A 70,154-nucleotide genomic window follows, 5' to 3' on the forward strand; every position below is an offset into this window, starting at 1 on the left:
GTCATTATTCTGATCTTTGTCCTAAATGCCATTCCTCTCTTTGGTTATTTCCAATGTAACTGATGTTCTCCTTTCAGCTGCTCCCAGGTGATGGAAAACGCTTGGCCTTCTCTGCAGGCTCCTCTAGGCTCTTTTGTCATCTCTCAAGTGACTGGACCTGTGCCAGGAGAATGTGAGGCAGAGAGAATGCAGTTTAATGTTGGCACCTTCCGTGACTATCAATCGCTCTAGTATTTTAATATACCTTTTCATGAAAGGATAGCATATCTTCTAAAAAGTATACAAACCATGAGTGTCTGATGAGTTATCACAAAACTACATCTGTGTAATCTTTGTTACCACCACCCAGTAAAGAACTAGAACATTACCGGCACCCTAGAAGCCCTCATTGTGCCTATTTTGAGCCCTTCCCCCTCCCTGCCACTTCCCTCCTCCCCATGTCTTGTATCTGTGTTGCCAGAGCCCAGCACGAAGGCTTCTCAAGAGGCACAGCAAACATTTGCTCAACTGAACTGAAACCCTTTGAAATCATTTTGCTAGTCACCCTGACCTTCTTGGCCTTGATTTAATCTTCTGCAAAGTAGGGATGGCATTTTAGTAATTTCAATAGTTCTCAATCCTAATTGTGCATTGGAACCATCTGAGGGAGCTTTTGAAAAAAATACCCATCATGTTTGGGCACTTCCCAGAAGCAGCTGAATCCAAGCCTCTGCAGGCGGGTCCCAGGCAATGGTGGTGTTTAAAAACTTTCCAATGATTCCAGGGTACAGCCATGGCCTCTTGAATTCCACCAAATGCCAACCACCACTGTAGATTCAAATCTCTGTTCTACTACTACTGTGGGTTGAATTGTGTCTTCCAAAAAATGGTGAAGTTCAAACCTCTAATACCTGTGAAGGTGGTCTTATTAGGTAGTGTTATTGAAGATGATCAAGTCAAGATGAGTTCATTGGGAAGGGCCCCTAATCCAGTCTGACTGGAGACCTTATAAAAAGGGGAATTTGGACCCAGAGGCAGAGACACAGGGAGATCGCCGTGTGAAGAAAGGGGTCATGCTGCCACAGACAAGGACACAAAAGATTGTCAGCAAACCACCAACTCTGGCTCTGGACCTCAGCACCATCTTCTCAAAAACCTCTGCGCCATGAGAGCCAAGTGGAGGAAGAAGCAAATGCACAGGCTGAAGCACAAAAGAAGAAAGGTGAGGCAGAGGTCCAAGTAAACTGCTAACTCGTGTACCCATGGAGGCCACAGGAGCAGAAATAAGGGAAGCCAGAGGCCAGGGACACTGGTGCAAATTGTTTGACTGCACGCCTGCTACTTGCCATGGATGTAGAACGTACATTGCCGTCTGATTGCCACGACCACCTTTGGAGAGACCCACGCTGCTCTTACTACAACAGTCCCCTTTTGGCCCTTCACCCTGGACCTGTGACATTCTGGACTGGTTCTGTCATCCTTTGTGGCTGAATGTGTATAAGAAATCATCTCTTCTTAGCTGAAAACAAAAACAAAAACAAAAACAAAACACCAACTCTGTCAACACTTTGATTTCAGACCTCCAGCCTCCAGAATATGAGACAACAATTTTTGTGTGTGTGTGTGTGTGTGTGTGTTTTTTAAACACCAAGTTTGTGGTATTTGGTTAAAGCAACCCTGGCAAACTAATATAGCTATTTACATACCAGCTGAGGAATTCTCTTCACCCAATTTCTCATGTGAAAAACTGAAACACTAATAGTAGGTCTACGTGCCAAGCTTCATTTTAAACACTTTACACAAATGACCTCATTTAGTCACCCCAGTATCCCTCCGATAGGCACTACCACCATTTCCATTTCACCCATGAAAAAGTGAGGAACAGGGAGGTTAAGTAACTTGCTCAAGGTCACATGGTAACTAAATGAGATAATAAATGCTTCACAAGACTACTGGGAAGCCTTGTGAGACTATGGTGTGGACGTTCAAGTGCTTTGGAATTAGTAAAGGATTTTACCCGTTTGATAGAATCTCGGTAGATTCGGGACTTTTTTGTGCCATCATCTATGGCTCTCCTCTCTTCTTACGGAATACTTCCTTCCGTCGGCGCCAAGGGGTCGCTGCGCCAAGAGGGTGCTGACAGGTCCCTCTAGCCTGCTTACGCCGGATGCTCGTTGGTGCCTATAAATAGCAGCGACCGGCTCAGCTAGGTTTCAGTCCACCACCGCTGGGGCTGGACCCGGCGCGGGAGCTGGAAGTGGAGCTGGACACGGAGAAGCCGAAGCTGGGCCGGGGCGGAGCGCAGAGCCGCGCCGGGGCCGCCAGGAGGGGCGTGTTGCTGCTGGCCCACCGCGAGCCGCCCCCCGCCCGCGCTGCGGCGCGCTCCCGCCAGGCCGCCTGCCTCCGCCTTCCTCTCCCCTCCCATTCTCCGGAATCTCCCCGCGGCGCGTCTGCACCCCGACGCTTCTCTGGGTGGGGAAGCTCCCGGCTGCTTTCTGGCTTCATTCCTTCCTCGCAACCTAGTCTCCCAGCCCTCTCTCTTATTTTCCTGGACTGGGTCCCACCCCCTTCTGATCCCTTCCTTAATTGCAGGCTCCCTGCTTTCCTTCTTCGAGTGCCCGCTCCTCAGTCACTTTTCTCAGCTAAGAGTCCCAGCCTTCCCTCTTCCTTTTCCTTCCCTGGGGTGCAACCTGTCCTGTCCCTTTCTCTGTCCTAGGGTGCAGTCGATTCCCTACTCCTTTTCCCTGGCCTGGAGTTCCAGACCTTTGGTCTCCTCCTGTGGTCTGCCCTGGGTCCTTGTCCCTCTTCCCCAGTTTGGAGTGCTAGATCGAGAACCCAGCCTCCCTCCACCCGCAGAGTACTGCTTCTCCAAAAAGACCTCTAAAACATGAACTTTTCCTGAGACTACCCCAGTCTTTCTTCCCACCTGCTGACCCCTTGCTACTTATGTCCCAGGTCTGACGGTCACTTTGCTAAGGGTCGAGGCCTACGGGCTGAGGGAGGGGCAGGATGCTTCTGTGGTCTGGCATCTGTGGCTTGTCTCCACCTCGAATCTTCCCTTCGTTGCTTGTGGCAGTAGCATTGGTGGGGCTACTACCTGTTCTCAGGAGCCACGGCCTCCAGCCCAGCCCTACTGCCAGCACCATCCGAGGCTCAGAGCCGCCCCGGGAACGCTCAATTGGGGATGTCACCACTGCCCCGCCAGAGCTCACCCCTGAGAGCCACCCTGTTAACCATTCCAACAATGCAGAGGGCAGGAAGGCCCGAAAGCCCTTTCCGGTCCTGGGCATTGACTACAAACACGTGCGCACACCCTTCGAGATCTCCCTCTGGATCCTGCTGGCCTGCCTCATGAAGATAGGTAAGTCCAGCTTACTCTGATGCGTTCGTTGCCACCAGACTGGTGAGCTTCTTGCCCCATCCTTATCACCACCTGAGGCAGGAATAAAGGTCTGGACTCCTCCTGTAACGTAGGCAGCTTCCATCCTGCCATCTTGGTTCTTCTCAAGCTTGAGCTCCGTGCCCTCTGTGGTCTGCGGCCTCCCAAGATTGGAGCCAACACTGTGCGCAAGAAAGAGCAGAATTAGAGCATGGGGTGCTTCTGATACCAGGTAGTTTCAGGAAGGCTCCCAGACCTAGCAAGTCTCCTCTGGCTGGGCCAGACCCTGAGGGGAGCCAGGCATCCAGCTGTGTGTAAGGCAGGATGGAGTGTCTCCCAGCAAGTGGTACAGTCTGCTCTGTCAGGAGCACCCAACGCAATTACACGCTGCATGGGAAGGTGTTCCAGGGGTGGAGTATATTTCTGCTCGACCCGTCTGAGGAGTCTGATTATAGCGGGGGATCAGTGCCTGGACACCTAGAAGTGTGAGGGGTCTGCCGTTTTCACCCTCCTTTATCTCCAGAATATTGTCTGTTAGCTTTGCCTGTCCAGGCAGGTCAGAAGCCCTTGAGTCAGTTTCCGTCCAGCCGAGGAATGCCATTCTTTAAACAGTTTATGGGACAGGAGGTTGTGGAATTTCTGCAGTCTGTTTTGGGGGTGGAGGGTGAATGGAGGCGGTTGAAGCTTGGCCTGAGGCCAGCTCACCTCCAGGTTGGCACCCGGCTGTGTCTCAAGGTGGTGTCTGGGCTGACCCGTCCTTGGTGGTCTGCCGCCCAACCAAGCAGGAGAGGGACAGGTGCAGGGGCTCAGGATGTTCTGAAGAGACTTTGAAATGTTCTTTGTGGGAGAAGGAAACATGAAAGTTGTCCCCTTCCAGAGGGTTGGTCTCCCTGCTGGGCCTGAGCGCTCTGCTCTGCTAGGTGATTGATGGAGCTCCCGGAGCCTGCATAGCCCAGAAGTCCCCGAAAGGAGGAGGGTGGTGGCTTTAAAAGCTGCCTTTGCTTTTTTAGCCCCAGCTAGTTGTGGAAGGCATGGGGGCTGGGGACTCTGATGGTTTGGGTCTGGGGAGTTCGTGACCCTTGGCAGGAAGCCTTACAGCCTTCCCAAGGACGTGCCGGCACTGAGTGGCAGTGCCAGGTTGGTGTGAGGCAGGATGTGGGACGCACTGCCGCAGGGCACTCTGTTTGGACACATCAGGGAGCTTGGCGTCCTGGTGCAGGGCTTGGGTGCTGTGATGGTAGCAGGGCCTGGCCTGTACATAGACCTGGGCCACTGGCACCTACTCCCTAATGGCAGCCAGTTTCCTGGCAAAAGTCAAGGACTGGGCCTGGGGAGCCATGTGCACTGATTCTGACCAATAACATGACCTTGAACCAGCTGGGTCCTTTTTGTGCAAGTCTTGCCCACCTGTGAAACTGGTAAGAATCTAAATTTGAACTTATCATTTGAGTTTTAAAACCTGTGTTTTAGTTGTTATAAGAAACCAAAGTAACCATGGTGTGTCATTTGCTGTGTGAGACCAGGAAGAGACCTGACAAGCACCATCTATTCATTGCCCTATGCTCTCCAACCCCCGCCCCCACACCTGGCATCGTGTTAGAGCCTTGGGGGCTGGCCCACACATTGTAGGTCTCAGTGACTTCTGGTGGGATGACAGCATGACCACAGAAATCCTACTCTAGGCAGGCAGGAGTTTGTCCCTACAGGCCTGATAGCTCTAGTTCTAATGGAGCTATCCATTAGCCAAGCAGGCTTGGCCTGCTTCGTCCCCACCAGAACCTGTGCCAGGGACCCTGGGCAGCAGGAGAACAGAGAAGGTACCATGGCAAGGGCATCAGTCTAGAAGTTAGAAGACTTGGCATCTCACCCCACCTCTCTCTGCGACCTCAGGCCAGTCCCACCCATCTCCACCTATCAGTCAATCTTTGCCGCCCTTTCTGGTTTTACTATTTCTGCCGTTTCACTGACCTGGACTACCCTGGCAAGCCACTCAGCCTCGGGGCCTTGGTTTTCCCATTGTAAAGTGAGGAAGTTGGATATGGTCTTGAAGACCTTCACAGCTCTGAAAGTCTGTGTTTCTGGCTTAGAAGGGCGTTTTTCTGCACCTGAAACAGAGGAGTCCTAGCATCTGGTCATCCTGGGAAAGAAAGTAGAGAGAAAGGTGACCGAAAGATCTCAGGGGTCCCTGTTCAGGTGGCAAAAGTGAAAGCACATTTGTTTCCTCACCTTTGTAGTGTAGCGTTAGATAAGGGCTCCACAACTTTTCCACTTTTTTTTTACCCTCTCTGCGCCTCAGTTTCCTCACGTATAAAATGGGGAACTCATCTATCTAGCCATAGCGCCGCGGATGTGCCGCTGACTAAATGAACGCACATAAAGTGGCCCTTGTGCCCGCAGGAAGCACTCAGCGAGTGGCAGCTGCTCCGACGGCATTCTCACCGCCGAAGGCAGTGCATCCCGCTTCCTCGCCTTCCCAGTCTTCCTCTGAGGCTGGAGGATTACATGTCCCTCAACCCTAGGCTGCCACAGGGTGTCTTTCCTTAAGGTTTCAGGGCTTGGAATGTGTCCTACTGACTTGATTTTTCCTTCCACTTAAGCTGCCTCCGGAGTTGGTCCTAGTTGGAGGGGAGATGGCATCAGTTGGCTTAGGAGGTAGGGTCCTGGGGCGTAGGCCACATTCCCTCCGCACTGTTAGATACCCAAGAACCCAGGAGTTCATTTTGGGGTCTTTCCTATTCCCTCTGCCCCAGGGTGGGTAGGAGCTATGTTGGAGCCCTAATTCTGTCATCTGTGGCAGCTGCTTCCCTTGCAAGGTACCCCTCCTTTGAGAATAGAGAGTGCTGTGTGCAGTTCTCATCGCCATCTAATCACTGAGCAGAGCCTTAGGTAGACACCCTCAGGGATGCATGTGGGGGGGTGGGGTTGGAGCTGAAGTTTCAGAGTAGATGCTTCTGGCTTCGCCTCTAACTGATTCAGTGGGTGAGTAGGCAAGTCACTTCCCTTCTCTGAGCCTTTTGTCTCTCTCTGACAGTCAGGCGTTCTTGCCTTTTCCTTGGTGTGGAGGGGCTGGTGGCCTGAGGGCGTTTAGACTAGAGAACTGTGAGAGAGACCCCAAGCTGTAGGCTCAGTCTATTCCCCACCCCAACCACGCATCGTGATTTGGACCCTGCATGAACTCTGCTTTGTCTTCAGTTCACCTGGCTCCCAGTCCAGTGCTTGTTCCAAGGGAGAGCTTCACTGTAACCCAGCTCACCACTGGCACCCACTGGGTTTGTTTGCCCATGTCCCTGGAACTCCTGGCAGAGGCCTGGGGGCCCATAAAGCAGGTATTCATCTTGTCTCCTGACCAGAGGCAAACAAACATCTTTCAGCTTGTTTTGATCTTTGCAAGGTGTATCCTGACATTTCCTCCTAGAATGAGTCTGTGCTTGGGGAGGATGGGGATCATTATGCCCACTTCCCAGGCCAGGATATCAGAGTCAGCCACTGGTTTCCTGTAAAAATAAGATGAGAATTCTTCCCTCCCACTTCTCAAAAGGAGAGAGGAACAACTTAAAGGTCACCTTGAAACTGTCTCAAGAAGCCCAGATGGGACCTTACTAAAAAGAAACAGGTGACCTTTTTCTCTTTGGGAAAACAGCTGACTGCAAGACAGTGGGAGGGGAGGTCAACTGAGGACAAGGAGGGTCCTTCAGGTAGGACATGTGTCTTCAGAAGCCCCAGGGCACTCACAGGGCCTGGGTTGGTCGTCCTGCTTGCATTTTGTTTAGCTGCACCCATGAGGCATGCCTTTCCTCCCCTCCAGCTCTGACGGAAAGGAAAGACATGCTTGGAAAGCCTGGGCCAGACACCATGTTCCTCTGAACCTGATTTGCCTCATTGGGAAGGTGACATGCTGTCTCTACTCTCTAGGACCCGTGTAGAGAGTGAATGTGGGGACGCCCCGTGTATTGCCCAGCTCACTATAGCAGCTTTCGGGACCTGTTCAGATTCCAGCCCCTTTGGGTGGCCTTTTCAGCCCTTCCAGCCCCAGCAGTGGCTTTCACTTCCCCTCGTAAACCCTTCTCCCGAATTGTTTATCCACAACTTTTGGCATTAGGCCTAGCCTGCCCTGTGACATCTCTTCTGTTGGGTGTGTGTGTGTGTATTAATAAGAATTACCATTTATTGAGTATCTACAGAGTAGAGTCAGGCACTTTATAAAAGTGATCTCATTTAATCCTTACTTAAGTCATATGAGATAAAGGCTAGCTTTGTTTGGCAGATGAGGAGACAGCTCAAAGAGGTCATCTGCTGTGATGCTGAATTGTCGTTTATTTTCTGTTTGACTCTCATAGCCTCCCGGAGGTGCAGCTACATCTCCTGCCCCTCACATTCCCCTTGGCAGATGCACAGGGCACTGCACTGAGTAGGTGCCCAGCTCACTGCTCCTGCACTGGGGAGTTTAGGGCTCCCTCAAGAGACTGGGCAGATGTCAATGGTGGGAGCCCTCTCCCTGCCCTGAGAAAACTTTGAGGGTTCTGTCCTGGCTTTGGGCCCACTCTCTGTCCCTGTGAGTCCACCTGGGTGCACCTGAAGCTCACTGTCCCTTGTCCTCTGGTAGTCCCCTCCATCTCTTGTTCAAATTATTTTGAACAGGGATGTCTTGGCTGCTCTCTGTGGATCATTTCTTGGGTTGAGGGAAAACTGTGCCCCCCCCCCCCTCCAAGTCCCACTGTGAAACAAATATTCCTTCTCGGAGGTGGCTGGCATGAGAAACACAGGAGGGGTTGGGAATTGGAGCTGAGGGGCCCCAGGCTCCCTTTGGGAATACTGCCCTACGCACAGCTGGCAGGCCTCCCTCCTTCCCTCCCTCTTCCCATCATGGCCACTCCCACCCCCGCCCGGGCCCTGCCCCCTTTCCTTCCTTGGTGGGGTGAAGTCTCCCTCCCAAGCCCTGGACCTGGGTTATTCCTGAGTCATCCACCGCCTGTGTGGGCCCAGTTTTGCAGCAAGCACTCCCCCTGCAAACGTCTGACTCAGACATGGCTCCCCAAGGTTGTCTGCACACACCGCACTGGGCCAAACCATCTCTTTAAATGCCGATGAACGTTAACTGATACTTTAAGGCAGCCCGTGATTACGTGTGGGTATTTTTAATCTTATGGGCTAATCTAATTTTAACTGAGCTAAGTTTTGGATCGGGCCTGGATCAGTGTGCTGCCCCTCTTCCCTGGGGTCATTGACTTCATTTTCTTTTCCCTAAAGCTCACTCAACATGCGGGGCCAGTTTTGGGGTTCTGTTAGGTCAGACCTGACCCCTGAGTTCTGATACTGACTTGCTGAAAATCTGGAATTCCCTAATTTACCCCAGCAAGCTGTTTCCTGAAAAGATGTGTCCTTAAACAGCACTGAGTGAGGCTCGGGATGAGAAGTCTTGTTCTTCCCAGTCCCCCCTTCCTGGTCTCTTGGGGCACACATATTCCGGAGCCCAGACCGGCCCTTCCACAGTGCTCAGGCTATCTGAGACCAGGTGGAGGGCTGACACCACAGCTGTGTGTCAGGCAGAGCCCACAAGCTCACCAAAATAATAAATAGCTAACACTTACATAGCACTTGCCTTGTGCCAGGCAAAATTCACAGAGGCTGTGTCTGCACTGGCCAGCCAGGATTGGGAGCAGCTAATTAATTCCTCTGTGCAGGTTAGGGTAGAGGAGACAGGTCAGCTGAAATTACCCATCAGGCATTTAACTTGTAGCCCATCAGGGAACCAGAAAGTGTTAAACCCTGGCCCTGCTCATTATTAGGACCTTCCAGTCTGCTTAGGAGAAAGTGGCTGATTTGTGTGAGGGCTGGGTGGATTCCTGGCAGAGGTAAAGTTCTAAGGAATAATCAGTCCCCTAGGGCAGGGGTGGATACGGAAGGCTTCTCAGAGGAGGTGGAACTTGAGCCAGTATTGAAGGATAGAGAAGAAGGAGATAAGCAGGCAAGACCCAGAGAGCTATTCTTAGTACAGATGCCTACAGGAATGTAAGCCCCTTGAGGACAGAGCCTTTCTGTGCCTGGCACAGAGTAAGGGCTCCTAAATATTTGAGGAATGAATGAGTGCTTGACAGGCTTTCAGGTAGACGTAGGGTCCATGTGAAGCCTCTGGGCACACCGAAGGCAGTTTGACTGCTCTGAGGAGGGAGAGCAAGGGCTAGGGAAGCCAGTCGCCAGACTGAGTGCCAGGCCAGGGCCTGTAGCTGCGCTTAGAGAGTGGCACAGAGTGATGCTCGAGGCGTCCGTCCGTGTGTTGCTGTTGCTTCCTGCTCCCTCCCTCCCTCCCAGCCTCCTTCAGCTTGGCTCTAATGGAGGGTCTTGCAAGGGCATCATCTCTGGGCTGGGTGGGGTCTCTCTGGGCAAGTCTGGGTTAGTTTGGTCTGCCCTTGATTTGTGTAAGTAAAAGCAGAATACCAGAGCTTCCTCAGGGAGCTGGGGAGAGTCCTAATTGAATTAAGCTTTTCCCGGGAATATTCCTCAAGCCATCAACCACCCTGTGACTATGAATTAATGAGACCAGTGGCCATAAACCACACAAGAAGGCAATCTCGCTAATTTATGGTTATACCTGGACAGGTTGACTTATGGCTTCTCTTTGTTTTTATGTGTGTGTTGGGAGTGTGTTGGGGCCAGGATCTCCTTTCTGTGGCAGATTTATTTTTATAATATAAATAAACAAAACATGTTCATGGTAAAAACAACAATAACAACAATAAAACCCCAGACAAATAAAATAAACCCCAAAAGTGCAGCAGGGCGTTATGGTACCAAGTAGAAGTTCCCCTCCTCACTTCTCTGCCCACCCTCACTCCCCGGAGGGCATCAGTGCTAACTTTCTTGGGTGTCTTTTCAGAACTTCTCTGTGCATGTGTAAGTGTGGGAGTGTGTGGGCAGAGTTTAGTATTCATAAAGCCACTTGTGGAAAGGGAAAGAGCTCCAGACTGGGAACTGGGGATCCTGGGCCTTAGTTTCCCCTACCTGTCAGTTTCCTCTGTTCAAAGGCTCCCTGGGACCTTCCAGCTGGAAAGGCAGCCAGAGGGGCGGGGGGCGGGGGGGGGGGCGCTGCTCTAGTGAGGCCTGGGCAGACGGTGAGGCCCTTGGAGGGGTATCTACACAGCCCCATCCTCTGGGGGATGGACCACTGCTGTCATGATCCCTGGCTTCAAAGCACGGACTCCTCAAGTACAGGATCATGGTCATTTCCAGCTCCAGCTCGGGATTATGGGATTAAATAAATGGGTACTCAGAGAGCCTCCTCTCTTGCTGGGGAAGTAAGACAACACACAGGGAGAAAGCACAGGTGGGAAATTGTGTGGCTCAGGTTGGGATGCTGAGGAGATCAGAGAGGAGGAGGAGAAGAGATAAGGGAAGGCGTCCTGAAGGAGGTGATCTTGAGTAGTGGGCAGCCAGAAAAGAACATCATTCAGGGGGGTTGCTGTTAGAAGGGATTCTGGCTTAGGTGGGATCTGCCATTCTTCCAGGGTTTTTTAAGATTGGATGGATTTTTTAAGATTCTTCCTGAGTGCAGTGCAACTCCTGATGGAGTTGAGGGGATATGTGGACCCCCCACATGATCTGCAGACTCTTATATATGTGTGCTTTCATCAGAGGGAGGGGGCCCATAATAGCCACAGATTTTCAGAGGGATCTGTAGTCCCCCAAAAGTTAAGAGCTTTGTGCTCCATGAATTTGAAGAAGGATAAAGGACTTTCCTTGGGGAAAGTGGTACCAGCCCTGGGGTGAGTGGGGCTTGCCTGGAGAACTGCAGAACTCCTAGGTGAGGGGAGCAAGTAGGCTGTATCCGGGGGTGGGGCGGGGGATGACTCTGAGGAAAGTACAGAAACGCCTTTCTGGATTAGGGATCAAAGCAGCTGCAGCACTGAAGCTACTGTGTTCCCTCTGCCCCCGGGTCTGCTGCATTTCTGCCGTGAGCCCGGAAGCTAACCCGGTCCTGCCCTTGTGCTAAAGTGGCTGGGGCCCAAACACACCTCTGAGGTTCTGTTACATGGAGCAGGTACCTTTGAGGCTGCAGAAGCAGGAAATTGCCCCTGAAGGGGGCAGGCTTTGAGGGCTTTGCAGTTGGCCTCTGCTGTTTCTCAGACTAAGGGCCCCCCATCTCTGCTCTCACCCTGATTTTGGAAGTAGAAGTAGAGAATATTATTCTAGCTCTAGAATATTAGAGAGAGAAAGAACCTTATCATAGCCTATGGCCCCAGGGCCCAAAGGGTAAGTGGAGAGGTCTTGGTCCAGGTGTGTCATTTCCAGTTGAGGCCCAGAGAGGTTGTGTTCAGAGCCACACATGACCCAATGGCAGAGGGAGGGCTTCCTCTGTCCTGCCAACTAACCCAGGGGTCTCTAGGTGGTAAGAGCTGGATCAAGAGGAGGGACTGTGGTCTTCGGCCTGGATGTTGGTATGTAAGCATTGGTTAGTCTCTAGTGGGTTCTTTAAGGCTAAGGAAGACTTATCAGAGAGTTGTTAGTGGCAGGGAAACCATCTGGCTGTGGCTACACCAGTCCTCGCAGGAGAAACAAGTGCAAGCCTTGGGACCTTTGAGCTAGCCTAGAGGCTTCTCCCCTCACCCACTGAATCTCTCAGGCCTTTGTACTCCATCACAAAACGATGTTGAGCCTGGTGCTCTGTTTTTGTAGCGTCTTTTGCCATCGAACCAGGGAATGAGATCTCCTCCTGAGTCCTGGGCAGGGCCTGCAAGAATCTGGACGCTGTACCAGGTAGGCAGGCAGGTAGGCAGAATGCCAGAGTCAGGGGGAGCTAGCTCACCCAGCCAAGCACAGCCCCAGCCTCAAGTTACACCTCAGTAGGGGAGGGGAGCAAGCACCCTTCCAGGCCTGTCCGGCTGGTAGAACCAGCAGGAGAACCGCTCTCTCTCAGGAGCTCAGGGACTGGTTTGAGAAGTGCAGTATAGACACAGGGCAGCCAGGCGGTAGGAAGCAGCTGCAATTCAAGGTGCAGATGGAACTCCGTGAGGGTTTGGAGGAGGCAGAAAGACCTTGCTTGGGGGGTGGGTGCTTTGTGGTGGTGATTGGCGAACCGGGATTTAGATGAGATGCTTGAGTGAAATAGACACAACCATCCCTGGGCACAACCAGAAACTTCTGTTTGGAGTAGGACCTGCGAATTGCATAGGAGTGAGTAGTTCCCCTGGGAAACGTGGTGGAGAGGAGCAGAGGCTTCTCAGCCCAACAGACTTCACCTCGAATCTCAGCCTTGCCACTTCTAGCACCATGACTTCAGGCAAGTCACTCCCCTTCCTTCTGAGTCTCGGTTTGATCATCCACAACAGGGGGTAACACCCGGCAGGGATGCCGGGAAGGCTTGGGGAGGGTAGTCTTGTGCCGTGGGCGACACAGAGTTTGGCACATTCCGAACATACATTAAAAGGTGGCGCTTAGGAGGCCCTCTTGGATCCAGGAGGAAGAGAAATGGGGGCGTGTTTTCTCTCGCTCCTGAGTCTCCCAGCATCTGAACGATCCCTCGGTAAGACTTACTGGTGCCCTGCTAAGTGTCCAGTGCTGTGCTAAGTGCGGGGTGAGGTGACCATGAATAAATAGTGTTTCTCCTTTTGGTGAGTCTGCCCCTGATGTGGGCAGAACACTTGCTCATATGCATCGGGAAACCTTTTAGGGAGATGCTGTTATTCTCTTTTTTTTCTGTCCATGAGGGTACAGGCCCAGGTTAGGTGACTTGCCTAGGGTCATGTGGCCTGACTGTGGCACAGCTAAAGCCAGACCCAGGTCTCCCCATTCCAAATCCTACAGTGTTTCTCCCACTTAACAGTCATTTCACCGCCCAGCTGGAGCAGCAAGACTTACCACTTGAAACACTTAATGAGCAAAGCACCATTTTCTATGACAACTTGACATGTAGCTATACAAGTTACAATCTTGCAGAACAGATGATGGTTTTTAAAATAGACCCAGTTGATGACGAGGTGCCAGGTGAACTGTGCCAGTCTTAAGGGCAGAAGATTCTGCCACTTCATAACTGCATCACCCTGTCTGAGCCCCAGTTTCTCCTTTCAAATGGGGTAACGTCTTTAAAGGCCGGAGCACATCCTAAGCCCTCAGAAGTGGGTGTTGCTCCTGTCCTAGCCGCATTTAGGAAGAGGAGATGAGAACAGAGTCTAGCAGTGGAGGATGACTTCAGGCGTGTGGGCCAGGAGCACTGGGGTAGGGCTGAGTGTCGCGAGGACTGGCGAGACCCGGCACTGAAGTGTCCGAGTTCGGTCACTAGCTGGGAGAGGGGGCGACCCACACTCAGCAGACACTGATTCATGCCTGATAAATGCTGTACTAAAGGTGGAAAGATGAGGAAATGCAATCCCAGCCTCATGGTGGGGGTGGGGGAGGCCACCATGCGAAGCAGAGTGGCACTTGTGATGTGCTGTCAAGTGCAGACCAAGGCCCACAGCACTGGGGATGCATGGGGGCGGGGGTAGGGTGGGGGGCGGATCCCGAAAGGCTTCCCAGAGCTTTAAGCTGCAGCTTGAAGGTTAAGCAGAAGTTTGTTGGCTCACAAGCCAAGGGGAGGGAGGAGCTGGAGAAAGGTACAGAGAGATATGAATAATGCAGAGCCACTGACTTTGCTTTTGGAAACATACTGGGGCATTCTTCACCCCTCCACCTCATCCCCAAGCATATTCTACCCGCCTGCCTGGCTGGGCAGAGAAGCTGAGCCTGTCTGTGGGGCTCGAGCCCCAAGGGTGGGTATTGGTACAGGTGGGCCGTAAGGACGGAACTGCCATTGATTGCGACCTGCTGATCAAGACCTGCCGAGTGCCTGGCCTTGTGCTGCGGGCTCCAGATAGCGCATCACTGTCCTTCGTGCAGGTACGGTCACAAGGCTTTTGTAAGAGGGGAGGGGACAGATCAGGCGAGGTCAAAATACCAGCCGAGGCTCTGAGCAGTGGCTGTGAATGGCAGCTGAGAGGAGGCCCAGTCACCTGAGGCTTGAGTCTGGGCTGAGGGTCAGTGAGAAATAAGACTGGGGAGTTGGGCCGGCTGTGTTCCCGAGTACCCAGAACTCTAGCCAGAGGGGTGTAGACTTGGCCAGGGCTTCTCAGGCTGAATGTTTGCCCCTTTGTTTTGTTTCTGCTCCTGCTCCCCCCGTCCAGGCCATGAGCATCTCCAGCCCAGGTGACTCCAGTGGCCTTCCAAATGGTCTCCTGGCTCCACTCCCCTTTGTCTGTTGTTGGCTCCCCTAGGGCAGCCAGAGGGATCGTTCAGAAGGTTGTGCTCCCCTGTGGACCACCTTTCAGTTGCTTCCTGATGAACTATGGGTAAAATCCAGGGGAGGAGTGGCCTGCACCTCTCTTAACTTCGTTCCCTGCTGCTCTTTCCCCTACTTTGCTCCCACCAGCCTTCCCGGGTTCCTCAAACACACCGAGCCCTGCCAGGCCTGTTCTTCCAGGCTGCCACCACTGCACTTGTTTTCCCCAGCCCAGAAGACTGCCCATGCCCCACCAGCTCTCATTCAGGCCCTGGGTCAGATGTCATCTCTCCAAACCGGGGCCCCTGGCCACTAGTCTGATGTGTAGCACACCCCCCACCAGCCCCAGGCCCCTTGTCAGACTTTGTTCTGGGTGCTCAGGACACAGCCAGGAGCAAGACGAGGAGGCTTCCGATATCAGGGCTCACTCGACAGTGCGGGGTGTTAGGGGGTGGACACAACCATGCTGGGCTGTGATAAGTGTCCCAAAGACAATAAACGTGAGAGATTCGCTGTTTTTCTCAAACTATAAGCAGAAGTTTATTTAGAAAGTCACAGAGGTAAAATAAGAGTCAAGCTTGGCCACTTTGGATGGTCAGCAAAGGCCTCTCTAAAGAGATGGCTTTTGAGCTGAGCAATGACAAGAAGAAGCCGCCTTTCAAAGACCAGGGGACCTAAGGAATGTGTGTCCATGGAACCTGGAGTAGGGGAGGTGTGTAAGAATGGAGAGGAAGGTAAGAGTCAGGTCACATTGGGCCAGTGGGCCCTCTGTTAGGCGTTGGGTTGGATTCCAGGTGCTGTGTGGTGCCATTGGAGGCTTTGAGCAGAAAGATGTGGTCTGACCTGGGGGGGGGGCGGCGGGGGTGCAGAGCAGCCTGGGAGTCAGAGATGGAGAGTGGACTCTGGCTTTGGACTGGCCACAGCGAGCCAGGCAAAGCAGGTCCCTGGCCCATAGCTACTTGCTCGGGTCTGTAACAGCATCAAGAGCAAAGTTTCTAAACAGGCGCCTCTGCCCAGGTGGCGGGGACAGAAGCTCTGGCCTGGGGGAGCTGTTCCTCAGGAGGGGTGAACAGGTTGCAGGAGCGGAGCAGGAGGGGATGAGGGTAGGAGGGTTGGGGGTCCATGGGGAAAGGAAGGGCTGAGTGGGTGCCAGGCTCTGCTGGACTCCTGCCCCGCCTCTGGCCAACCCCAGCGCCAGCAGGCAGGCCGTCACCAGACCTGTCATGTGGGAAGCTAGCGCTGTTGAGCTCCAGGACCCCAGTGCCTGTTCCAGAGGAACCCTGTGGTCCCATGTGGCCTAGGGAGTTGTCAGCCCCAGAAAGGGCGAGCCTAGAGTCAGAGAGTCAGACCTTACTGTTGGGAGAGATCCCAGAGACAGAGTGAGGAGTCCAGGAGGCGCAGTGGAAAAGATGAAGGGGTTGGGGGTCAAAAGGCCTGGACTCGCAGCCTGGCTCTTGCTTTTGCAGCTGTGTGGTGCACGATGTGCAGATCTGTGGAGGTTCAATGGCAGTGCTATGGCGTGAGGGCTCGGAATGTTCGGTTGCAGTGACGGAGCCTGGCCCAACCCCCTCATCTCACAGGAGGAAGCAGAAGGCCAGAGCGGAAATAACTTGCCCAAAGGCCGCAGTGGGTGGTGGTAGAGCTGGGGTTAGGTCAGGTCTCCCAACCCCAGTCCACAGCTCTTCTCCGATGGTGTAAGTGGTCACTCTTTCCCATACATTACATTTCCCTCTGGAGCAGTCCCCTGTTGCTTCCACAGAGGTGAGCTGGCTGCCCCTGGGTGTCCCGCCTTCTCTTCATCTGGCCTCTGAGCACCTACTAAGTGTCAGCACTGCTGTGTGGGCGGAGCTTCCTACCCTTTCCCTGCTGCCAGTTTTGTGTGGGAGATAAGACATGCAAACAGCTAAAACACAAGGCAGGCTGAAGTGACACAGGGAGGCAGCGTGGGCCCTGGTGACAGACGGCTCTCGGCTCTGGCACTGCTACTTAGATGTAGTGGCGACAAGGCCCAAACCTACTTCGGGACAGATCGGAAGGCCTCTGATTCACTGCAGACGAGCGTGAACTACAGAGGTTCTGGGGGCAATACCACGATGGGCCTGTGTGTAGGGCCAGGTCTCTCCTGGCAGGTGGACAATGCACTAGATGAAGGTTTTCCCGGCATTCTTGGCTCTGGGAGTTTTCCGCCTCCTCTCTCTGTGGATAATTATCCTTCCTCAGAAACTGGTCAGATGGGAAACTGCAGGAAACGGTTCAGGACAAGGATTGCGTAGGAGTTGGGGGAAGAGTGGGGAGGATGTAGCAGGAGAGGGGGACACATGCCAAGCAGCAGGAATGGCTCCCTTTGGAGGGGAAGGGAGGAGGGCTTGGGCAGGCTGGGAGTTTAAAGCAGAGTATGGGTGCCCCTGGGGCAGCCAAGTTCCTCAGAGTTTCTCTACTCCTGGTCTCTGGCGGGTAGAGGGGTAGGGTTGACTGGCAGGGTCTAGCTTTTCTGAATCAACAGGGGCTGGGGGCCCAGTGGGAAAGTGCGAGGCCGTGTGGCCCAGCGGCCAGAGCACTGTCTGGTTCTGCTGCTCAGCTGTCCTTCCACAGGACAGCCACAGCACCTTCCCTGTCCTAAAACCTGGGCCTCGGTTGACCTCCCAGCCCCACGGAGCTCAGTCCTTCCCCCTGAGCAGCCAGACCAGCACCCCCGCCCCCTGTCCTTTCCGGTTGACGATGGCCTGAACTGGAGTAGTCTCTCAGACTTCTCTTAGCTCAGTGTTCATGTTCCTTACCCTTTGCCCTCAGAGCTTCCATAAGGAGGGAGAGGACTCCCCCAGTTCAGTGAGACTGTGGCCTAAGCTGAGGTCAAGAAACCGAACCCTAATGAAATCCCATCATTGTGGGCCAGAGCCTGTTATGGCCAGTGGATGGAAACCAGGCCCCTTTCCTGGTGTAGAGCACTCCTTCAGACCCAGTTCCCAGCAGGCTCAAAGCTCTAGTATGGACTCTGCTCTTGTTTGGCCTTGACAGTGAAACAGCAGCTGTCAGTGTGCTGAGGCTTATGGGATGCCAGGCTCCACTTAGCATAAGCAGGTGCCTGGACCACAGCAACGGATGAGCAGCAAGGAGCAATTAGGTCCTTACATTTGAACCCAGGGATGGGCTGCCTGTGCAGTGCCCGGATGGTGGAGGTTCAAGGCATCCTTTGGGACAGTCAGGAGTCAATATATATCCAAGTGGCCCAAGGTCATTAGACCTGTCGCTGAATCCCAGCTTTATCACCCGCTAGCTGTATGACCGTGGGCTGAGTACCTGACCTGTGAGCATTGTTTTTTCCTGGAGATAGTTTTCCCCTGCATGTTTTTTAAACCTTTCCCCCTCTATTTGTTTAATTGAGAGATAACGTGCATACAGTGGTGATCATAAGCGCAATGATTATTTACAGATATTTGTGTCCATGTTAGCAGCCACCCAGATCCACAAAGAGGACGTCTGTGTCCACCCCCGACCCCGCCACAGCCCCCTCCTGCCCTTCCCAGTGTGTACCCTGACACTCCCCTGAGGTAACCAGTGTTCTGAGTTCTGTCATCAGTTGATTGTACCTGTTCTTGAACTTCACATAACTGGAATCAGACAACAGGTGTTCCTTTGTGTCTGACTTTGGCCCAGCATCTTCGTGAAGTTCCTCTTTATTGCCACATGTACCAGAGGTGTGTTCTTTCAGTTGCTGTGCAGCATTTTCGTGTATGAATAGGCCACAGTTGGGTCGTTCTTGTGTTGACAGACATTTGGGTTGGTTTCCTTTTGTGACAAATTATGAACAAAGCTACTTTGAACATTCTTATACTTCATAGGGCTTTTGTGAAAAAGAGATAATCTATTACAATACAGTGTTTAATGTTTGACTTAGAGCAGGTGTTCAAAAATTTTTCCCCCAGATTTTGTTTTTGTTTGTTTGTAAAAAGGAAAAAAGGCCCTGGCTGGTGTAGCTCAGTGGATTGAGCGTAAGCCTGCGAACCAGAGTATCGCAGTTCGATTCCCAGTGAGGGCACATTCCTGGGTTGCAGGCCAGTTCCCAGCAGGGAACACATGAGAAGCAACCATACATTGATATCTCTCTCCCTCTCTCCTTCCCTTCCCCTCTAAAGATAAATAAATAAAATCTTTTAAAAAAAAAGATGCAAACACAATGTAAGTACATACAGAAAAAACCACAGGTCACGTCCCTTTCACTCCCCTGCTCCTCAGGCCGATTGCTCTTTATAATTCAATGTGTCTGCCTGGGCTTTTCCCTGTAGTTTTGTAAAATTCTATTTCCTAAAAACTGTTTTTTAATAATAATGCTGTTCCTACTCTTTTGCAGCTTTTTTCATAATATGTGATCTTTTGTACGAGTCCCCTTATCTGCACTGAAGGAGCAACTTTGAGAGGGACAGGCTGGAATGAGCTCCCGAACCTGTCCCTTGGGGCCTTGCACCCTGGCCCGGCAGTGTCAGTCCCCAGCTTTCCTTTCTGTGGAACCCAGAGCCCTGGGTGCAAGTTCTACCTTCTAGAGTCCTGGGTGCAGGTCCTGGTCCGTATCGCCCTGTCTGGGCGTGTTCTTGAGCTTAAATGTCCTGAGCTTTGGTTTTCTCATCTTTAACAGAGGAGAACCTGTAGCCACCTCAGAGGGGTGCCTGTGAGGTTTAAATCCAAAGTGGAAAGTGATGTGTGTGTGCTGGTTGCTACTGTGTAAAATCAGGGGCTGTCGGAGTGAGAGCAGCCTCTGAGAAGCTAACCTAGCTCATTGCCTTACACATCAGGGAAGGCCGCAGAGCTAGCAAGTGATGGAGCCAGAACCTAACCAAAGATGGCATGGGCATTGTGGCTTCCCAGTCTCCCTGGGCCAGAGCGTGGCTGTCACTGACCCACTTTTAAAAATATATATATTTCATTTATTTATTTTTAGAGAGAGGGGAATGGAGGGAGAAAGAGAGGGAGAGACACATTGATCAACTGCCTCTCTCACACACCCCAACTGGGGACTGGGCCTGTAACCCAGGCATGTGCCCTGACTGGGAATCGAACTGGTGACCCCTTGCCTTGTGGAGTGATGCCCAACCAACTGAGCCACACCGATCAGTGCTCGTGGGCCCACTTTTATCTTCAGGGACTCCCTGCTAGGGAATAAGGACACTCTAGAAAATTCCTTAGCCCCAGTCTCTCTCCAGTTCCTGGCTGAGGCCACAGGGGTGACTAGAAATTCCAGGCAGTGACCTGTGGCCACCATCTGCCGGTCCCAGAGGAGGAGGAGGCAGGAAGGTGGGGCAGAGGAGTGGGGGCTTGGATGGGGAGGGCCATGCGGGCCATGCTGCCCCAGTCTAGGCCACAGCACCTTCCCTGTCCTAAAACCTGGGCCTCAGTTGACCTCCCAGCCCCACGGAGCTCAGTCCTTCCCCCTGAGCAGCCAGACCAGCACCCCCGCCCCCTGCCCTTTCCGGTTGACGATGGCCTGAACTGGAGTAGTCTCTCAGACTTCTCTTAGCTCGGTGTTCATGTTCCTTACCCTTTGCCCTCGGAGCTTCCATAAGGAGGGAGAGGACTCCCCCAGTTCAGTGAGATTGTGGCCTAAGCTGAGGTCAAGAATCCGGAAACCGAACCCTAATCGGCATGGGCTGAGGCTTATGCCTCACTCACGCTGCTCCTGCCCAGGAAGAATTTGGCGTGATAAGGTTTGCACTGCACCAGCCCTGGCGGGCTCCACGCTCCCCTGTGTTTAGCCACCGCACGTAGTACCAGGCACACGGTGGCCAAAGTGGCTCCCCTGTTCTGGTTCCCACCTCCCTTGGAACCGAAGCTCATTGGGAAAATGCCTGCAGCAGTGATATCAGGGAGTCGGGCAGGGCCCGAGTGGGAGTGCCCTGTTGGTCCAGGGTAGGGTCCAGGGTAGGGTTCGGGGAGTGGCTCCGTGTTTGGTCTTTGCTTTCAGGGTGAGGTTGTGGGGTGACACGTGTTCTAGTAGCTGTGAATGGTAATGTCACAGAAATTACCACACAGGAAAGTGGTGGAAATGGGAGACCTTGAATCAGGAAGCCAGAGCGAAAGAGCCATTTGAGGTTACCTGGTCCTCTTTCCTCATGTGGCCGAGCAAACCCGAGGCCCAGCGCTAGAGCGGTGTAGGGACTGGCATTCAGGGACAGCGTTCCTTCCACTGCCTTGGTCACAGTGACGGCCTGCTCCTTTGAACATTCTGAGACAGTTCTAGGTAGGCCCATCCTTTGGAGAATGGAGAAAATAGCTATCCAGCGCATGTGAGAGCTTGCTCCCTGGCACGTGTTGTCTGTTTGGCGTAAATACAGTCAGGTGGTTGAGAAATGTCCTGGAGGATGAGCACCTTTCAGTTTCAAGTCAGTTCCCCGGGCCTTGCCACTACCAGCTACCCAGCTAGGTGGCATTGGGCAAGTGACCTTGTTTCTCTCTGAGCCTTGGATTCCTCACCTGTGATGTGGGTGTGACAGTGCCCTTCAATGAGCAGCTGTGAGGACCAAGGAGCCCTCAGTGGGTGCCGTTGTCATGAACATCCAGTCTCCTGAGGAAGCTGAGTGACTGAGCTGATTAGAACCAGGGCTTCTGCCTGAGGTCCAGGCCCTTCTAGTCCTGTCCTGCCTGCAGAGGCTGCTTCCCTGTTCCTCCTTCGGCTTCGGACTTCCCTGCTTCTGTGCTACTTGCAGGGTCCTGCCCAGGTGGGTGCAGGTGCTGGCGGAGGCTTCTTTGCTCCTTCCTGGGCACAGGTCAGGGACTTCTGTGGCGCAGGCGGGCAAGCCATAGTCACGGATGGATTCCCAGCTTCCAGCCCGGCTCTCATGCATGGCACGTCCGAGCCAGACTCGGGACCTGGGCCTTGATGAGAGCGGCAGCGGGAAGCAGTTACAGGCGTTTCCCTAGCACGAGGTCAGAGCTGTGCCTCTAGGGTCAGGCAGTACTGGGATCGAGGACCACTTTTGTTGCTTACTGGCTGTGTGCCATTTGGGCAAGTTCTTGAGCTCTGAGCCTCAGTTTCTCCTCCAGAAAATGGAAATAGTGCCTCTCTCCTGGCATTGCTGAGGCTAAGTGAGAAAGCACAGGACTGGGTGGTACTTCTCCCTTCTGACACTGCCATGTGAGGCTGGAGGGCTGTGCTGTGTCTCCCCCGGGCAGTGCACACAGATGGTAAGCAGGGCCTCGCAGGCCTGACCCAGCCATGGGAGGTGTTCCCGGAAGAGTTCCTTTCCTTCTCACTAGGGTACCAGATGGCTCCCAGTTCCCCTGCTGGCAGAGCACTCACAGAACGAGGGCATATTGGTTCTGCTGGGGGTCTTTGAGGGAACCAGAGGTTTGGCGTGAGTGCACAGCTCACCCCCAAGAGTATATGGGAGTGAGTGACAGTCTGAAGTGAACTGGCCTCCTGTTCCCACACAGCAGACAGCAAGTTAGGACTCAGAGCTAGAGGAAGCACAGTTGGGCTGTGGCTCTGGAATCAGAAGACCAGCCTTGGAGCCTTGGTTCCGTCCCGTCGCCCCTCTCTGCCTCAGTTCCCTCAGCTGCAGAATGAGGGCGGTGATGCCTATATCAGAGAACTAGGAGAGTCACACAGTCAAGGTGTGTAAAGCACCACAGCGAAGGGCTCCATAAAAGGCACTTTTTAAAGATTTTATTTATTTATCTTTAGAGGGGAAGGGAAGGAGAGAGGGAGAGAAATATCAATGTATGTTTGTCTCTCGTGCGTCCCCTGCTGGGAACTGGCCTGCAACCAAGGCATGTGCCCTGACTGGGAATTAAACCTCGATCCTTTGATTCACAGGCCCACACTCAATCCCCGAGCTACACCAGCCAGGGCCATAAAAGGCATTTTAAACAGAGGTGGGAGTAGGTGAGGGGCAGCATTTTGTTCCAGGAGAGGACCGGCTTTGGATTATGAGTCCAGGCTGTGAGTTCGAGCCGCTACCTTGCTGTGTGAGCTCGGCCAAGTCTCTGCCCCTCTCTGGGCTTCATTCTTTGCATTTGTGAAATGGACACTTTATCTATCTATCTATTTATTTATTTATTGAGTTTTTATGAGTTTTTTGGAGCCAAACTGATGACGTATGCCAGGGAGCATGATCTCAAATGTTCCCTGGAATGGTCTTGGAAGGCCCTGCCTCCTCTAACTTCCTGTGGCTTTTTGGTGCCTGTCTTCTGCCCCAGGAGAGGCCTGGCCGCCCTTTGCTGTTCCTGGAGCCCAGCGCCCTCCTGGTGCTGCAAGCAAGGCCTGCAGCCGTCCGTGTCCTCATCTTTTCTCTGCAGTGTCCTCTAAAGGGCAGCATTCTCTGAGCATGCTCAGTTCTCCCATCTACTCAGTGTCTTCTGGCTCCTAGAGGCCTGAGACGACAAACTGTCCCTAGTGGGCAGGGAGAGGAGGCAGGGGGAGGCCCTCCAGTGTGTTCTGTGTCCCCCTGCTTTCATGATGCACAGCCAGCTGGGCTGTTTTTAGGAGACGTGTGGGGGAGATGTTCAGGACATGCCCTCCGGCATGGAGGTGGATGCCAGCGGCACCCGCCTAGGGGGAAGCTCTGGCCTCCCCAACCTGCCCGCCAGCCTCCGGAACCTGCTGCTTAGGTTTTAGAGAACCTGCATCTGCATGGCTCAGCCACTTGTACAGCTCTTGTGACCTGTACTCAGGCAGCCCGGAAGGAAGTTTTTCAGATTTTGTAGGGGCCAAGAAGTTGGTTCAGTGGGGCTTTAGAGGGCTTCTGCCTCCTCTCAGCCTCCCTCCAGCCTCCCCCCAGGTTCCCTCAATGCCTCTGGATACTTGTGCTGGTCAAGGCTGAGCCTGGAACCAGTGATGACAGGGACACCAAGCCCTGCCTCAGAGGGGCTGCCTCAGAGTGTGTCAGTCTCCTGACTCTGGCTGCTTCCCTGGCAATGCGTGGGCCCTGTCTGGGCCTGGGGGCCAGGGTGCAGAGGTGGGACCGTGCTCTTTGCTGTGGACTTTCTCTGGCAGTGCTTTGCTCCAGATACATGGTCTCATCAGATCTTCAGAACAGCCTTTTGAAATAGAAACGATTATGAGCTCACTTTTCAGGTACAGAAAGGAGACGCAGAGGGTGAGTACCTGCCAACGAGGCATAGCTGGTAGATGGCAGAGCCAGGAAACCAGGCCGCCACGTTCTCAAGACCAAGCTCTCTGTTAACCGCAGGGCTCCCTGCCTCCCCTATCTGACAGCTGAGTTTGAGCAGACACTTTGGACAGAGCCCTGAGCGAATGCACTTGCTTGTGTTTTCAGATTTTCCCTTCCCAGCCATCTCACTCAGGATCTCCCAGCCTGCATGTGGGACCCCTCCCCTGGTCCAGCCCTGCCTGTGGCCCAGGCCCAGTGCCTCTGCCTCAGTCCCCAGAGTGCTGGCTGCCCAGCCTCTGAGAGAAGCTGCCTTTGGGACGGGCTGCCGCCTGGCTAGTGTGTCTTTCTCCCAGTGGCGCTGGCCTGAGGCTCCAGAGTGAGCCAGGCAGTGAGGGACCCTTGCTCCAGCAGGGGGCCTGGCACCCAGAGTGTCGTGATTTTACTGCTGTGCTTTTGTGGAGCCCAGCTTTGGTGTCCTCTGTCCCCCTAGTGTCTTCTTTCAAGGCAGAGTTGTCCCAATGATCGCTGCAACTCTCTGGGTGCTCGTTTTTGTTTTTCTGAGTGTTTTTTTTTAACCTCCATTCCCTCTTCTTTCTCACAGCTACCCTGGCCCCTGAGCACTGCTTATCTTCATGCTAGAGAGGGAGGGGGTAAGGCTCAGGGCAGTATCGTGATTGCCAAAGATCACGGTTTGCCAGAAGTTCAGCTGGGATAGAAGCCAGCTCCCCTGTAGCAGACCAGGGCTCTTTATAGTGCCCTGTGCTCCTTGTGTGATCACGAAGACTCTCCTGGGCCCAGACTGTGTGCTTGATGGTGAAAACGTTACAGAGCCTGGCCTTGTCCAATAGCAGAGGTCCTCTGTGAGGTTTCAGAGCTGGAAAGGCTTTCGACACGCCTTTGGGGATGGGGAAGCTGAGGCCAGAGAAAGGCAAGGGCTTGTTCAAAGTGCCTAGCGAGTCGGTGGCAGGGTCTAGACTAGATGGAACTCCAGCTTCCTGATCCCCAGCCTGGGCTAGGCTCAGGCCCTTCCTCTCTCCGAATGTAGCTTTATGGTCTCTTGAGGCATTTGGAGGTGGGGTGGGGCAGGCTCACCCATCCTGCTAGAATATTCAGGAGGCAGTGCCAGCGGCCCCTGGAGCCCAGATTTAATGACGGTGTTGTGGATCGAGCTGCCCATCCCAGGGTGCTAAGCCAGGGTGGGGGTGAGGCGGGGGCCTGCACCAAGTCCCTTGACATCCCCCCTCAGGTGCTTGCCCACGGCTTTCACAGGATCCCCGAGTCAGAGCCCTCTGGTGGCTCTGCCTGGCTCGCCAGGTTGACTCAGAATTCCCTCCTATGGATAGTCAAGGCCTTTTACAGTCTGGCCCTGGGTGAGCACTGGGCTAGAAGTCGGCAGTCCCAGATTTGAGACTTGGCTCTGGGCCACCTGTGTGATCTCGGGTGAGTGTGTGGACTCCCTGAACGTGCTTTTCCTCCTCCGTTGCTTGCTGCCTGGGGTTGTAGTGAGGACCAGAGGAATGGCTGCTTTACGACCACCTAAGTAATTATTTCCTCTCCAGCCTCCACTGTCGTTTGCGCCCAATAGAAATCCTCTCCTACGCCACACTCGTTCCTCTGTCCTGCCTTTCACACGCTGCCACTTCGCCTCCCTAACCCCAACCCTTCCTTCAGGTTCAGGCCAGTTCAGCCAGCGTGGAGTGCACGCAGGCTGAGTGCCAGACTCTGCAGATTAGGAAATCAGACGGGAATTCTGCCCTTGAATGGCCAAGCAGACTCAACGAACAAGTCTTAATCCCTGCCGTGTGCCATGCTCTGTGCTCAGTGCTGGGGAGTCAAAGATGCATTAAGATAGGGTCCCTGCCCTTGTGAGGTGGTGTGGCAGGGGAGATGAGAGCCAAGCACACAGTGTGCCCTGGGTTCTGCAGGACTGACAGCCAAGCACACAGTGTGCCCTGGGTTCTGCAGGACTGAGCGTGCATGTTTCTGCGCCAGCAGGTAGTTAGGGCAAGCTGCTCCCCAGGGCCCCGCCCTGAGGGCGTCGGAGGCTGCTCCGCACTCTCGAATCTGTGGTCTCTCGGGATCCTCACGACATTGTGAGGTCGCTGAGGCAGGAGATGATCATCCGTTGAGCAGATGCTCAACTGTGTGCCGGGCACAACTCTAGGTGCTAGGGTACAGCAGTGATCGTGACAGTCTGCCCTCACGGAGCTTGCATTCTGCGTGGGGGGAACCGCCAGTGAGCACACGCAGACTGTCAGGGAGTGGTGAGTGCTGCCAGGATAAAGCAGGGGGCGCCAAAGAGAGGCCTGGACACCTCCCTGAGGAGATGGCACTCAGAGTGGAGACCTGGAAGGCTCGGGGGAGGCTGCCCTTCACCCATGTGGTGCCGAGTTTCAGGCGGAGGGAAGAACTGTACTTGTGCCCAAGGAAGAGCAAGGGGGCCAGCAGAGGTAGCGGGGAGTGGGTGTCGCCCACGGGGTTTGCCCCTGGGTTGGATATGGGGTATGAGAGAACGGAGTCAGGACGATTCCAGGGTGTGGGGCCAGAACCACTGAATGATTCTAAGGAGAGAGAGACCTTTGTAGGAGGAACAGGTCCGGAGGTGGGGAAATGAGAGTTCCGCTCCTGGGCCCTTGCCATCCACCCCATGTCTCACCCAGGCACACCAGCCTAAGGTCACCCCATGCCCACCTTCCCACCTCCTGAAGCCTAATCCAAGTTCTGTTATCTGAGAATCTTTTCTCTATGGGGAGTGTCTGGCCCCCATTCTTCATCACCAGCCCAGCACCGAAGCACCCAGCAGACTCCGAAGCTGACCGAACAGTAGAAGGGCCCCGTACCTCCCTGGGCAGCTGTTCTCTCTCCCCCGCCAGCAGCCCCGCCTGAGGCTGGTTCTCCCTGTGCGGCTCCCCCTCCCTCCCCTGCAGCAGCTGAAAATGGGACGCCTGACTCGCTTTCTGCAGGGCGGTTGTCCTGGAAATGGTAGAATCTCTCTTTGTGTTGCTTTCCTATTGCACCTCTCTGTATTCCTCCTCTCTGAGTATGATGATATCGCACGCAAGTTCACGTTATATATATGGACTTAATTCGTTGTTAGGCTTCTAAGCCACCTGACTTTCACCTGGAAGGGACACTAAAAACAACAGGTATTTGATAAACTCAATTTTGTGATTTGCGTTTTGCAAATTCTACCCTACCCCCACCAAAAGGAAAGAAAAGAAGAATCCAGCTTTCCCATGGCTCTAAAGTTTCTCAAGATGGAACCTTTCTTATCGAGCCTCTTGTTTCTTCCACTAGCCCAGGTGTGCGGCGGGCGGGTGCTCGGAGCTCCTGCCCCTGCCTGCCAGAAGTCACAGACAGGGCCAGGGAGCCTCTGGCCGTGGGGGGTGGGAGGAGCTTGAGCTAGGGAGCCCCACTGGTCGGGCCCCAGAAAAGGAAGGGGTTGGTGGCTTGAAACCAGACTAATCCCAGGTTCTTTCCCAGCTCAGGCGTTCTGTACTTTCACCCTCTCCACACTCCATGGGGAAATTCGCGGAGCCAAGAAGGGCCTCCTTTGCAAATGATGTGATTTCGGTTTTTCTGCTGCCAGTTGTCAGGTGAAGGTGTAGAGGGAGTGGGAGCTGAGGCCGTCCGATTTCATTGCCGCCCAGAGGCAAGGCCTGCCTGGGGCTCTGAGTGGAAGATCTCAGTGTAAGAAACCTGCCTTCACCTGAGTGTTACTGTGGGGGGGAGGGGCGGCTCTTCAGTGCATTGTGGCACAGGCAAGGCCTGGAAGACATTGAGGTCACTCCACAGGGATTGGGACAGTGGGGCTGGGTGGGTCGTCCTGGGTCTGAAACACTGCTCTGCTGCGCCGGCTCCTTGGAGCACGGAAGTGGCCGTCCCTCTGATGTCCTCTTTACTTATCTTAAATGGGGGATAGTGGGGTTGTTGAGAAAATTAAATGAGATGCTGCAGTAAAATGCTTGGTGCGTCTCTGCCTCATTGAAGCAGTTAGAGCAATGTCTGAAATTCTAAAACTACAGATCAGACAGGTTTGGAATTTTGCATCCCACACTGTTCACGGTGGAGACTTGGGGGCTGGGGGAGAAGCTTGCACAGTGGGTGTGGGGGACGGAGAACCACTGGGAGGTCCTCTCCTTCTGCTTATACACGGTTAGAAAACCGTTTTTGAATGACCATGGTTCCATTTAAAATCACTGAAGCAATGTATTTCCATTTTGAAAAAAATCTAAAGAAACCAGCGTGTACCCCATGGTCAGCTGCTAGGAACCCAGAGCAGACTTTGGAGTCTGAGGTCATGCTCTGCCCCGCTGGGCTGCTGCCCCTACTGGCTGCCTGGAAACCTGTCCCTCGACAGGCCTGCAGTTGCCTGCTGGGTTCTGTGTCTTGTCGACACAGAGGGACTGTTTACTGCCAGTTCCTGGTTCCTGTCCCTACCCTGCCCCACCTCCTGGGTGAGTCACTCTCCACCTCACCACGTGGGGACTCTCAACCCAGGTGCCTTTCCTGTGGGGGTGGGGAGGATCTGCTGGAGTGACATTCATTCAACAGATGTTTATGGAGAGCTTAGGTGATGGAGGGGGCAAGGCTGGCTATCAAGAGGTGCTGCCTCAGTGCAGGGGAGGGTGAGGCAGGGTAAGGTGGGGTAGGGACCAGTGTAATGGGTGTTTGAGACAGGGATGGGCGGGGGAGGTTGGTGGAACTGAAAGGCAGGAAAGGAGTAGAACCTGGCTAAAAACTAGGTCAGGGGCATTTGGGGCCAGGCTGGACGGTCAGGGGACCCTCCGAGCTCTGTGACATCAGCTCGGGCCCCTTGACTCAGTTCCTTGCATGGCTGGCCTGCTTTGGCGGTATGCCAGCGTCTCCCTCACTGCACCCTCATTTACAGGCTGGCTGGAGGCTCAGGGCCCTTGGAAGACTTTGAGATTTGTTTTCACTTGTTCATACTCTTCCTCCACCCGTCCACTGCCCTCAAAACCCAACTGCATCCCGTGACCCTTAGGAAGCTTCCATTGTTCCCTAACCTGCTTTTCCTGAGCATCACCTTCGTGCAGCCCAGGGCCAGGTGCTGGGACGCCAAGCCGACTGGAGCACCAGCCACAGCTCTCCAGGCTGCTTGCCCAGGAGGAGCACCTGACTCGGCCTGCGGGGTTGGGGAAGGCTCCCCAGAGGAGGCGACACCTGCGCCGGCTTTTGAAAAGCGGGTAGAAGTTCAAGGCAAAGAAGAGTTTCCCTCTGTGTGTGTTCAGTAGGGGTTTGGGGTTGTCTGACAACTGGAACACAGGCACCCGTGTGGTTGGGAGGTTAAGTACTCAGGGTTAGTGCTGAGCTTGACCAGCTCCCTGACCTTGAGTCCTGATCATGGTGTACCTGCTCTGGAGCAGCCTCTCCCGCTAGGTCTCCAAGAGGGTCCTGGCAGGCGCTTTGTCTCTGCTTATTGCTCTCAGGTCTCCTTGGCTGCTGGGCTACCTCAGCTCGTGGGGTTTTTCTCTCCTAACCGCTCCTTCATCAGTCGTCACTGAGGTCTGCCTGCCCCTTCAGGCAGACCAACCTCAGGTCACTGGTTCCTTTGTTTCTCACTTATCTGCACATGAGGAAACGGAGACCCGTCCATGATGTAATGATTTGTCTAACGGTTACTAAAGGGCAGAGCAGCGTCTTGCACCTAGGTTGTGGCCTCCTGGTCCAGTTTTCTTTTTTCCATGCCTCAGGTGGCCCAGCATATGCTGCTTGTATTCTCATCTTTTAAGCTGGTTTCCCAGCCAGATTTGATATTCCTGGAGGGTGTGACCCCCCTGTCTCCCTGAAGCGTGGATTGAAACAAGCAAGAAACAGAGGTGCTTGGAAAAATGATAGGGGAAGGCACACGGAGAGAGACCGACACCCCCTCCTGAGCATGGGGAAGGATTCCTACCCAGGGACTCAGAACAGATTGTTTTAGGGCTGTTTGTACAGGGGAGGCATACTGCAGACTTGCGTTCCCTTCCTGTTGATCCCAAAGGCTTACTTTTCATTGCAGTGTGGCCTAAAGAACTGGCGATTAGGAGGCCTGGGTTCTAGTTTTGACTCTGCCACTTCCCAGCTACGTAGCCTCGGACAAGTCATTTCACCTCTCCGTGCCTCAGTTTCTTCGTCTATCCAATAGGGGTCAGAGTATGAGATGAAATGAGGGTTATGTAAAAGGCCCGAGCACAATGCCTTGCCTCAGACACCCTAAGTGTCTGGTTCGTGTTTTTCTTCTTCTCTCTAAATGGAGGTTGTATCTTAACATGACTCACTGGTTTACATTTTTAAAAAAATTGTCATTAATTGAGTGACTCCAGTGGGCTAGGAACTGTAAATAAATGATCTCAGTGACTCTTCCAGCCACCCTGGGGGTGGCACCATCACGCCAGTTACAGTGAAGGGACCAAGATGCAAAACATGTGTAACAGGTGTTGTGCCAAGTGTTTTTATGTGTATCGTTGCATTTACTCTTCATAACAGCATTCATATTTGGGTATTGGAAAGAGCTTGGTGAAATGAGCCTGCCTTCCTATTTATCTTTTTCTTACTTTGTTTTCATTTATTTATTACCCATACATCCATTTGCTCTGTGCACATATTTGTTCTGGGCTCTTTAGAGGATACAGACCCAAGAATGGCTCATGCTTCTCTCTCTCCAGCAAACTTCTGTTGAGTCTTCAAAGCCCAATTCAAATGGTCCCCTGCTCTGAGAGCATCGCCTACTCCTGAAATTTCAGAGCCATTCCCACCTCCTTCCCCTTTCCCTCACTTCACATTTAAAAGTTAGTTTTATCTCATTTCACAAATAGTCAAGGCCTAGTGTATGCTGGAAGCTGGAGATCCAGATGCCTCTAGAAAGTTCCCACCCATAGAGAGCTTAAATCCCAGTGATGGACAGACACATACCAATGGGCCATGATAATGTAGAGTAATTCATTTTATACTTGGGTTTTGGAGAAAATTATAATAATAATAGCAGCCACTTTTTTTTGCTAACTTTGTGTGGCATTCTTTACCCTTATTATCTCCTGCTGTACTCCCAAAATCCTCTGAGACAGGCTTTTACACGGGCGGGGAAACTGAGGGCAGGACATATAATGCAGCTTGCCCGTGGTCACGCAGTCAGTCAGTGGCCGAACCCGACTGGAGCCCAGGGCAGAGTGGCTAGTGCTGCGTCTGTGTCTCTGCCCGTTTGGCTGGAACCTGTCGAGGCAGCGGCTGCGTCTGGTTTCTCTCTCTCTCTCCCTGGTCCTCATGGCTGATGTTGACGGTGGGAAGAATTAACGTGGAGAAGAATCAGAGCCCCTCCTACCCCAAAGGTCATTCCCACCTCCTGCCTTAGGAGTTCGGTGGAGAAGACTGATCTCTTCTGGCTTGGTTAACTTGGGAGGGCTTCCTGGAGGGGGCAGGCCTAAAAGATAGGATTTCCCGAGGTCTTTACTAGGCCACCAGAGTAGAGGTCGGGGAGTGGTGAGACTTCTCTGGAGAAGAGTTCATGGAGTGAAATACCACATCTGACCCTCTGTGAACCACATCGGGCCTCTTTAGTCCTGGTCACTGATGTTCCCCTTAGAAGCAAAATAAGAATAAAACCAGGAAATAGGGTGGCCAAGAACTCAGGCTCTGCCTGGGTTTGAATCAGTTACCAGCTACTTGACTTTAAGCAAGTTGCTTAACCTTTCTCTGCCTTAGTTTCTTCATCTGTAAAATGTAGGGGGTGGTGATCTGACCCCCCAGACCTGCGGTTAGGTGCGAATGAGTTTAAAAGGGTCAGAGCGCACCGCTGTGAACCACAGAGTGCAGGCTTGTGGTGGGAGGTTTCACCTTTCATTGCCGTGGCTGGGACTGGTTGCTGGGGCAGTTGAAGAGGGAGTTAAAGAAATGGAATAGTTGTGCAACCAGGAATCCCTTGGGACCTGGCCGAGTTGCAGCCCCAGAGTCCTCAGACCTGGAACTAGGGCGGCAGAGCCCCTCACGGGCCCCTGGGTCCCTGGCGACCCGGCACTGGTGGGCCAAGGAGGCCCCTCTCCCCAGCACTCCCTCCTGACTGCCAAGGCCAGGGGAGAGGTACAGGAAGGGGGATGGGGTGTCTGCTCACCCTGGCAGCCAGTGGTGACATGGAGCGTCCTTACCTGCCTGCGTCTGCTCAGTCTCAGCAGATAGGGGCAGCCTGGGGAAAAGTGAGTGAAACATCGCGTGGTGAAGAGCAGAGAAGCTGCAGAGGAGCCGGAAGCCCCTCTCCCATCCAAAGTTTGGTTAAGTGTCTCTTCAGTGTGTGTGTTTGTGTGTGTGTGTAAGAGAGTGAGGGTGAATGTGTGTGCAAGAGAGCGAGGGTGAATGTGTGTGCAAGAGAGTGAGAGTGTGTTTCCCTAGTACCGCCTATTGCCCAACTGCCACCCATACTGGACAGAATAAGGAACACTTCTTCCCTCTCCCAGCCTCTTCACTTAAAGGGGAGCCAGGCCCAACCTGTATCAGCAACATTGCCCTGTGGCTCCAAGATGCTGAGTTCTGTACCTTCTCCCTCCCTTGCTCTGGGAGTGCTGGGCGCCCTCAGAGAAAGCCGTGTGGTTTGAAAGATCGCTGGGCTTGGGGCTTCAAGGGCTCTCGTGGTGGGACTGGTCACATGACCATTCACAGGCCACTGGCTCTGAGTCTCAGTTTCCCTAACCGCCTAATGGAAGATCTGCATGTTCTCCACGGTCTGTCCCAGCTCTCACAGCTCTAGATGTGATTCCGATGCTGCCCCACCCTGATTCCATGCTGGTGACACCATCCCGCAACAAGTTTGTGCCCTGGAAGTTTTGCCTCATTTCTTGGCATCTTGGGATTTCATCTCAATGCTGGGCTTTCATCAGGGGCCCAGGGGGCCCAGGTGTGCCCCTTTCATCACACCTTGCATCAGCAAAGTTTCCTGCACTTTGAGGAGAAGCTTAAGGGGTGCAGGGTAGGGATGGGGAAGTCAGGGCAAAGAGAGAGGGGCAAGCCAGAACAGGCCTGCAGGCCGCCCCTTCCCTGAGCTTTCCCACCTAATCACAGAATCCACCCCCTTGTCCCTGGAAGCGGTTTTCCCATGGGCAAGGAACCAAGAATGGATCCCAGACCTGCCTCCTCAGCCTGGGTTCAGCCCTCCCCTTTCCTTGCCTGTCAGAGCCCAGAGGTCCACCTGCCCACTGAGAGGCAGGGCTAACACAGGAAGACCTGGGGGACCCACTCTGAGAACGTGGCTCCAGCCCCCGGCACTGTGGGAGCTGCCTTACTTGGACGAGAGTGCACTGTGCTGAGCCAGGAGGCCCGGACCTGGTCCGGGGTGGACTTTGCATGTCCTGCCTCTTCACCTAGTGGTGGAGACCTGATGTCCCAAAGGCCCATCATGCTTTTTGGGAAAAGCATGGTGATCTCCACAAGCTCCTCACAGTGGCTCTAACCCTGAGCCACTTTGGTGTCCCCAGTGCACAGCTCCTGCCTGGCTCAGAAAAAGCACATGCACTTGAGAAAAGGATTAGTTAGCTGTCTCTAACTAATATAAGTTTGAGACACTCTGAGCTAGAGGAGAACTCCTCCCTTGGACTCTGGGAAAGCCACCTAATCTTGCTCAGCCCCAGCTTTCTCTTCTGCACAATGGGGACAATATCAACCCCCACAGGGCTTTTGTGAGGACTAAAGAGATATGTGTGCCAGGCTTCCAGCACAGAGCCTGGCTCGTGGTGCACCTTTAGGAGTAAGGAACGTTCTTCCTATTATTGCTCCTGGCTTGTTTCACATGCCTCCCACCCCTCCCTGTGGCTGTGGCTTGTCTCTGGGTCTCCAGTGCACTCTCTGGCACTTCTCAGGGCCAGGAAAGCTCTGTGGGCATTTTTAAAGATCTAATGTGCTAGGTCGGAGTGGAAGTTAACATCTGCCTGACCTGGGCTGTCTCTTTAGATTCTGCCTTCTCCTAAGGTGGCTATGGGTGCTCAGCTCTAGGGCAAGTGGGCGTAGGGCGTTGACAAGCAGGTCTGCTGGCTGCAGCGGGACTCCTGGCCTTGAGATGCTTTTTCCTGGCTGCTGCCTGAGGAGGAGCTCTGCCCCCTAAACCCCCAAGCCGCCTTGTCTCCTCTGAGAGTGTGGCACTGTTTTCCTGTTTCCACCACTTACGCATGGGTTGTCTGACCTTGCTGGGTGCCAGGGAGAGAGAGGAATCTGGGTGACAACTGTGGATTGAAGACTAGGAGAGACGTCGAAGAAGGACTCCTGCCCCAACTGGGACAGACGGGAGTGGTCAGGGAGCACTTCCGGGAGGAGCCCGGCGGAAGGATATGGTGTCAGCCACACAGTAGGAGTAGAGAGACAGGAACGGAGTTCGGAATAGACAAAGTAGACCATGCAAAGATCTGCAGGCGAAAGAGGATGTGGCTCGTTTGGGGGAACTACAGAGAATTTGGCAAGGCTGAAATGTGATGACTGACAGTGGGGAACGTGGGCCATGAGCAAGGCCAAACGACGGAGGCAACACAGAGTGTTTGGACTCTCACCGATACAAGGGACTTGGACTCAACGTGACCTCGCCCTTCCCAATGTACCAGCCGTGTGAACACAGGGGTTTACTGGTGGGCACTACAAAGACTGGGGGACTTTTCAGCCAAAGAGGTGACTTGGTCAGGTATGTTTTGAAGTCAGGAGAATGTGCATGATGGCTTTGGGGTCTTCTCCTGGCCTAGAATGGAGATGTGTTTTTCACCCCACCCCCAACATGTCTCCTGGGTGCTTGGCACTGTGCCAAGGTTCTGGGCCTAGATAGTATTTCAAGTGTGAGTTTTGACTTGTAGCTATTTTGACACTTTCCAGATCAGTACCTGAGAGTAGGAGGAGCTTTAGGCAAGGGGAGGGATGTGTCGTGTCGTCGTTGTTCCCCCCCCCCCCCCCGCCCACAAGGAGCTCAGGTGTAATGAGAGCAGAGATCTGGTCAGATCTGGTCTGTTGGGAGTCACATGGGCAATGGCCCAGCCCTCTGCATTTTCAAATCAGTAGATACCTGTTGAGCACCTGCCGTTTCCCCAGCCCTGGCAATATAATTATCAACAGATATGGAATCTGCTTGCTCAGAGCTTACAGGGACAGGAGGAAAGCAGGAACGTTCACCTGAGCAAAGTGCCTTACCCTCTTAACCAAGCTGATCCTGGGGGTTATGGTACTCAACATGCAGAGAGATGCCCAGGCCCTCACCCACCTCCCCACCAAAAAAAACTACTCAAAAACTCGGAGGGAACTTGGGGCCAAACCTAGCATTGAGAGAAGCTTTCTCTGAAGGGGACTTTTGCTGCCTCCCAGCTCTGGATTTAAAGCCCCAAGGTGGGCCACTGTGGAGTAGCTTGCTGCTGCTGCTGCTGGCCAGGACCTGCCTTGGGCAGATGGGTGGTGGGTCTCAGGCTGAGGGGCATGTTCAGTCCTTGATAGGGGAGAGGACTGGGAGGGTTGAAGTACAGAACTGGAAATTTGATGGGAACTGGGAGGTATGCCCTTAGGGTCTGTTCTGGTTCTGCTACTGATTTCCTGTTGTGACCTTGGACAAGTCTTTTCTCTTTTCTGGGCCTCAGTTGCCTCATCTTTAAAGTATGTGAGGTTGGGCTAGAAACAGGGTGACAAGTAGGTTTTGTCTCACATGAAAAATGGTTGATTGCTGTTGGCCTCTTAAGCAGCTCTCTTGGCTTGGCAGGAAAGCATGCAAGTCTGGGATTGGAGGTCGCTGCATGCATTCTGTGGGTTTGCAGACCCCAGGTGGTATGAACCCCGAGCTGCATCCTGCACTGGTATTCTTTGATTTTTTCTGTGCTTCCTTCTATCTCCTGTGTCACTTCTCCACCAACCTGTGGTCTGCCTTCTGCTTAAACACCTTCATGACAGGGAACTCGCTATCTCCCCTCAGACAGAATTGTTAGAATATTATGCCTGGTCTTGAGTTCACATCTGCCTCCTCGAACTTGTGCCTGGAATGAGAGATGGCTTGGGTTCAGGTATAGGTAACACCCTTGGGTACTTGGAGCCTCAGTGATGGATATTTAATTTCTGCCTTTTGGAGGCATACAGAGCTGCTGCTTTCTGCTATTTTGTGATAGACAGAGATAGCATCTGTGTATCCTTTGAAAAAAGCACTTTAAAGACATTGTCACTTAGCTTATACAGCAACCCTGTGAATCCGGTAGTATTATCACTTCCATTTTACAGTGAGGAAGCTGAGGTTAGAGAGTTAACAGAGCAGCCCCGAGGCCAAGCCTGTACCCTTCGCACCAGCGCCTTTCCTCATCCCCGGCCCTGTCCCCAGCCTTCTGTTCTGATTCCCCAGGAGCCCACAGCCTCCCATTCTCTCGCCCTCCGCAGGTTTCCATGTGATTCCCACTATCTCGAGCATCGTCCCGGAGAGCTGCCTGCTGATCGTGGTGGGGCTGCTGGTAGGGGGCCTGATCAAGGGCGTGGGCGAGACACCCCCCTTCCTACAGTCGGATGTCTTCTTCCTCTTCCTGCTGCCTCCCATCATCCTGGATGCAGGCTACTTCCTGCCGCTGCGGCAGTTCACAGAGAACCTGGGCACCATCCTGATCTTTGCCGTGGTGGGCACGCTGTGGAACGCCTTCTTCCTGGGCGGCCTCATGTATGCCGTGTGCCTGGTGGGTGGCGAGCAGATCAACAACATCGGCCTCCTGGAGAACCTGCTCTTCGGCAGCATCATCTCGGCCGTGGACCCCGTGGCTGTGCTGGCCGTCTTTGAGGAAATTCACATCAATGAGCTGCTGCATATCCTCGTCTTTGGGGAGTCCCTGCTCAATGACGCCGTCACTGTGGTGAGGGGTTGGGGACCACATGCATGTACACACAGAACGCAGACCCAAATCCAAGTCCAGAGTGACCCGCATCTGCCTGCCAATGATAGTAACACAACAGCAAATGTCCACTCCTGCTTACTGTGTGCCAGGTATCACACTGAGCATGAAACATGGGTGATTTTATTTCATCCTCATGGCAGCCTTAGGGGGTGCTTAGTATTCCACTTTGTAGAGGAGGGTCTAGGCCCAAAGAAGTGAAATAACTTGCTTGAGTATGACAGGACCAAGGTTAGAAGCCAGGTCTGACTCCAGGGCCTGAGTTCTTGGCCTCACCAGGGCATATGCTTCGTCCCTGACTTGGATTGGGATAGGATCGTGGTTAAATGATTTATCTGCTTTGTACCTGAGTTCACCCTTTACAGACTGGTTAGTCTGGAACGGGTGTTTCACCTTCCATGCTGGCTGTGTCTCTAAGTTGGAGCTTGATTTGTGCAGAGTCCCAGGGCAGTGGTTGTGGAAGGAACCTTGGCCCCCAAACCTCCAGAATGTGATGGAGTAAACTGGGTTGGTCTGGGCTGGCCACTTGCTTCCTGTGTGACCTTAAGCAAGTGACTGTACCTCTCTGGGCCTCACCTTGACAGCTGCAAAGTGGCAGAGGATTTAGTGCCTTCCTCTCAGGGTCTAGTGAGGACAGGGTCCTGAGCAGGGCCCCAGAGCAGGGTCCACACACGGCAGCTCTCTGTGTGCTTGCACACGTCCTTCCTCCCAGCAGTTTCCTCAGGAAGCAGATACATGTATGTGCACATTCACCTCGTGTTGTGAAAACATGCCCCTCCCCCTCCCAGCTGGACCCCTCAGCAGCTACACACATAGGAAAACACAAGGGCACGTGTGCACCCCCAGCGCGTGCTTGCGCATGCACTCCTCCACCCGCGGGCCCTCAGGAAGCTGCCCCTTAGAGAAGAGACAGCCAGTGGTGGTCCGCTGCCAACAGCCCTGCTTCTTCCCCACCCCCTGCCTCACTGGCGCCTCATGAGGCTGATCGAGCAGCAACCTGGCTTGAACAGCCAGGCCTCAGTCTGGGCCTCTTTTAGCACCCCCTTGCCCAGGGCTTCCACACCTCAGGTTGTGGAAGCCTCATTTTCCCCATTGTATCAGGGGTTGCGGTACTTAGCCCGCCATCCTTCTAGGGTTCATGCAGGAGTCACACTCACTAATGTCTGAAACACTGGGTGCCAGATGAAGTCCTCCCGTTGGATCTGGGTGTGGGGTTGGCACGACCGAGGGCGGCCAGACGTGGTGGGTTAAGTGGGCGTCCCACTCCGGCCACCGTGGGCCGTGGCCACACCTCACCACAGCAGCGGCCGTGGTGGTCAGTGAGCACCTCCTGTCAGCACTGTTTGCCTCCTCTGACCTGCCCAGAAACTCTGTGAGTTGGGCGCTCTTGTTACTGCCGTTTTTCTAAAACGAGGAAACTTCGGCACTGAGAGGGTCACTGACTCACCCAAGGTCATGTCCTCTGATAAGTGATGGGGCCAGGGTTCAGAGCTACACAGCCTGATGCTTCCCACTGTGCTACGCCGCCTCCCCAGTCCCAGTGACAGTAGTGCCGGGTCGGAAAGGAGCACCCCGTCCTCTGTCTGCCCCGTTGGCCCAGGTGGTGAACCCTCAGGACCCATGAGTCTTTTTAGGCCAGGAGTGAGTTCAGGTAGCCCAGGGCTGAGAACACACCTGCTGGCTGCTGCTGTCCTGCCCTGTCTCCCAGTTCAGGCCCTTTCAGGAGCTCAGGGTGTGATGTGAGAGCCTTGTTTCCCAGACAGTAAACCTGGAGGCTACCTCAGAGCTATGTGGCCTCAGAGCAAGTCACCTCCCCCACGCGCCTCTCCCTGCCTTCAGGTGCTGCCCAGGTACTGGGAGCTTTGGAGGGTCCCCTCTCAGGAATCCTCAGCAGCCCCTGTGCCTGGAAACTTCCTGGCTGGTTTCCTGGCAAAGCCGACTAGGGATAGGCCGGGGTGCCAGCACCTAAGAGGGGGAAGAACCGCAAAGCTGCGCCTTCCAGGGACACCCTGCCAACTTCCGTCAGGGAGCAAGTTCTGGGCCCAGTTTTGCTGCTCCTGGGCCCGGGGCCCTCTGGCGAGTCTCTTCACCACTCTGAGCCTCAGTTACAGTGAGCAAGGGAGCATGCTTCTTCGGGCCACCTACCTCATAGGGCTCTCGTGTGTCGAGCAGATGACCATCGTCAAAGGGCCCTACAGTGTCTGAAGTGCTGCTTAGATGTCTGACGATAGTGTTAGAGTGACTGTTTATTTCCCAATCCTGGGGGTGAGGGAGTCTTACAGAGCCTCTCGTTCCATAGCATCTGAACTTGGCTGTTCCTTGCAGCCACCTGGGGGACTTGTTGAATAGAGATTTCCGGGGCCCACCTCCAGAGATTCCAAGTAGGGTATGGCCTCACCTTATGTATTTTCAGAGTGTCAGAGGCTAAGAAGTCCTGTTGGAGTTCAGTGTCTGAACTGTCCCTGCTTTGTGCTGAAGAGCAGACCGTGGGAGAGGGGGTGGCGCGGTGCCCGTTGTAGCCGGCACAGCCACAGGCCCGGTTCTCGGCGATCTGCCTTCACCAGCTAATTTAGTCCTCACTACAGCCCTGTGGGGTTGGCACCGTTACGCCATCTCTGTGGACGGGAAAGCTAGCACAGAGATTGAGTACTGTGCCCTGTGCGTACGCTAGGAAGCCGCAGAGCCAGAATTCCAGCCCAGGCTGGCCGGCCTCAGCGCCTGTGCTGGTACCCAGCATGGTCCCACGGGTCCCACGCAGGACCCTCTGGCCAGTGGGTCTGAGCACCTGTTCGGCACTACGGGTTCTCCATTACCATGTGGCCTCTTCTTGTGGCTGTGGTCATTGAAGGGGACAGGATCACTCTGGCCTGACCCACGGGAGCCTTGGGGCAGGACCTGCCCTCCTGCCAACTGGCCTGCACACCTTCCCCAGGTTCTGTATCACCTCTTTGAGGAGTTTGCCAGCTACGACCGCGTGGGCATCGTGGACATCGTCCTCGGCTTCCTGAGCTTCTTCGTGGTGTCCCTGGGCGGGGTCTTGGTGGGCGTGGTCTACGGGGTCATCGCGGCCTTCACGTCCCGATTCACTTCCCACGTCCGCGTCATCGAGCCACTCTTCGCCTTCCTCTACAGCTACATGGCCTACCTGTCAGCCGAGCTCTTCCACCTGTCCGGCATCATGGCGTGAGTCTGGGCCTAACACAGGGAGGCCACCCGCTTGGATCCCTGGGCTTGCAGGGTCACGAGGGAGCTCTCCTGGGGGGACCCTCAAGTGTTAAGGGGACACCACCCTTGGGGATGGGGGGAAAACCCTAGGCCATGGACGTGTGTAATTGATTTCCTGTTAGGCACAGGCTTTGGAGTTCATCTGACCTTAGCTTGTGTCTTAGTTCTGTCCCTCACCAGCAGCATGACAGTGGGCAGGTGACTTTATCTTCCCTCATCTCAAAAGTACAATATACTTCAGTAAGAACAGGGGTGGAAAGCCCGTAAGCAGAGCCCAGTGAACTGCAGCTGGCAGCCTCCTTAGCAGGGGGGGGGGGGGGGGGGGGATTGGCTCTGGGAAGGTGCCACTCGACTCTGAACCTGGAACCCCGCCTCCCCTGACCCCAGACTCATTGCCTCGGGAGTGGTGATGCGCCCCTACGTGGAGGCCAACATCTCCCACAAGTCCCACACAACCATCAAGTATTTTCTGAAGATGTGGAGCAGTGTCAGTGAGACCCTCATCTTCATCTTCCTTGGAGTCTCCACTGTGGCTGGCTCCCACCACTGGAACTGGACCTTTGTCATCAGCACCCTGCTCTTCTGCCTCATTGCCCGAGTGCTGGGTGAGGTCCCCGGGCCTGAGCCAGGGGAGGTGTGTGGGAGTGGAGGGCTGGGGTGGGTGGGTGGGTGCTGTGTGTGTGCACGTGTGTGTGTGTGTGTGTGTGTGTGGTGGGTTGTGTGGAGCCTGGCTGCTCCCAGCACAGCTGAACAGCAGGGCTTCCTCAGTCCTCCTCTCCACAATGCCAAGTGCCGGCCCCTTGAGGCGGAGAGAAGCCCATTCTCACGAGTCAGTCAGTGTGTCAGAGTGGAGGGGCCTTAGGGACCCTGCGGTTCGAGGCCTGTCAGGCCTGAGGAAGGGACGGAGGCCCCCACAGCCTAGGTCTGTGAGTGTTCGTGCTGTCCCATGGCACAGGTGACTTTAGCACTTGCAAAGCTGCAGGCAGCTCCTCCAAACCTGTTCTGCCACCTGGTCTGCGCAAAGGACCAGGCCTCGAGTCCTCGGGTCCAGCTTACGCTTTGCAGACACATTTCACTTCAGTGCCTCCCCGTCTCTGGATCTCACCGCCTCCTCTTTGCGGTTAGGTCTGTGGTCCTCAGCCTGACTGGGTGTCACAATTCCTTAGTGTGCCTTTTTAAAACCTCTTTAATCCAGGGCCTTGTCCCCCATAGATTCTGTTTCTGACAGTTGAGGTTGCACCCGTGCCTCTGCATTTTTTAACTTTGCATTACAGGAAATTTCCAGTTGGAGAAAAGTAGACCCCATGTACCCGTCCTATTTCCTCAATGAGTGTTGCCCCATCTCATCTCTTTCCTGATCATCCTCCCACCCTGTGGCCACTGGAGGCCTCTGTGATGCCTCTAAAGTACATCCAGGTCGGGGGTCCCCTTAAGGATCCACCCATCTCCTGGACTGAGGGACCCAGAAAATGAGTGAGCTGCATGGGATTATCATGGAGGCTTCCTCCAGACAGAGAAGTCCCTAGTGCAGAAGCCAGGAGGGTTTGGGGGCCGCCTGACCCCTCTTCTTCCTCCTCCCTGGCAGGTGTGCTGGGCCTGACCTGGTTCATCAACAAGTTCCGCATTGTGAAGCTGACGCCCAAGGACCAGTTCATCATCGCCTACGGTGGCCTGCGAGGGGCCATCGCCTTCTCTCTGGGCTACCTCCTGGACAAGAAGCACTTCCCCATGTGCGACCTGTTCCTCACTGCCATCATCACCGTCATCTTCTTCACTGTTTTTGTGCAGGTGCTGGACGGGGTGGAGCAGCCCTGGCCCGGGGACCCTAACTCTGCCACTGGAAAGAGGAAGCCTGTGATCCAAGAGGGGGCCACAGGGTCTAGTCCCAGCTTGGCCAATCACTTGGGCTGCACAACATTGGGCAAGCCACTCCCCTTTTCTGGGCCTCAGTTTCCTCAGTTGTTAAGAGGAAATTATAATATTAAAAATATTCTTTTAATTTATTGATTTTAGAGAGAAGGGGAGGGGAGAGGGAGAGAAACAACGATTTGTTGTTTTGTTCCTCTTATTTATACATTCATGGGCTGGTTCTTTTTTAATGTTTTTTAAAGATTTTTAAAATTTATGTTTAGACAGAGGGGAAGGGAGGGAGAAGGGGAGAGAAACATCAACGTGTGGTTGCTGCTTGTGCTCCCCCTGCCCGTCTAGCCCGAAACCCGGGCACGTGCCCTGACTGAGAAACCGGCAGGGCCATGGGTTGATTCTTGTATGTGCTCTGATTGGGGATCGAACCTGCAACCTTAGCATATCGGACAGTGCTCTAACCAGCTGAGCTGCCCAGCCAGGGCAAGAGGGGATCATGATAATGAGCCATTGCAATGACCAATCAGAATGTCAAGGAGCCGGAATGCTGCCTAACTTAGGAAACCAGAGTGAGAGAAATAGGTGCAGTCAGCAGGCCCACAATCAATGCTCATTGGAGGGCTTTAGGAAAGTGATTTAATATTTCAGGATCTCCCTTTCTACACCTGTAAAATGGGAATAATAGCACAACCCAGGGAATAGGAAAAGTGGCTGAGCCAGGCAGCAGGAGGTCTAGAGTCAACCCAAGCTCTGCTGCTGTTTTGTAACCCTGGGAGATATCCTCCTCCCGTCTCTGGGTCTCAGTTCCCCATCTTTAAAGTGAGGGGACTGGACTAGATGATCCTGAAGGATCCTTCCAGCTTGCTTGCCAGTGATTTCTGTGCATTTGCATGACCCAGGCTCAGCTGAGAGCCCACCCCGACCCCCCGGTAGTCCCCAAGGAAACCTAGCCTGGGATTGTGTAAGTCCCACCTTGCCTGATCTGTGACCTTGGGCAAGAAAGAAAACACTCTGTCCAGGCCTCGTTTCTCTACCATCCCTACTGTGCCTTCCATCTTTCCTCGACACTCATCCTTGCGAACATTACTGCCTTCTTAGGAGAAAAGAATGTGGAAGAGACTTCTTGGGGCTGGACTTACTTTCTGTCCTTTAAAAGGAAAGGGGGCTGCCTCTTTTTTCCTCTTGCACGGCTTCCATCTCAGAAATATTTGACCACCTTTGTAGTTGTATATGCTGATGGTTTACCAAGTCCGTTTTCAACGAAGTGGCGCTGAACGGTAGGGCTCTCCCTGCCTGAGTTTGAATCCAGCTCTTTGAGACCTTAGGCACTTACGTAACCTCTCTGAACTTCAGTTTCCTCATCTGTAAAGTGGGGACAGTAAAACGACCTACTTCTTATGGTTGTTGTAAATGTTAAAGGGCTAATACGAGTGAAACGCAGCTGGCTCTGGCACATGGTAATTGTGCAGTTAAATTAGCTGGTGCTGCCATTACCAGGTGCCCCTTGGTCACAGTCCTGTGGGGCGGGAAGAGCACAGGCAGTTCTCCCTGTTACCCAGGCCTGACTTCCTTAGGGCTACAGAACATGCCTGTGGTGGAGCTCACACTTAAATCCAGGCCCTTGACCCCTGTGGCTGGATAGGCCCTCAGACCTCTGGCTGTCTTTGGGGAAGAGCAGGTATTGGGGACCTGCCTTTATGGAAGTGCTGGCATGGAGGTTGAGAGACTGGGGGCCTCAGAGAAGAGGGCATCCCAGCCTCGGGCCCTGGGGGGAGTGGGGAGACCCCGTGACCTCCTTGCCAGGGTAGGAGAACTACAGGGCTGACACCTGCCTGCTCCTACTAGGGTATGACCATTCGGCCCCTGGTAGACCTGCTGGCTGTGAAGAAAAAGCAAGAAACAAAGCGCTCCATCAACGAGGAGATCCACACTCAGGTACTGGAAGCTGGGCCCCCAATTGCAGAAGTCTCGGGGAGCAGCTAGGGCTTGGTTCCACGCCCTCAGTCAGCCCCTTCTCCCTTGTCCCAGGACTGGGTGGTCTTTAAGCCTCCTCAGGTCACCAGGTCTTGTCATAGGGAGATGTGGTATGAACAGCTGAGAGCCTGAGGTGGGGGCATCAGGCACAGATGAGTTTGAAGAAGGGGGGTCAGCCATGCCCCACTGGCAGAGGGTTTAAGATGCCACTGGGGTTCAGGATGACTGAGGTAATGGCGCCACCTCCTGGCTGCTCCTGGAACTACAGGGTTGGTCTGAGTAGAGCAGCACTAGGTTTGAAGGTGGGGGGCCTATTCAGAAGTCTTGGTAGGGAAGGAGCCCAATAGTGAGGCTTGACCTGGCCCTGGGCCCATTTCAGTTCCTGGACCACCTTCTGACAGGCATCGAGGACATCTGTGGCCACTACGGCCACCACCACTGGAAGGACAAGTAGGTGGCAGGCCTGGTGGGCAGGTGGGTGGGGAAGGGCAGGTAAGGGTCTCCCAGGGCCTGGGTGTCTCCCCACCCCTAGGAGTTGGCTCCATCCATGTTTTCCCTTTCCCCACCAGGCTCAACCGTTTTAACAAGAAGTATGTGAAGAAGTGTCTGATAGCTGGGGAGCGTTCTAAGGAGCCCCAGCTCATCGCCTTCTACCACAAGATGGAGATGAAGCAGGCCATTGAGCTGGTGGAAAGTGGAGGCATGGGCAAGATCCCCTCGGCTGTCTCCACCGTCTCCATGCAGTGAGTGCTAACGGCCAACCCTGGCAGTTCCCGCACCCACACGCTAACCCCTCAACACCAACCTGGAGCAGGCCACCTGGGGTGGGGCGGGGGCAGTGAGCATGGCCCCTCTGTCATCCTGTGAGGGCTGACAAGAACTGCAGAGCCACACTGAGGACCTGAGGCTTTGCCCACCCACCCAGGACATCCCCCAATGACTTCTCTCTGGCCCAGCCCAGAGGGCTCCAGGGTCACAGGAACTTCCTTGGGGACCTAACCTGTGTTGTGTCGTCCCAGGAACATCCACCCCAAGTCCCTGCCTGCCGAGCGCATCCTGCCTGCACTCTCCAAGGACAAGGAAGAGGAGATTCGCAAAATCCTAAGGAACAACTTACAGAAGACCAGGCAGCGGGTGAGGGGCTGCTCCCTGCCCGGCTCCCCTACAGGACAGGAGCCCCTCTGCCCTGTGTGCCCCAACCCGGCCCCACACGTGTCCAGGCCTGCCCTACCCCCTCCAGGCCTAGCCTCAGGGTCCAGCCCTGCCTGACAGCTGCTCCTCCCACAGCTGCGGTCTTACAACAGACATACCCTAGTGGCAGACCCCTATGAGGAGGCTTGGAACCAGATGCTGCTCCGGAGACAGAAGGCCCGGCAACTGGAACAGAAGGTATGTCCTAGATGGGAGTGGCTCCTTCCTTTCTCTGGGTTCTTCCTCTTCCCGCACCCCTACCACCAAGCCCTTTTGCAGATAGAACACTCCCGTCTGTCTTTTCAGTCTCCTCCACCTGTTCTGAAAACTAACCCCCAGTGCAGCATTCAGAAAGCCTTGCTCCCCACTAAAAGCAGTGAAAGGCCAGACTCCTCATCATGCCCTCAGGCATCTGCCTAGGAAGAGCCTCCATGTGACTCTCATTTTCTTCTGAGAAGACTAACGCCCACGGGGAAAGAGAGCCACCTGAAATCGCAAAACAAGGCACACATTCATCCAGTTCATTCATTCATTCAGGGAACATTTGTTGAGTGGTCCCTAAGTGCTAAGCCTTTATGAATCCAGATGAATCAGCCCAGTCCCTCCTTTAGAGAGCTTCTCATGCGGTGACCCTTGCAAGACAGGATGTGCAAGGGACCCCAAGTACTTGAACAGGGATGGGATCGGGGTAAGCTTAGGAATCAGAGCCACAGTGAAGGGAGTGTGGGCAGAGGGAGGTCCAGGCAGAAGGTAAAATGTGCCCAAGTTCCCAATCTCAGGATGTGGCCCATTCTAGAAACAGAGGGCTCAGCTTTCAAGGGAAAATTGTTAATGGTGTAAGGGTTCAGGTTTTATTCTGCAGGCACGGGGCGCTATGAAGGGTGCTGAGCAAGGGAGTGATGGGAAGCAGCGGGGGCAGCCCGAATTATGGGGGTGGCAGGGAGAGGTAGAAAGGAATGGGTAGATTCAGGGGACATTTAGGAGGTGGAACTAACAGGATTTGGTCACCTGTTTGAGGTGGGATTGAGGGAAGAGGAAGAGGAGTCAGGGGTCATGTTCAGCCTTCTGACTGGGGTAGCCGGGAGTGGTGGCTGTGATAGGGAATGCCAAGGAAGGAACAGGTTGTGAGGGAAGGTAAGAAACTGAGTTTATTTTCAGCACATTGCAATGAGATACCTGGGGGCCGTCCAGGACCCAGGTGTCCACACCTGAGTTGACTTGGTGGGCCTGCACCTCAGGGGCGGCTGTGGCTAGAGCTAGAGACTGGGCAGTGCCACCACGGGAGCGGCAGAGCAGTGCACAAGTGTCGGGGCCGCCTGGGAGATGCATGGCTTGTGGAGACCTGGGCCAAGCCCTCAGGAGCCCCCGCAGGGCTAGCATGACACAGCCTAATGAGGAACTGCCGAGAGGGAGCACACCGCAGACACGCCTGTGGCCGCCAGCCTCCGGTGCCACGCGGAGGGGCTGCCCGAGCTCACGCCCGTCTGCTCTTTCTCTCAGATCAACAACTACCTGACAGTGCCGGCCCACAAACTCGACTCACCCACCATGTCTCGGGCCCGCATCGGCTCAGGTAAGGCAGGGCCCAGGGGGCCTGGCGAGGGGCCTCGAAGCTGGGCGCTTGGTGCCACTGTCCCTTCGAGATAAGACTCCAACAGGAACAGGCCTCAGAGAGCCAGTGCGGAGGACAGGCATCTCCTTCACTGACCTCCTCCCACCTCAGGTGGAGTTGGGGGGACGGCCCTGCTGCCCTCCCCAGGGACAGAGATGCTCCACGTGGGGCCGACAGAGGGAGCTGGGTGCCTGGCAGGCAAGGAGGGGTCTGCACCACTGGGGTTGCCACGTAGGGAGGAAACCAGAGCAGGCCTTCCCTCTCTCAGGCCTGGGTCCCTGGGGGCTGGTGGTGCCTCCAGAAGGAGCCCTAATTCTTAGTCTGAGGAGGAACATCCATGGGACCCCTGGTCTGAGGAGAGGAGCACAGTCCTACCTCTGAGACCTCAGCCTGTAGGGAAGAGAAACTGGTGAAGGCCCTTCTAGTCCACATGGAGTGACTCTGAGACTTATCAGGATTGCTCCACTCACAGGAGGCCCCGTGGCAGCTGCTGGCACGGGCTGAGGGTCTGGGGCAGCAGCCAACCTGTGCCTTGCTCTCGGTCCCCAGATCCACTGGCTTATGAGCCGAAAGCCGACTTGCCTGTTATCACCATCGACCCAGCCTCCCCACAGTCGCCCGAGTCTGTGGACCTGGTGAACGAGGAGCTGAAGGGCAAGGTCCTCGGGCTGAACCGGGACCCCAGAGTGGCTAATGAGGATGAGGACGATGAAGGGGGCATTGTGATGAGGACCAAGGAGCCCTCTTCCCCAGGCACTGACGATGTCTTCACCCCTGGGCCGAGTGACAGCCCCAGCTCCCAGAGGATACAGCGCTGCCTCAGTGACCCAGGCCCCCACCCTGAGCCTGGGGAGGGAGAGCCTTTCATCCCCAAGGGGCAGTAGTGCTGCGGCCGGTGGGCGGTGCCTGTCCCACCACAGACTCTCCCACCAGAGCAGGGGCTGCTGGGAGCTGGGGGGCTCCCCTCGTCCTTCCTGACCTGGATTGCCCCTCCCCGACCGCATGGCAGCTGGGCCCACCACAGCACGGCTTCCCCCTGCCTCCTGGGAAGCACCTTCACTTCCACCAGAACTGCCTTCCCCGCTCATCTGGCAGAACTGCCGGGCTGTGAGGCAGACCTTGCCCTTTCCTATCCAGGCTCTCTCCCGTCCCCAGGGGAGGGCCTGTCCGAGTTTCCCAGAGCTTGGTGACCCTGCTCCTTCTCCATCACCCTCCTCATTCAAACCAATCTTAGTTTCTAACTGAAGAGCCACTGGCTCAGCCTTGGTCCCATCTGGGAAGGGAAGGAGCCCAGGCCTCTCTTGGCTCAGGCCAGGCTCTTCATTTACAGGGAAAGGCTAGGAGAACAGACATTTTTTAAGGTTTTTATTTTATTAGGGGGAGCAGACTTTTTTCAAGGTTTTAATTTTCTCATTTGAGGGAGAGGGGAAGCGAGGGAGGGAGGGGAAGAGAGAGAGAAACATCGAAGCTGCCTCCTGCCTGCTGCATGTGCCCATCCCAACCCGGAATTGAGCCTGAAACCTGGGCATGTGCCCTGACCCGGAATCAGACCAGTGGCCTTTTGGTTACAGAAGACGCTCCAACCAACTGAGCCATGCCGGCCAGGCCAGGTGAGCAGGCATTTGACGGGCGGAGGGATTGGTGGCCCACAGCAGCCCCACCCTCCTGCCAGCTCTGTCACCTGGCCAGCCGCCTCGACAGGCCCTTACTCAGAGCTGCATCTCGGAGCTTCTCTGTGAGGAGCTGGGTCTCTGTGGACCAGGATGGGACTCAGCTTTGTAAATTGCTCCAGCAGGGACCACTGAGCCCTCCAGGGGCTGCTGTCGGGGAGGGACTGACTGGGGCTCCAGGATGTGCTGGTTTTTTATCTGTTTTGTTTGTTCACACGTTCATGTATGATCTCTTTGCACAGAGGCTATTCCTGTTTTTAAGTCATTTTGAAAAACCCCGGCTGAATGAAGCTGTGGTCCTCCTACTCCAAAGAATTACCTTCCTCATTTGGGTCTGTCTCCCCAAACTCCCCCAGATCGGTTCTCTGCCTCCTGGACTCATAACTGTAGCCCCAAGGCTCTGATTTCAGAAGTGACACCCTAACCCCAATCATGGTTCTCTCTGACTCGCAGATGCTGGGCCTGCTGGGCCTTCTTTGCCCTTGGCCCTGACCCTCAGTTCCTGCCGGCCTGTTCTTTCTCTTACCCACTCTGTTGGTCCCGGGAACCTCTCCCTCTTATGTTCACTGCACCCAGCTTGCTGTGGAGCCCAGTCCTCAAGGGAGAAGACCTCCCCTGAGCATCTCCCGTCTGGCCAGGGCTGGTGGGTGGGCAGAGTCCTAGGCTCCCAGAAGCCTTTGCTCCCAGGTACACACTTCCACTCCCATGCCCCCATGGCCAGGCCTAGGACTATTGGTATCTGTCCTTCTCTCCAGGGCACTCCTCCAGGATTGTGCAATAGTCAGAGCGCCCCTCTTCCCAGTGCACTGGGCAGTGGGTGCTCATCTGTCCCCCTCTCCATGCAAGTGCTGGTTTGGGCAGGAGTCACCACTGCAAGGGTGACATTGACAACCATGTTCAAAGCCACCACAGCTGCTGCTGCTCTGCCGCCTATACAGAAGAAACCAAAATTTTTCATATTCTAATAAATTCATGTGAGTTTTTGATAGAGTTGAGAGCTGTTTCCTGGGAACAGGGACTTTGGGGAGTAGGGTGGCCTGGGGCCTGAAGGACTTAGCTCAGTGGCTGGCATGGAGAAACGCCTCATCTGCGTCAGCTGCTGGTGCGTGATTACTGCATGCCAGGCACCAGGGGTACAACTGTAAATAAAGCAGAGTGCTCCCTACCCTCGGCTGCCTTCAGCCTCCAGGGAACAGCAACATTAGTCATACATGTAGACCGGGAGAAACCTGATGTGTGTACATGACAGTGAATGAAAGTTGGGGGCGGGGAGGGGATGGTGAGGAGGACTTTCCTAAGTGATATCCCAGGAGAGGACTAGAGAGTGAACTGAGGTTAACCAGGTGAAGAAGGTTTCAGAGAGCTCCCAAGTATTCTAATTGCGAGCTGCACAGCGGGCCGGGACCTGAAAGCCTGGCATGACTGGGTCAGGGTGATGGGAGGGGAGGCGAAGTAGGGACCCTGCAGTCCAAGGTTGAGATTTTGGCTTATACAAACCAAAGGGCAATGGAAAGGTTCTCACCTATAAAGTGGAGACATTAACTCCTGAAGGAAAATGAAATGTGTGCTCAGGTGTGTGTAAATGGGCTTATTAGCACAGTGCAGGCTCCCAGTGAGCTTAGTTCAGCCAAAGTTGGATTCCTGCGTTTTCAGGAGCTGACCACCAGAGGGCAGTGGGGCCCTGGCGCACAGCCCCAGCACTCTTGGAACCTGGGTTGTCCCCCGAAAGCCTCTCCTTTGTGCAGCCTGGGTCCTCTGTGTGGAGCTGGTTTGACTCACAAAAAACTGAAGTATTCAGTGCTGAAGGACTGTAGGGGGGACCACACCATTGCTATACCAATTGGTGACCCGCGAAGAAATGGATGGTATGTTCAAAGGGATGTTGAAGAGTCTTCAACTAAGGGATTGTAACGGGTGTGGGTAGAGTTAAGGGAACCTGCCAGGGATGGGAGCTCACACTGCAGGAAGCCATCCAACCCCTAGGCTTGAAAGGCAAGGAGGGAGTTTTACCACAGGGAAAGGACACCGCCCCTGTCAGGCAGGGACCCATCGGGTAAATATTCTGGCCAAACCCAGCTGAAAGCCAGAAGGAAAGGCATCTGAGTGACTACTGAATTCAGTCCACACAGGTCAGCCTTTCAGTAGATGGAGCAAGGGGGAAGGGGATTTAGAGGGGAGACAGGCTATCCAAGCAGAACAATTTCTTTTGTCCCCCACCATCCTTTCTTGTCCTTCATTTATTTATCCACCATCCTTTCTTATTCACTATCCTTTCTTGTCATTTATTTATTTATTTATTTAAGTTTTTAGAGAGGGAGAAAGAGGGACAGAAACATTGATATGCAATAGATACACTGATAGGTTGCCTCTCGAACCACCCCCACTGGGGACCTGGCTTGCAACCCAGGCATGTGCCCTGACTGGGAATTGAACCTGCGACCTTTTGGTTCGCAGGCCGGCACTCAATCCACTGAGTCACACCAGCCAGGGCCATTCTTCCCCTTTAGAAGAAAAACTCATGTCCCAGTTGCCCGTTGGTTACAGAATTTCAGTTCCGGGCAATGAAAAACATTTGGAAACAGGTTGTAGTGATGGTTGCACAGTTCTGCAAAGGTACTAAATGCTACTGATTGTTTACTACAAATGTTTCATTTTATGTTATGTGAGCTTCACCTCAATTATTTTTAATGGAAGGGGAGAAAAAAAGGGTCTTCCCAATACAGGAAACAGTCCCATGGATCACCACCTATTTGTCATATTCACCATGTCCTTGCCTTCAATCATCCTCACCTTGATTCTAACTTACAACCATAGTCAGTCACTAGGGCTCTTTCAGCAAGACTGCAGGGGAAATAACAAAACCTGCTGTAGAACACCGCCGCCTCCCGCATCTGGCCCCAAGTGCTAAATCAGCAATCACGAGTCCTCCTTCCACTCCCATGTCCCTCTCACCCGCTGCCAGCACTTCAGCTGATTGGCTCTCTGCTCCGTGGGTGTCCTAAACCTTTATCTGCAGGCAACTCAGGTCCTCACCTTAGGTTCGTCGGGTGGCCAAGGTGCCCACTGACAGTTATAACTGGACGTGGGAGATCTGAGAGGCACCCAGTAAATCCTGGCTTTCCTGCCCAGCCTCCATTTTCCTTCTGGTCACCAAGATTAGTCACCCTATCTGGTACAGTTGACACCCTGTCTGCCTTTTGGTTCAGCAACGTACAAAGCTCAAAATAACCAGCAAGAAGGTCTTCCAGTTTAAGGAAACCACATCTGTGTTCCCTGAAAGCATTCCTTCTCTGGGCACCAAGGACTCCGGACTCACTGAACGCAAAGTTGAGGTGATGGAAAGCAAAAATTTCTCCATTAGGTCGTTTGAAGTAACAGTGAGAAGAGCCACTCGCATCTCTACACCATGGCTCCTGAGCCTCCGTGTTCCCGCTGTGAGAGAGGCGGAGCCATATATTGGCCGCTGATTGAAAGCATGCACTGCATCCCGCCCATCGGCAACTAACCTCGCAGGTGTTGGCTCCCAGCTGGCCCCGTAATGCTGTTCTGTCCAGTCAACTGCTCTGAGCGACGGGCCACGTTGTAGGTCCACTGCCTTCCATGGGTGAAACCACCGCCGTGTGCCCTGCACCCTAAAATGAAGATAGGCAATGAGCAGGTGGAACAGTGCTGAACTTGGTGTTCTGGGAAAGCCCAGAAATGATGGTGCTGGCAGAAGTACTGCAGGGTGGGAGGTTCGTACCTGGAACATGTTTACTACCATGAAGTAGAAGTATTCCTGTTGTGTAGTAAGGGGCTAATGCAGTCAACCTGCCAACAGGTAGCTAGCAGGGGGTCGCGATAGCGGCTCTCAAATTTGGGGCCTCAGCAGTTCTTTATACTCTTAAAAATTCCTGAAAAATCACACTCAGAAGTTTCAAGGGTTTCTGTTTATGTAGTGGATCAGACATTGAGTTTTCATTTGACTTGGGGTGGTGAACACACAGCATAATGTACAGATGTGTTTATACAACTGTACGCCTGAAACATAATTTTATTAACCAATACACTCAATTAAAAATTAAGGCTTTAAAATATTTACTTAAAACTAATAAACCCAATTCAGGTTACTACAAACATAACATTTTAACTGAAAATTAACTTTTTTCAGATCGAAAATCCTGAGAATAGCATTATTTGACATTTTTGCGAATCTCCCTAGAATGCGGCTGAAGAGAAGACACCTAGACTCTCAGATCTGCTTCAGCATTCAGTCCGCTCTACATGTCTCATGTAGTCCCTGGAGAACCCCACCACATGCTCCCGAAAGGATGACAGTGATAATGGCAAAGAATGTCTTGGTATTAGTATGGAAGTAGGGCTGGCCTCACGGACCCATGGAAGAATCTCAGGGACCCCCAAGGGCTCATGGTCCCCACTTTGAGAACCATTGCCCCAAGGAACGTGACCATGTGGAAAACTCAGCTTGGTCTTTGCCGCCGGCAGCTTGGGCACTCGGCACGGCCAGTTGCCAGATCGGAGTTGGCAGGGGAATGTGTTGGTAGGAGCCAGGTGTGTTAGTTTGCTGTGGCTACTGTCATAAATTACCATAAGCTTAGTGGCTTAAAACAAAAACTTATCTTACAGTTCTGGAAGTCAGAAGCCTGAAATGAGTCTCATGGAGCTAAAATCTAAGCGTTGGCCAGGCTGTGTTCCTTTCTGGAGGGGAATTGGTTTTTCTTGCCTCTCCAGCTTCGAGAGGCTGCCTGTATCCCTTGACGTTCACCCTCCGACCGTCTTCAAAACCAGTCACGGCCCGTCAAGTCTCTCTCACATCACACACATTTGACTCCACATTTGAAGACCCTTGTGATGACTCTGGGCCCACCCAGACAATTTAGGATAATCTCCATGTTCTTAAGGTCAGCTGATTAGCAACTTTAATTCTGTCTGCTACCTTAATTCACCCTTTGCCATATAAAATATAGCATATTCACAGATCCCAAGGACATCTTCAGTCGTCATTCCGCCTTCCACACTACAAATAGCCCCCGTCGCGGCCGCCAGGGTTGCTTTGTATGGCAGCCCGCCGAGCAAGAACCAGGGTGCCGGGGAAAGAAGCCGACGTCTCCAGAACAGGTTACCTTGTCCACCTGATTACTGGGACCCTCTTTCAAAATGGATGCCCTCTCAGGGGATTGGTGGGTTAGAAATGGTTTCTCTACCTGAGCCCGTTCCAGCAGTCCGTCCATCCACGTATCCCACCCTTAGACCTCCTCACCACCAGCCTTGGTATTTGCAAGTCCCTGACCAGCCAGCCAACTCTGTTAGCCTCTGCCCATGAACCAGAATAGGTCTGTACCTTACTTTATCTTTTCTCCCAGGCACAATGGACAATCAGTGTAACCAGAAGTTCTCCCCATTAAGATGATATCTCTTCATCACTGTCTCTTAGAGACACCCTGGGTGTGGCTTTAATGCAGGGGTTGTCTGTTTGGGCCTGGTGCTAACACACGGCACAGACTCACTTACGAATCATGTCTGCGCCTTCCCTCTGTGTTAGCTGGTCATAGCAGCTTCCCCACCCACGGGTTAAGGGAGAAGCAGTCAAGCAGCAAGAGCAGCCACTGTAACAATTTGATCCATCTGCCCATGCAGTTTCCTTGTGCCTCCTGGATTTGCTCAGACCTGATCTCATATGGACTCTTCAATGACAGAATGCTACTATGTATGTCCAAGTTTAGGATTAGATGGATCAGGTAATACCCACTTCTGGCCGCATGGGTCACTTGGGGTCCCATGATCAGGCGTTCCGTCTCCACCACGCCCAGTCAAGAGCCAGGAGCTGTTTTTAAGTGGAAACTGGTTATTGGCAGAGAGGGCATGAATTAATCCAAAACCCTAAGGGTCTCTAACTCTACTTTGATTTTCCTATGGGGACTTGTCCATACAGGCATGTTTTGCTGCCATAGTCACTTCCAGATAATAAAGCTCATGTGTCAGGGCAGCTTGCTCTGCAGCCTGGACCTGCTGCAGCGTCTTATGTTGCTGCAGGCCTCACGCAAAATTTGAAGTCTTGCCCTGGCTGGTGTGGTTCAGTGGATTGAGTGCTGGCCTGTGAACTAAAAGGTTACAGGTTCGATTCCCAGTCAGGGCACATGCCTGGGTTGCGAGCTAGGTGCCCACGTGGGGGCATGTGAGAGGCAACTGATCAATGTGTCTCTTACACGTATCACACTGATGTTTCTCTCCTTCTCTAAAAGTAAAAAAATAAAATCTTTAAAAAAACACCAAGTTGCAGTCTTACAAGTTTTCCAGTAAATACATAGAACAGCACTGACAAATGTATACGTTGCCTCAAAACTCCAGAGTCCCATCAAACACTTTGCTCCTTTCTTCACAACGGACAATAAGGTTTCAAGAGGAGATACCCTGACATGCCCCAGATCACTGGATGCTCCAAAACGTTTACTACAAAAGTTTACATAATAGGCTTCTCAATACTTGTGAGATTTATCACTCTTCCTTTGGCATAAATATGTTCCACTTAGAATCTACAGTGCCTGCAGTTTCCTGCTCACTGGGTCCGATGACCATAATGCCATCGACATAATGGACCAGCATAATGTTCTGAACTACATCGAGATGATCAGTGTCTCTTTGGATGGCAATGTGCCAGAAACCAGGAGGCAGGCCCAGCCATGAGGTCACAGGGTGAGGATGCTCTGTGTGCCTGATACACAAAGGCAAAATATTTCTGACGACTGTGTTTTGCTGTGTATAATGTGCACCCATGTTTTTGGCCCAAACTTTCAGGAAAAACAATCTTTCGTTTTAATTTTTAAATTAAAATGTAATGTTTATATTTAGAAACAAAACCAATTATTGTATTCCAGGGCATTATTTTACATACAGATATCGTTATTGCTTTCTGGAGTTACACTTTTAATGCATAAGCATAAATAAAAGAATTAAGAACATTTATATAGATACAGAATTAGTACTACCCATGTAAAATGTGCGTCCTTATTTTTCCCTAAAAAATTTGGGTGAAAAGTATGCACTCTACACAGCAAAATATGGTATCTTTACTTAGTGGAATCAGAGTGGGGAGAAAGCATTTGGGGTCAACAATGTATACCAGGCCAAAGGTCCTGTTGGCTTGTTCCAGTAAAAATGTCACGTCTAGAACCACAGCTGCAATGAACATCACACTACCTTCTCAGTAACCTATGGTCATTCTCCAAGGTCCACCTGGTTTTTGTACCAGCCAAATGTATTTGAGATCTTCGATGGTGGCACTAATTTCTGAAATTTCTTCAGGGCTGTGGCATTGCTCTTTTGGTTGGCTATTTTGATGGTGCAGTTGTAGTTCAGGGCCTCCTATTCAGCCCTTGGACCCTTAACAGCTCTCACTCCATGAGTCAGGAAATCAGCAGGAGGATTCTGCTAGTTAATTTACAGACACAGGATGGGTCTATAGTCCCACCGGATCCATGTGGACTTAGAACAGATTGAAAGCCTTGAACTTGTGAATCAGTGCAAGAGCAGAAATTCAGAACGCCTCTAGGGTGACTCTGAATGGATCTGTGCTCTCTGGGAGCCACGGGACACCTGTGGCGGAGGGCTGAGCCTGGGCCCTGGCTGTCAGGGTCCCAGGGGCGCAGGGCCAGTGAAAGGAGCTACCTCATCATTTGGAAGGGCACTGCTTAAGAAGGAATGGGACCCCAGGAAAGAGATTGGGATGTTTGGGTAAAGCTTGGAAACCCCAACACACCCTGAATCTTTTTTGGGGAAGGCAGCACCCCCTGCCCTTAGCCTGAGGAAACCAGCCTTTCCTAGCATAAAAATCTCTCGGTGGTTTCGCTTGGAGCAGCTGCCTCACAGAGCTGCTGATTTTCCTCAGGATGCGCCCCCATCACCTCTCATTGCCTCCAGGCCTGCAATGAGAATTATATCCCAGTATAGCTCAATTAAAGGCTTTCTATCTGTTTGTGTGTGTGTGGGGGGGGGTGTTCCCAGGGCAATCGGATGTAGCCTCAGAAGGCCACTCCTGTCTCTGTAATCACTACTGTCACTGTAGTGACTAAGTGCCATAGGCACTTGTTCTCCCAGTATGTTACCAGCCTGTCTCTTGCCACCATCATCATAAAGTCAGTAACTGTGATGCCACTGCATGTCACAGGTTACCATTGTCCATTACCCCCATCAAAGAGGCTATTCATGTACTAATCAAGATGCGTGAGCAGCCCAGGCCCTGGTTCCGGAATCCCATCCGAGCATCTGTTTCCCAGGGCAGTCCTGGTACCCACTATTGTAGCAGTCAGGGCCCTGGATGGAATCAATAGCACGCTTAATGGGGTGTTCGAAGGGTTTGGTGAAGGGACTATTGCAAAGTGGTGGGCAGAGTTAAATGAGCCAAATAGGCTGATGAAGCACTCGGGGCTAGCAGCAGCCGGAAGCTTTTACCACTGGAGAGCAAGGGAAGGTTCCAGAACCTGGTGAGAGCGGCAGCTCTGGGGAAAGTCAGCCTCCGCTGACTAGTGCAGAGTGGAGAGGGGTGAAGAGTAGGCAAGTGGGGAACGTCTGACATGAAGCCCCATTACACAGTCAAGGAAACTAAGGCTTACCTGCCCCCATGAAAGTCTGTTCATGGGCCCAGAGAACATGAGTGTGTGCATGTGTGCACGCATCTGCACACCCATGTTGATATGGAAAGAGGGAAGCCCAGAGCCCTGTGCTTCCTGTCCTGTCAGAACTGGCAGACTGGCAGGGCAGACTCATCTCACCAGATTCTGTAACAGGATTCCTAATTTCTGCCCACAGCGTAAGCTCAGTAAAAGGATTGTGTGAGAGGAGGAAAGCAATTTTCCATCACGGACTATTTTTAAGGGCCCACTGTGTGCTGTGCTCTGTGTTCAGGGAAGGGATAGGGGTGTGAGGGGACACTTGGGGAGAGTTGAAACCCACCTGCGTAGCCCCCAGGTTGTCCTGGAGAGGGACTTCAAGACAGAGGACCGTAGGAAATGAACCAGCAGCCAAAGCCCGTGAGTCTGGGGTAGCATGTCTGAGGGCTGCAGAGAGAGAAAGGGGCCACACATCTTTGGGGCTGTTTCTCCTTCTGGGCCCAAAGGAGCCTCTGATGCCACCCTAATGTGGTCTTGTCTGCTGCCTGGGTGTGCGCCCTGGAGGACACTGACCAGACTCACCGTTTCAGAAGACCACCAGCCCTGGCTTTCCAGACCCACCTGCCAGCCAGCCCTCTAAGTCCCCTTTGCCCAGCCCGCTGCACTGGTTCTACGATGGTGTGGTATCTGAGTTCGAGTATAAACAGTGTGATGTTGGATGTGCGTCAGTTTAAGCTCTGCTCCAGGAGCAGACAGTTGCTCTGATGGTGAATTCTCACTGAGAGGAGAAAGGGGGTGGAGGTTATTGGCCCTTGTATAGTCAGCAGGGCCATTCTCCAGTCCTGCTGGAGCTTCAGTTTTGTTTGTTTGTTTGTTTGTTTATTAGAGAGAGGGGAAGGGGAGGAGAAAGAGAGGGAGAGAAACATCAGTGTGTGGTTGCCTCTCACACACCCCCTACTGGGGGCCCAACCTGGCCCGCAACCCAGGCACATGCCCTGACTGGGAATCGAACCCGTGACTCTGGTTTGCAGGCTGGCAGCACTCAAGCCACACCATCCAGGGCACCAGAGCTTCCATTTATTTCATTTCCCATCCATCCCAGAGGCTGTGCCACTTAGCACACTGCACATTGGAAATGGGTCTGGTTGGTAGAAGTAAGTGGTATTAAGGTGGATAAACGCCACGCCCTCGCCTGAACAGGGTGTAAGAATCCAGCCACCAACAGTGCATGCCTGTGGGATTTGAGATTGACTGGAAGGGACAAGGGAACATTTCTGGGATGTAGCAATGTTCTCTGTCTATCTTGCTGAGGGTGTTGTCACACTCATTGAAGTGTACAGATAGGATCTGCGCACACTCTGCATATGAAGTTTATCTGCAGTAAGGAGGCTGGAGAGTCCCAGACAAAGATGGTGGTGGCGGAGACCAGGGTACAAACAGTGCTGATGTAGACCTGTGTAATTTAGAGGACAAATTAATGATGACAAAGCCTCGGGGCTGTGCATGAGAAGTCAGGGAAGGGCAGGAATCAAGGAAACCTCCAGGTTCCAGGCTCTACTGGTGGGGTAGGGGTGGGGGCTCGGGAGGGTGCCATTCACTCAGAGAGAACAGGTTTGGGGAGCAGAGCAGGAAATCCGAAGTTCCCTTTGGCACACGCTCAGCTTGAGATGCCAGTGAGAGGCCGAGTGGACCCCTCAAGTAAGTCTCTACTGAAGGACCCGAGTTTGGCGGAGTGAGCCAGCGATGACAGAGCATGATTCCTGCAGTATCTAAATGGAGAGAGTGTGGGCAGAGGAGGGATGAAGGTGCCTGAGGACCTCCCAGCGCTTCGAAGTTGGTTGGAAGAGGAGCAACCGGTGAAAGAAGTCGAAGCGGACTGGCCAGAGCAGCAGAAGAAAAGCCAGGAGAGCGTTATCAGAACAGGGAGAGGGGAGCACCTCGAGGAGAAAACGGGCAGCAGTGGTAAACGCTGCTGAACCCCTGCGTCTGAGGACGACAGAAGAGGGTCTGTTGGATGGAGGGAGGAACACGTGAAACCTGCCGCAGGGATTCAAGCAGCCAAGTCTGGAATGTGGGCAATTCCAGGACAGTGACTGTGTTTCTTTTGAAATAAGTGCCAAGACAGAAAAAGGGAGGGAGGGTGAGAAAGGGGGATGGCTGTAGGCGAAAAGAAATTTAGGGACTCTAATCAACCAAATACAATGAATGGCTCTTGTTTGAATCTTTTGTTTTTTAAAGATTTTTTTTTTAATTTTTGGAGGGAGGGGAAGGGAGGGAGAAAGAGAGGAACATCGATCAACTGTCTCTTGGGTGCCCCTAACTAGGGACCTGGCCCGCAACCCAGGCGTGTGCCCTGACCAGGAATCCAAATACTGACCCTTTGGCTTATAGCACAATGCCCAACCCACTGGGCAGTACCAGTCAGGGCTCTTGTTTGAATCTTGAGCCAAACTAACCCACTATAAGACATTTATGGAGCAATCAGGGAAATTTGAAGACTGATATTAGGTAATATTAAGAAATTACTATCAAATTTCTTATTGACAATGCTACCATGGTCATATTTTTAAAAGTCATTACCTCATAGAAATCTACTCTGAAGTACTGATTTATTTACTAATGATATAGATTACTGGGACTTGCATCAATATAACCCAGAGAGTAGAGGGGAAAGAAATTGTGGGGTTTGAGGTGAAACATTAGCCACATGTTGATATTTATTGAAGCTGGGTGTTCAAGTTCACAGACAGTCATTCTACTGTTCTCTTTATTATACTTATGTCTGAAAGTTTCTGTAATTAAAAAAAATGAAAAAATTCAAAAGAAAAGTGCCTGTTGGATTTGGCAAGATGGGTACCAATCAGTAACTTAACAAAAGCAATCTCAATGGATGGAAGACGGGTTGGACTGGGTTGAGGAGTGGGTGAGAAACGGACACCACGAGGCTGGACTACTCTTCCAAGGTCGCTGTGTCAGGGAGGAGGGACTTGAGGCTGTAACTGGAGGATGTGAGGGTTGAGGGATGCTGTGATAGGCAGGAGTCTAAGATGGCTCCAAGGTTCCTGCTCTGAAGGGTATGTGTGTGCTTGAGGGCGGGCTAATCAAATTCAAGGAGGAGGAGGTCATGGGAACCTCTGATTGGTAGCCAAGTCGGACAGATGTTGTCAGTAACCTGGGGACCTACTACGAGTGGTTGGCTTCTGAAGTCAGGGGTTGGGGGCGGGGGCAGTCTCCAGGGACTGAGCCCTGGGATCTGACACTATCTCCAAGTACTATGTCAGAACTGAGTCAAACTGTAGGATGCCCAGCTGGTGTTGTGCAGAATTGCTCGGTACGGGGAGAAACTCCCACATATCTGGTGACCAGAAGTGTCAGTGTGAAGCATTTTGTGTGAGTAGTAAAGGAGACACAGGAAAGAAAAACAGGAGAAAGACACATAGAAGAGCTGGGTTTTCTTTGCACAGAAGAAAAAAGAACTGTGTAGGATTTTCGAAAACACAAGCTGTCACCCAATGCCTGACTGAGCCTCAAAGACACAGTTTTGGCCACTGTGAGGTGATGGTTGCCAGGCCGGCTTAGGTGGGGCATATTCATGCTGGTGAGGCCGGCCAGAGCACCCATCCTGCTTCTGTGGCCACTGTGTTCGTGGACCCACCGATTAGGTTATTGACCAGCTGTGGCTTATGGGAGACTCTCAGAACCCAGGACATCTCCACATAACAATTTGTTCTCCACTTAGGAAGCAGATGGAATCAACAAACTGTGACTATTAAAGAAGTTACATCAGAAGATAAATTATGCATATTCCAACAAGGGGAAGGAGAACACATGATATTTGCAAAATTCTTACAGGGAATTGTCCTTGTTCTGGAAAAAAAAATGCTGGCTTGCTGTTTAACATTCTTACCAGAAAGCTGAGGCTCTTCATATTTCAAATAAGACAAAAAAGACATCCCATCATGCCGGGGAGGGGGTCACCTCTGTAGCTGCCTCAAACTAGTGAGAGTCGCAACCAAGTTACCACCAGTTCTATACCCAAGGAATAACAGCCAACTATGGCTCAGTATTATCTTAGATCATAATAGTGGGGCAGGGAGAAGCCTATGAATGGTCTGGGTCTCTTGCCCTCAAGTTTAAGACTCTTTGCAATTAGAAGTATCAAAGGTGAGGCCCAGCTGAGGCTGAGATATATTCCTTAATTTTGTCCAGGTGCTAAAAACACAGAGAGAAGATGGTAGTGACACCCACAGGTAGGTGTCCCCTGATTATTAAGCATTGCCTTTCAAAGGGGGCTCCTTGACGGACAGTCACTTGGCACAGTATTCTCTCACAGTTGGGGCCTGTTCTAAGAGTCTAACCACGCAGTGCCTCCTGGTCACCAACCCTCCAGTCTCCTTCCTTCCACGGCCCTGCCCGTGTGGCCAGGCCACCAGCCACTGCCCAGAGCCGACACGCAGCCTGACCTCAGGGAGCTTCTCCTTTGTGCAAAACAGACAACACACTGCAGTGCTGGAAGCCCTGGGATGGTTTCTTGTCTCTGTTGCTGCCGGAAACAGGCAGCAGCGTGACAGCAATCGATGCCTGGCTGGGGCTGGCTGCTTGCAGGACCATCTGTTAACAGGCCTGTTCAGGGAGCTCAGAATCGTCTGAGAAATGACCTTGAAGGCTCATCCTGGGTTACCTGGCAACTAGCAAGCCAGCCGATGGCTCTCTGACCCTAAGGAGGAGCTGTGCCTGAACTCAATTTCCCGTGGGATGAGGGTGAGGTGGGGCACAGGGGCTGAGGCCTTTAGGCCAGCACTTTCCCAAACAGCTGACACATCACTTCAGGCTGCTTAGCTTTCATTCCTCACACTCCGTCAACCCCAAGGTTGTTCCTACACTCACCAATGAAAAGGGAAAACATAGCAAGAGACCAGGGTCCCCCTGTACCATGCTGCCTCCAGCCTCAGAGGGAGACCTGGTGCTGCCAGCATTCTGCCTGTGAGTTTCAGTCCTCACGGAGACTTGCTGTGAGCCCCCAGAGGTCTTTGCTTGGCACAGGCTGGAGTTTTCAATCCTTGGGGAACTGGTCCTAGGGACCTGGCCCTGAAGTGTGGGTGGAGGGAGGGGCAGCTGGAAGCCTGAGAAGGACTCCGGGGAACGAACTGCATGCTCAGCAGCTCTCCTGGGCTTGAGGACGTACGTGCCTGGACCCAGTCCCTCTCCCACATGTGCCTTCTCCCCTTGACGACAGATGCTGCTGGGCGGACCTGACTTTGTGGCAAGGTCAGACAGCACTCAGCTCTCATCACATGGTCCCCAGGTGCCTCATGTCAGGCTTTCAGTCTCCCCCGGGGCCCAGCAGCTTATGAAAGCGATGAGTTGTTTTGCAAAAGGAGAACAGGGGCTTGCAGAAGGAGGCACAGCTTTGCTCTAAAATCCTGGCCCCTGGGCTGAGCTTTGCCTCCTGGGGCTTGTCCCAGGCTCCATAAGGGCATCTCAATATGCCGCACACTCAGGGCCTCATACAATTCTGGCTTTGGAGCAACCGTCAGGTGTGAGGGCAGGGGTGAGGAGGCAGCTGGTCCTTCACACCATCTGGGAACCCTTGGGACAGAGCTGCCCCCTGGGAGAGGATTGCACGACACCTGACTTGAGAGAGAAAGATTAGCTGAGGCCTTGAGACCCTGGACCTCTACCCACAAGCCGTCCCCCTTCCCAGAACCCCTGTGTTGGGACCCTGAGTTCTACCTGCCTTTATTTCCACCCAAGGGATCAGAATGGACCTGTAATTTTTTGGTAAGGACTTACGAGTACTAGAGGAAACAGAGTAACACACCATGTTCTCACTTGAGAACATGTTCTGAGGTGCATGTTCTCACCATGCACCTCAGAAATCTCTGGGTAGGCAGCTTGCTTAAAAATAGAACTGCTCAGGCCCCAGCCCTGGAGAGTATAAATCAGCAGAGCTAAGGTGGGACTCAAATACACGCTTTAAACCAAGCTCCCCACCCTGTGATTCCATTGGCCAGAACTGGGTCATATGACTAGATATGCTGCAAGGGAGGGGGGAAAATGTCGATGTTTGTTTACAGATGGTGATCTAGGCACAGAAAGAGAATCCAAAGGAGTTGAAAAACAGGGGGAGGGCGATGGAAGTGAAAGATGGGAGTAAAATCAGCAAACGTCTTGTACACGACTGCGTGCCAGTCACTGTTCTAAAGCACTTTATACATAATCATAATCCTACCATTCCTTATTTTCCATAATGGGGCCATCCCCCTACCCCGAAAACACAAAGACCAAAAGATTAGCCTTGCCTGCTTACTCCCTAAGTGACTTTCAGCAAGTTCTTTGCTGGTAAAAGAGAGAGGGAAAACCATAATTAGTTCCGACCAGACACAATTTACCCTCCCCACAAGACCTAGGTACAATGCCCCCCAAAACCTGGACAAAGTTGGGCCTCTGCCAGCCTGGAAGAAAGGGTGTGCGCTGCCCTGATGTCTGAAAACCAGGTGCCAGCAGCTCAGCAGGGTGTCCCATGAGACTGAGGTAAGCTTTGCTCAAACTCCATCTTGTTTCCTGTGGACATGCTGGGGCTTCCTAGCTGGGTCTCTTGCTTCTGCTGAATTCCTGTGTCTGTGGGTGTTTGGAGCCTGGAGATGCAATCGCTGGACCCTGGCATCTCAGGGGGTAGGGGTGCTTGCTGCTGGCGCAGTGCTGGCCAAAAACTGGATATTCCATAAATGCTTATTGAATAATGATGCTAATAACCATTATTGAATAAGTGTTCACCATGTGCCAGGCACTGTGCTCAGAGCCATTAACACTGGCAACTGCCAGGAGTGTCACTGGCCAGTGAAGAAAGTAAGACTCACAAAAGGGAGGTACTTCCAAGGTCTCGCACCTCATAAGCGGCAGAGCTGGGACTTGAAGCCACAGAGTTTTACCTGCAGAGCTCAGCTATCTACAGCCCTCAGTTAGCCACCCGTCCACACCACGCGCACAGAGAAGACCCAGCAGCCTGGAGTCTGGGCTGACGGTCCCAAGGACTGACACCACGGGGAGGACCAGTTTTGTCTTGGCTTCCAAGGATGCAAATGACTGCTGGATGTTCCTGTTCCGGCTCCTCTATTTCCTCCCGCAGCCGCCCACACCCCATCTGAGTGAGGCCGAACAGCACTGAATGGAGGCCATTCTCACCGTGGAGAAAGGGAGGGAAGGACGGGCCTCTCATCCACAGGGGGCTCAGAATTTCCGGAAAAGCAGAATAGCATACAGTTGAGAGCCTGGACTGTAGCCTCAGCTTTGTGACTACAAAGCTGGGAACCCTTTGGTGTGGGAACCCTTTCCTCAGCTTTGTGACCTTGACCAAGCCAGTGAGGATTAAATAAGTTAATACACCTTATGTAAAACAGGGAGAAGGGCTGGCGCACCATCAGTCTTGAAGTGTCAGCCGTCATTAGGGCTATTTCAACTCAGATTGGTGGCAGCAGAGGCCAACCACCCCAGAGAGGGCTGAGAACTGGGCCGTCTTCTTTCTTTCGATACATAACAAAATTAGGGTTTTTTTTGTTTTTTTTTTAAGATTTTATTTATTTATCTTTAGAGAGGAAGGGAAGGAGAGAGAGAGAGAGAGAAATATCAATGTATGGTTGCCTCTCGTGCACCCCCTGCCAGGAACTACATCCCCTGCTGGGAACTGGCTTGCAACCCAGGCATATGCCTTGACTGGGAATCGAACCACGATCCTCTGGTTCACAGGCCCGTGCCCAATCCACTGAGCTACACCAGCCAGGGCACAAAATTAGTTTTTAATTAACAACTGGTAGCAAATGTAAAAATTCAGATTAAAAAAATCACCAAGAATCCCACTCTTCCAAGATCATCTTCCTATTCTTCTATTTAACCAATATCATAGTGACTCAGTGCTCCCCGCTCCCCTCCCCCCAAGAGTGACTGGGATTTGTGGTTCTCCTGCCCATCAACACCTGGGTCACCCTGGGCCAAGCAGTCACCCAAGCTTCTGGGTTTGCTCATGATGATGATGTCTCAGAGACCAGTGACAGAGCTGAAGAACAGGCCACACGAGTGTGTCTGGCTTGTCCCCATACACCCAGAAAATTTTATAAGCAAAGCACTTTAGTGACTCTTAAAATGTGGATCAGAGCTGCCACCTCCTGCTTTACATCCTTCCCACAGCTTCCTGCTGCACTTAGGAAAAGGCCAGACCCCACCGTGGCCTGCTGCTCTACACCAGGGCGTCCAACCCGCTGGCATCTCTGGGCCACACATTAAACCCACAGACACTAACGAAAACTGATGAGCAAAAAAAGGTCCGTGCATAATTTTCGTGATATCCACCACCCTCGATAAGCAAAATTCCTCACAGAATAACCCTAATTATGTGGCAGCCCTTTTGATCATCTTTTAGAGTTCAGCGGGTCCCACGTTTATGGTCACTAATATAGAAAATGTATATATCTAAGTGATAAAACATCACTGATTTCTAAAATGTTTGTTATAATAAAAGTGAAATAGAGGGCAACACCACACTAGTGGGATGTTTGACATTGTATTTGAGAAACTAGCACATCAAGAGCTGGTTTGAGAGAAGTGATGGCAATTCGCAGTGAGTTTTCCAGGGGCTCATCAGATATTTTGGTTCTAATTTTACTCTGACTGTGTTTCATTCTTGAAAATAGTTGCTCACATATGTAGGTGCTGCCAAATAGTGATGACATGAATAAGCTGTGATTGTGAAGCCAGGGATATTTGTCTCTGGGAAGATAGGACCTACAAAAGTCCAGTAAAGAGACATGATCAAATCTGTCTTTAAGATGAATGTCAGATTGCAGCTCTATGCATTCCGTTTGAAAATTGGCAGGTAACGTATTTATGTCGACTGAAAATGGAGTTGCAAATGTAGCAAAATATTGATTATTTTCCCGGAAATCTTGAAATCTGTTTTTAAATTCTCGTATCAAACCAAAAAGCAAGGCTGCATATTTTTTGATATTCACAGGACTGTGTTTGGCCAATGTGTCGAAATGCATAAAATTGTTTGCCTTAATTTGAGCTTGCCATAATTTCAGTTACATTTGGAACGCTGTTATGGCTTGAAACATGGTATCGATAAGTTGGTTTTCACCTTGAAGATGCATGTTCAACTCATTTAAATGAGCGGTTAAATCTACGAAAAATGCTAAATCTGTAAGCCAGTTTTCATCATCAAGTTCCGGCACAAATTTGTTTTCTGATGCCATAAACGACTTGATAACATGTTGCAAATCATAAAATCTTTTCAACATTTGGTCTCGACTTAGCCGTCTTCTGAAAAGTAAATGGTGTCGCCATAGTCGGCATCGGTACTTTTAAGGAATTCCTGGAACTGGCGATGATTCAGTCCCTTGGCTCTTATGCAATTCACAGTCTTGATGATTTGCATGATGTTATCCATTTTTAAAGCTTTTGTGCATAAATTTTATTGATGGACTATGAAATGACACTTTATCAAACATGAGTTTGGGGCGGCAATTGCATCGTCTTCTGTTAATTTTACAAGCCCTTCTCTTTGCCCTAACACTGTCAGGGCACCATCAGTAACTATGCCAGATATGTTGACAGTGGACGAAGAAAACCACTTTAACATATTTTTTTACTGCTTTGTATAAATCTCTTGATTTAGTTGTGTCTTTTAATGGCACTAAAGAAGCCATTTCTTCAGTGACATTATATTTGTCATCAATATCTCTAGTGAAAATGGCAAGTTGAGCCGTATCTCCAGCCTCAGTGCTATCATCCATCACCAAAGCATAAAATGTAAAATTAGCAGCTGCCCTGGCTGGTGTGGCTCAGTGGATCGAATGCTGGCCTGCAAACCAAAGGGTGCTGGTTCGATTCCCAGTCAGGGCACATGCCTGGGTTGTGGGTCAGGTCCCCAGTAGGGGGTGTGGGAGAGGCAACTGCACAGTGATGTTTCTCTCCCTCTCTTTCTCCCTCCCTTCTCCTCTCTCTAAAATAAAAGTAAATAAGTGAAGTCTTTTTTAAAAAATAAATAAAATTAACAGCTTTACTCTGTAAACTTTTTTTTTGATAGTCTTTATAATTTCTTTAATTTGCCTGATTATAGTCTGATGAGAAAAACTGATTTTAGAAATATTCCCCATTTTTTTCAGGGCAAATTATATATGCCACGCTTTCTATACATTGCTTAAAAAACTCACCATCAGTACATTCTTTTGATCTTTTTGCTATTAAACATGCTACCACATAACTAGCTTTTAGCATGGAATCCACCCAAGTTGTGACTTTTCGAAAAAATTTTTGTTGAGAAGACAGACTTTTCTCCAGTTCCGCCATTTTGTCCCAACCACACAATCCTTCACACATAGTGAATTTGGCAGCATGGTTTTGCATATAATGCCTTTTCAAATTACAGCCTTTGGAAACTTGCGCAAACTCCCTACAGATTAAGCAGAGTCCCGTACTATTTGCCTTGACAAAAAAGTAGTCACCTGTCTACTTTTCATTGAACAATCTCCCTTCGTCTGTAATTTTTCTGGTTTGGAGTTCTTTTTTCTTTTGAGACGTTGTAGAGGCCACGTTGGGGTTTAAAAAATAATAAAAGATAAGGGACTTTATTTACTTTTATTATGAAAACTAACTGACAGGAAAACAGAATGCAAGGTTTGGGCCCTTCCCAAGCAAGCAGGGCAAGGTGGGGGGCCGACTGTAAAATGAGGCGGGCGGTGTGTGAGGTGCCACCCAGGTGTGGGAGTACCTTTAATAATCAAATAAGAATGCTTACCTGACTTCTAAATAGCATTAAACGCCTGACATTGCAATGCGAAGTTGAAATACTATTGATAATCACTGCCTCCTACGTCGCCACGAGCACGTGTAACGTCTGATGGTGGCAATTCCACTCTCTGCTCTTGGAAGATGACACACTAGAAGCCACACAACACCGTGAAACGGAAGCCAGGCACGCGTACAAATAGCAAGAGCATATGTACGTTTAGTTTACGTGACACTGCAACACGTAATCACAAAATAACTCGTAATGTTTTAAGCAAATTCATGATTTTGTGTTGGGCCGAATTTCTAGCCATCCTGGGCTGCATGAGGCTGCAGGCCGAGGGTTGGACACCCCTGCTCTACACGGCGGCCTGTGCCTGAATCCTGGCCTCCACACCTTACTGTGTGACTTTGGACAATTTATTTAAAACTTCTGCGCTTCACTTTTGTTGCATAAAATGGAAACAACAGAACCTACATCACAGAACTGCTATGAGGGTGAGGCCGGATGGTGAGAAGCTAGGGAAATTCCTTGGCAAATGGTACGGGAAAACTGAGACAGGCAGCTGAACAGATTGTCAGAGCAGTTTACAGCCAGATACAGAAAGCCACCAAAACCAGGTGGGCAGCGCCAGGATCACCTGCAATGACTGACCACTCCCTGCCCTGGTGCTGGCCAATCAGTAGAGACCACGACCCTGAAAATGCACACCTGGGACACTGATGAATATTCTGCTGCAACCCTGCCCTGAGCCCTCCCCTAAGATTCCTGCCTGCAAGAGATAAGACCCCTCAAGATGAAGAACCCAGCACCTGTGCCTTTCCTTCCCTTCTCTTCCCCCACAGGTGTGCATCCCCTAAACTCTAAGGGACCCCACGAGACTGGCAACCAGAGAAGCAATGGGTAGTGGCAGCCCATCCCAACGTAACCCCCTGGCCCCGTCTGCAAGGCCCCCTTTTTTCTGACTTCCCAGTGAGCCAGAGCAGACCCGCCTCAGCTCCTCTCTTTCCTGCAACATCCCTAGAGAACCAAAGCAGCACCGCCGAGGTCTCTCCTGTTGCTTCTTCCATGCTAAGCCCTTCCTTGTTTCAATGTCCCCAGCTCTAATAAACATACCCTCCAAGTCACCTGGATCCATATTACGAAATCTTTCCCGCACTAAATCAGGAATCCACCCAATACCAGCTGGCCCTAGGCAGACCCGCTCAGGGCCAGGTCCCCTGTCTAACCAGGGCAAATACGCCCAGTGAAGTGCTCAGAACAGCACCTGGCATGTGGAAAGCCTTGCGGCACATTAGTTGCTTTTAATATCATCATTTTGACCCATTATTCCCTTTGCCCTCTCTCCTAAGACGCACACCCCACCAGCCTAACCGTGAGCCCCCACTTGGAACCCCTCTGCTTCATGATGTCTGCTTCACGGGGTCCAAAAGCAAAAGAACAGGGCTAGGCTTCTCCTCAAATGCCTTCCTTGTTTTATGAGGGGGTGGGGATGGCAGGTCTTTCCAGAAACCCCTGTCTCCTTGACCGGAACAGAATTCCACCCCTGCTCCTAAACAAGTAACAAGCAGAGAGGAAACAAATGGAACACCCTAGTTAGTCACCACCTGAACAAATCTGTCTTCTGTCAGCTTTGACCATTGCTTCTCAAACTCCAGGTGCCTCAGAATCACCTGGAGAGTTTGTTGAAACACAGATATCTGTGTCCCACCCCCCCCTCCCCCGCCCCCGGCTTGATTAGGTAGGTCTGTGGCTGGGTCAAGAATTCGCATTCTCACAAATTTCCAGATGTCGCTGATGCAGATGGCCAGGAACCACACTCTGAGAATCTTGGCAGGCAAGCGGGATAAATATTTGCCCCAAAGATGGAAGCCAGTATCCAACTGCCCCTGGAGATTGAGATGGGGTGCGTGCAAACCCCAGCACAACCGTGACCATGTAAAGACCTCCTAGAGATTGCTGCCAGTTCTCAGGCTATGTTCTCATGGCCACTGTCCTGCTCCTGCTGATTTTTTGCAGCTGTTGCCTTTGTTTCTGACCTGGAATTGAACCAAATGAGGGACAAGGGAGGGAGAATATTTCCCCCTGCTCCCAGAGCAACCGTGTGAGCAGGACTTTTGCTAAAGACACAGCACACAATGGGAAGTAGAACAAGAGACATTCCTGTTCTCAAAAGCCCTGAGGCCACCCTGACACTGTGAAGGTTCTCAGGTTCTCACAGCCCTTCACTCCACACAGGGCCCAGTCACCGCAGCCCTCCCCTCCCCTCCTTTCCTCCTCCCTCACACCCCTCCTTCCCAGGCTCCTTAAAGGAATCACTGAGGGTTTGAGCCTCAGAGGCAGAGAACCTGCTGGCCCGGCGGGTAACCCCTAAAAGACATCCAGAGGCACCAGTTTGGGGGACAGGGGTTTAGAAAACTCCAGGAAGACAGTGTCTTTTAATGGAATTTAATTTCATCTCCTCAGATTCTGGGAAAGTGACCACATCCTTCACTGAGGGTGCTTAGGGAGGCCCAATGACGGGAAAGGGGACTTTCTGGGATGTCTGCTTATTCCGAAATCTCGATTTCCAACGCACCTGGAGGAGTCCAGAGGGAGGTGTTGGTATTTATAACGCTTCCTTCTCGGGAGGATAGACCCTGCGTTGTTAAATAAAA

The 70,154-nt window shown here is 52.5% G+C and overlaps 1 protein-coding gene across 1 annotated transcript; it reads left to right on the forward strand.

Moving 5' to 3' along the window:
• The first annotated feature begins 2,170 nt into the window (after positions 1-2,170).
• On the forward strand, positions 2,171-49,098 carry SLC9A1 (solute carrier family 9 member A1). Its single transcript, XM_037032788.1, has 12 exons — positions 2,171-3,340; positions 36,074-36,534; positions 39,506-39,756; positions 40,186-40,403; positions 41,384-41,586; positions 43,507-43,596; positions 44,015-44,085; positions 44,205-44,378; positions 44,655-44,769; positions 44,923-45,024; positions 46,327-46,399; positions 46,988-49,098. Exons 1-12 carry the CDS (start codon positions 2,989-2,991, stop codon positions 47,320-47,322), a joined length of 2,445 nt encoding a protein of 814 aa, XP_036888683.1. The 5' UTR covers positions 2,171-2,988; the 3' UTR covers positions 47,323-49,098.
• Positions 49,099-70,154: the final 21,056 nt, after the last annotated feature.

The sequence above is a fragment of the Sturnira hondurensis genome, unplaced genomic scaffold (assembly GCF_014824575.4).
Source record: "Sturnira hondurensis isolate 20B ecotype Veracruz unplaced genomic scaffold, ASM1482457v3 Scaffold0021555, whole genome shotgun sequence".
NCBI lineage: Eukaryota > Metazoa > Chordata > Mammalia > Chiroptera > Phyllostomidae > Sturnira > Sturnira hondurensis.

Bases quoted from the DNA above. Each gene is read 5' to 3' on its own strand.
- SLC9A1 (XM_037032788.1), top strand. From the start codon at position 2,989: ATGCTTCTGTGGTCTGGCATCTGTGGCTTGTCTCCACCTCGAATCTTC. The intron at 44,770-44,922 runs GTGAGGGGCTGC...CTCCTCCCACAG, and splicing joins TACAGAAGACCAGGCAGCGG to CTGCGGTCTTACAACAGACA. The intron at 45,025-46,326 runs GTATGTCCTAGA...TCTTTCTCTCAG, and splicing joins CCCGGCAACTGGAACAGAAG to ATCAACAACTACCTGACAGT.